Genomic DNA, 72,089 nt, shown 5'->3' on the forward strand with positions numbered 1-72,089 from the left:
AATGCAAGACCATGATAAATAGAGAAAGGATTCTTGTTAATAGAAAATTGATGTCAAAGATTACTAAAATCCCTTTGGGAAATTTTCTCCTTCCAAGACCAAGTGAAGGAAGACCATCCTATGAAACCATTTCTAATGGTCTTTGTGGTAAGAGTGTTGATTGGATTGAAGGAAAATTCCTACTAATTATCTAAGCTTCGCCTTGATGTCGTTTGGAAAAATTGGTATATCTAATCTTTGTCCCTCCACAATTGAGAATTCTCGTTGGAGTCGTGAGTTTGCGGAGTTGGTATATTCCCTTGAATTGGGTACTCCAAGTCTCGACATTTGTGGATTTATTATTTTCCAAATGCTTTCGATGACGTCTTCCAACAAGAAGTTAGGTTATCCTTGTTTGATTGAGCGAATTTGTCGCACTTATTCCATTGCTCCTATTAGCAACTCAATTGGAACTCCCAAACTTGTTCGTCCTTGTACATTCAAAAGTATGAAGGAGAATGCTTGCAAGACACAAAAATGTGATACACTTGATGGTTTGCGATCCTACCACCTTGAGTCTTCTTCATCAAATTCACAAGGGCATGTGTAAGATCAATTCCAGAGTAAAGTGCGTACAAGAACAACTCTGTGTGTTTGCTACCAAGTATCCCGAAATCAAGAAAGATACGGATAAGATTCATGGTTGAATTAGTTCAGTGGTGTTTTCACTCTTACCCCAAGGTTCAGATTAAAAAATAAGTAGTATGATTCAAGGCTCCCAACTTCTCACGATATGACATGACCATATAACCAAACAAGAAGGTTGAGGTGGCGGTAAAACCCACTGCAGTGACTGCATAACTAAATTCCTCATTCACTCCAGAATAGCAAGACTGCTAATGGGGGGTACCGTTTTGTTTGGGGGTGTACCACTATGCATATAAGACAAAAAAGTATTTGCCTTTGGGTTGGTACACCCCCGAGTAAAATGGTACCCCCATTAGCAGCCTTGCAGAATAACCAACCAACTTTTAGATTTAAGCCCTTTAGTAGGAGCCACTTGAATCAGTCGGCAACTTTAGTTGCAGTCAATTCGTGTAATACGGGCAATAGTCGGTCTCCTTCAACAAAAATAATTGAAGCGGCCTCTTGACTCATGACTAATCTCAGATAGTACTACTGTATCTATTTATCAACTCTTGATCTTGATTTCTTTTTCATTCTGAAAGTCTTTCTTTGCTGCAAGTCCTTGAACTCCTCAAACCACTCACTGTTCTTTCTATTCTACTTCTCTACAAATTCAACCAAGTTGCCCACACAAACTAGAAACCAACCAAAACCTATCATATTTCAGTCGATGAAATCAATTGTCATTTCTAACAGTACTCGATCCCATCTTTACAATCATCATTCTACTTTATAAAATCATTAATTTCCAACTTTTCTTCATCAATCTCGTAACTTATCTTTTTTTCTCATCATCTTCTTCTTATTTATGTCCTCCATTTACTTTACCACTTTCATTTCCGTTCTCATCATTACCTGGTTATGGTCACCCAACTTTTCAGATCCATTGCTCATCCACACACTCACTCATCTCCATTAATAACTTCAATTTCCCTATTCTTCAACATCAACCTACTTCTCTTCTAATTTCTCTTGATCAATCCTCTACTCATCATAGTCACTGTTCTACTAAGCTCCATAATTCACCATTTAAGTTTTATCATTCTTCATGTTTCAAGCTTTCTGTTCCAAAACATTGTCTACCATTAAAACTACTAGACTGTAGTATCTGTAGTTGGAATTGTCCTCCATTTAAGTTAGTCAATCAGATTGAATGGAATGAAAATCATCAAGATCCTTACTTTTCAAACTGCGCAGGTTACCAAGTGTTTAAGGGTAAAAACTGATTCTGTTATTTTTGGTAAATTTGGGTGAATTGATGAGAAACGAATCTAAACCCTAAACAAATGCACTGCACGGGAGTACTTTAGATTTGAAAGATCAATCTGTACAATTCTAGCCTAAACCAAGAAATGGTCGTTCCATACTTGCTTCGGTCACAAAGTGAAGGAGAAGGGTTGATCTTAGGGAGGGAAGCGAAGAAGGTGTTGAGATCAAAAATATTGAATTTTGAAGGTGTGGTTATTTATGACTTGTATCAGAATGTGGAACTGGCTTGCATAATGTAAGCTATCAGTTCTGGGTGTTTTTTGGATACTGTATTAACAACACTTGTGTTTCTGTTGTCGAAATAGGTTGAAAACCTATTTATACAAGTCATTCGAGCGCAACCCTGATCTCGTAGGAAGTGGAAAATATTAAGTAGTGGAGTAGTGGGGTTGTGTAAGAGGTGGTGATCATTATGTGGTCACACCTTCACCTACTACCCTCATAGTTGTTAACCGTTCGTCCTTTCCTGACACGTTCTCGTAATGGGCGCGTTGCACGCCGCACGCTACAAACTCCCAGACCAATACCCCATAAGTATCCCCTAGTTTGTGATATGTTTGATGTCTCGAGTATTTTCGTGGAAAATATGCAGCAGGCTGCTGAATGGGTCTTGTTTGCAAGACCTAGTTATTCTGACCAATCACGTGCAAGCTATGTGGCGGTTGGTCATGTGTGAGTGGCTTCTAGGAGCTATCCATGTACCTTAAAGATGCGGTGATCGGTCCCTATAGGATAATGGTGGCTTGCAGCCATTTTCACATCCTATTGGTTGGCCCAAATTAAATATAGACCATTTAAGTTGGCTAGCCAAGTTGGATGGCTGAGATGATTCGCAGAAGTTTGTGCTAATTCATGAAATTTCGTAATCAGAAAATTCGGATGTGAGACCCTCACTAAAATCGCTGTAGAATTCTCATACAAACTCGTATTTTGACGGTCCTCCCTCCATTCTGTTCAGAAAAGAATTTCCCATCTTCTCGCATGGAAATATTTAGGTTTTGAGCTCGTTTAGGAGGTGAAAACAGCCAGACAGTAAAACTCAGGAGGAATTCTGTCAGTTTTCAGCCATGACCTAGCTCGCCTTTTAAGATGTATCTTTTAGCTCGTTACTTCGATTGATTTGATTTTTTAGTATGTTATGCTAGACATCCATACGAAAGTTTTGGCATGTAGGTCATACTAAAATTGTTTACCAAACGTTCCCAGTTGTTTGTCCAATCTTTGGGTGATCGTTTAGAATCCATATGGTAGGCCGCGACGTGGCCGATTGTTCCTTATGGAAGAGGGGCGTCCAATGGTCACAGATACATTTGGTTGAACGCCTATAATAGGAGTGTGTCCGGACGATTCGACTAGCGAAGTTGGGCGCCGAGATGATTTTCGGCAGTTAATGGCCGCCGTTCATTAATTTAGGGTTTAAAGCCGTGTGGCCACCCCTATTTATGTTAATCGATTAAAGCGTCGGGAGCTGATTCAAACAGGACGATCGGACATGTGTGAAGACGAGCCGCTAGTGAATGTGTTGACATCGCATGGGTCATCTAAAATCAGATCTACGCCACTCGATTTGGTTGGCGAAGATGAGTGGTCACAATCAATTTGCGACAGTAGCATACTGCCGCAAGCATGAATTAGGGTTTTAGGAACAGCCGTGTCTACCCTAATTCGATCAAGCAATTTTATGCATCATCGACTTCCCACGAGTAAGTCGATCGAATGGGAATAACGTTGGGCCGGTGGTGAACTCATGTGTACCTCCTTGATCGTCCAAAACGCGATCTAAGCCGTCCAACTAGGCTGGCTAAGTTGGACGGTTGTGATCGATTTACGACACTAATACATTGTCGCGACCCAAAACTTAAGGTTTTATCATAGCGTGTTTTCTCAAGTTTGGGCAAACGATTGAATGCCCCATAGGCTTGCCGTGGGCAGGTCGATTGACCAAGGGGAAAGTTTATCTGCCAATGAACATGTCGGTACTTACTTAATAATTTGTAGAAAGATCCAAGTCGTCCAACCAGGATGGAGAAGTTGGACGGTCGTGATACTTTCTAAGACTGTTTTGAACAGTCTAGCTCGTTTGAGCTTCTATTAATCAGCGCAACCACCATATTTAGGGTTGGCATTTGACAACGCTGGAAGGTATTAGACAAAGTCCAGCCAGTCGGAGCACTAGTGGGCCCGCCGGCGGTCAATGTGGTGATTACCTCGTTCTACTAGGAGTAGTCTAGGCTTGATGAAACGTGCGGCCAAATTGTATGGTCGTGATCGTTTCTGAGACTGATATTGACAGTCTAGATTTTCCTTAAGGAATTTAATCGTGTTCGATCGAGCTGTCTTTAATTAAAAGTGCGTCGACACGAGATTCTCTTTGTCAGGGAGTGACGTAGCCTGTGTGAGTATTTTCATGCAGATCTCAATACTAGCACTTCGAGAGATTCATGCTACTCTGCTGAGAGTGAACACTTAATCGTCATGTCATGTCAATGATGAGAGTTCGGCTGAGAACATAGCATGGAAAATACTAGGCAAATCATGCATTAATTAATAATGCCGTTATAAAATATAAATCACATAATATTTGGGATTGCTACTACGCGCACCATTCTGAGTGAATTTCATATACATTGAATTGCTCAATGAGCGAGGAGGTTTTTTTGCATTCGTCACTTTTCAAATGGCTTTACCCCTTGCAGTGTGACAACGCATTAAATACTGGTTTTAAAACTTTAGACTTGAACTGAAAACCACCATCAACACCAAGCTAGAAATGGAACTTGTGGGTACAAGTCAACTAATTCTACGAAGTCTTTTCCTTGAAAATCTCAAATATCATCACCATGGATCGATAAACCGAATCAAATCATTCTGGTATGTACTGTCGCAATTGTTTCATGTTTGATACTTGTTATTATTGTTAGAATGTTGGTAACCCAGTGTAAAGGAATGAAACCAATGGTTGTTTAAGAAGATCCAACATCAGTTTTTCTTCATAGGCATTGTTCTGTACATCTTCTTCCACCGGTTTTTAGTTTCCTGGAATTGGAATCGTCTATGAATATGTTTGACTCGAGGCGCGAAATCAGTGATGGTGGATTCGGGTCAGTTTATCTTGGAGAAATTTGTTGGCGCAGCGGAAAACACAAGTGAACAAAGGTATGTTTATGTAGCAACTTTACTCTTTGTTACTGAATTTTATCTCAATTGTTGCTTGATTACATCACAGGCAGTAAGCCAATTTGTAGGCACTTACAAAAGAAGAGTGAAGACTAGGAATTAACACCCCACTACTTTATTTCATTAAGACAAAGACTCTAAGAGTTCTGTAACTCCTATGGAAGACAAATCTAGAATGTAACCTAAAGATTAGATGATTCTAGATCAGACTCTTGGACTACCTGAAACGATAATTTCAAATTACTAATATTTTTAACACTCCCCCTTAATTTTAAATCTTCATGCATCCTCTAAAAAAATTGAACTTTTCTATTGGAAGAGCTATAACAAAGATGTCTGCAACTTGCAAATTTGTATTGCAAAACTCTAGCTCCACTTCATTGCTTTCAACTAAGTATCAAATAAAATGATGTTGCAACTTTATGTGCTTAGACCTGCTATGAAAAATTGGATTTCTTGTCATTGAGATTGTTGACATGTTGTCGCAGTAGATGGTAGTTGCTGACTCTTGTTGTTGTTGAAGATCATCCAAAACTTTCCGTAGCCAAATTGCTTCATAAGATGCACTTGTTGCAGCAATATACTCTGCTTCAGCGGAAGACAACACCACTGTATTTTGCTTCTTTGATGACCATGTCACCACTTTAGAACCAAGAGAAAAAACATAGCCAGAATTACTTTTTCGATCATCAATTGAACCTGCCCAGTCACTATCGGTATATCCGACGATAATATTATCTTCTTCATTCGAGTAGTTGAGACCAAAATTCTTAGTACCTTTGACGTACCTTAGAACTCTTTTTGCAGCAACATAATGGACTTTGGGGTCATGCATGAATCTAGATAACACTCCAACTGAATGAATAATATCAGGCATTGTGTTTGTGAGATAAATGAGTGAACCGACCAGAATTCGATAAAGAAATTCATCTGCCTTTTGCACTCCATCATCTTTTGAGAACTTTTCATTCAAAGCCATGGGTGTTGCGACTGGTTTGCAATCACTCATACTGAACTTCTTCAACAAATCAGTAGCATACTTCTCTTGAGATAATGTTATACCATATTGTGACTGATTCACTTGAATGCCAAGGAAGTACTTCATTAGACCCAAGTCAGTCATTTCAAACCTCTTCATCATGGATTTTTTGAACTCCTCCACCATTTCTAAATTGGTACTTGCACAGATTAAGTCATCCACATAAATGCAGACAATAAGAAACTTATTATTACCTCTTTTCTTGATGTAGAGAGATGGTTCACTGGGGTATTTTCAAAAATCATTTTCCAGAAAATACTTATCAATCATGGTATTCCAAGGACGTGGTGCCTGTTTAATACCGTAGAGTGCTTTACGAAGTCGATAGACTTTTCCCTCATTTCTGAATATACTCTTGCGGATGCTCTACGTACACTTCTTCTTCGATTTCACCATTGAGAAACGCTGATTTAACGTCGAGTTGGTGAACCGTCATGTCGAACTGAGCAGCTAAATTGAGAATTACTCGGACTGTTTCCATCCTTGCGACAGGTGCAAACGTCTCGTTGAAGTCGACTCCAGGCTTTTGAGAATAACCTTTCGCCACCAAACGAGCTTTGTGTTTTAGAACTGAACCATCTTCATTAAACTTGGTTTTGTAAACCCATTTTAAGCCAACAAGATCTTTACCATCAGGTTTCTCAACAAGATCCCAAGTTGTACTCTTGGAAATCATTTTTATCTCTTCATCCATTGCACTTCGCCACTTTTCGTCTTTACTAGCATCTTCAAAGCTTTCAGGTTCAAATGCAGCAAATACAACATCACAAGTATCATAGATTTCTTGTAAAGGTCGCATCTTTTTTGGAACACTTGAATCAGGAGATGATTATAGTTCTTGGGCTGGTTGTCTTATATGACTAGTTGGTGGATTTTGCGGGGAATTTGGTATGGTGCCAGATTCACCATTTTCTTGTTCTTCTTCAAAAAATTGAGTAGAGTTGATGTCATTTCTACTTTCCCACTTCCAAGATGTTAGTTCATCAAAAATAACATCTTATGAAGTAACCAATTCATTAGTCACTGGATGAAACAATCGATAACCTTTATATTTTTCACTATAGCCAATGAAAATATATTTTTCACCTTTTGTATCAAAATTTTCTCTTTTTTTGTGATGGAATGTTTGCATAGGAAACACATCCAAATACTTTGAAAGAGTTTACCTTCGTATTTCTACGATGCCATGCTTCATAAGGAGTTTTGTTCAAGAAAACTTTTGTTGGTGATCTATTAAGAATGTGAACAGCGGTATTGACAACTTCTGCCCAAAACTTGTTGGGAAGTCCCTTTTCTTTGAGCATACTTCGTGCCATCTCTACAATTGTGCGATTCTTCCGCTCAGCTATTGCGTTTTGCTGTGGAGTATACCTTACCGTCAGCTCTCTTTTGATGTCGTTCTCGGTGCAGTTGTTGTCAAATGCATTTGATGTGAACTCGCCTCCATTATCAGTACGAAAAACTTTCAAGTGATGATCACTTTGATTCTCCACCAAATCCTTGAATTGTTGAAACTTGGAAAATGCTTCGAATTTGTGTTCAAGGAAATATATACAAATCAACCTGCTAAAATCATCAACAAAAAGAAGAAAATACATTTTTTCGTTAAATGATGGGATTTTAGTCGGACCACAAATATCTGAATGAACCAGTTCAAGGGGATTTCTTGCTCTCCATGAAGTTTTAACAAATGGAAGTCGATGAATCTTCCCGTAGACGCAACCTTCACAAAATTGCTTGTTGTTGTTAAAAGAAGGAAGACCAATCACCATATTTTTCTTTTTGAGAAGATTGAGTGACCCATAATTAAGATGATCATACCTCATGTGCCAAAGTATAGTTTCATCAACATTTTCAACACTCAAAGAATAATTTTCATTTGGTGCCATAGTAAGAGGAAACACCTTATTTGATGCCATTTTCACAGTAGCCACTAGCCGACGTTGCCGTCTCCTTGCATCAAAGATTTTACACTCTCCATTTTCAAAATTCACTACATAACCTCTTTGTATGAGTTGCCCCACACTTATAAGTTTTGAGCAAGACCAGGAACATACAAGACATCATGAATTAATTTTTGTCCTACTTTAGATGATACAGAAATAACACCTTTTCCTTCGGCTATGTGTAGTTTTCCATCTCCTAGTTTAACATGAGAATTAATATTTTCATCCAAACTAACAAAACAAGTTTTGTCTTCGGTCATGTGGTTGCTGCAACCACTATCCAAATACCGAATTTCGGGTGATTCGGGTGTTTCTCGTTTTTCTGGTATTTCTTGGTGTGAATTATAACATGAAAAGAATAAACTTTCAGAAGTATTATCTTTTTCGGAGAAATTTGCTTCATTGTCTTGCTTAGACCAACAATATTTCTCCATATGGTTTAGTTTCTTACATATGCTGCACTTGTATCGACAATTTTCACTTTCATGGCCAGATTTCTTACATACATTGTAGTAAAGTTTTGAATTGTCATACCTTGAATTGTTGTGAAAATTACCTCTTCCCCGTCCACGGTATGATTTTCCTCCACAGTTGAAAATTTTCTTTCCGTTAGAGTGAAAATTGCTTCTCCCGTGAGATCGATTTCCATCTTCACCATGGTTGTTGTTGTCTTTGATGTGCAGCTTGGACCGAAATGCTTGTTCTGTCGGATTTTCAGCGTATCTACTTATCCATTGTTCATGAGCTTCAAGATAACCCATCAACTCATACATTGAAAGTGTAGAGATGTCTTTTGATTCCTCAATTACAGCAACAACGTGTTCAAACTTAAACGGTAAGCTTCTTAAGAGTTTCTCAACAATTTTATTCTCTTCTATTGTATCCCTAAAAGATTGAATCTGATTTATAATGGTTGAAGCTCTCGAGAAAAAATCTTGAATTGATTCATTTACTTTCATCAACAAAGTATCAAAATCTCTCCACAAGGATTGATGCTTTATGGCGATAATCTTCTTTGAGCCATGAAAAGCTTTCTTTATAATTTCCCATGCTTCTTTTGCATTTATAGCGTTTAAAATTCTGGGAAAGATGTATCTACTTAACCCTTGTTGGATGAAACGTAATGCTCTAGCATCTTTCTTTATGCTTTCCTTGTATTCTTTTAGTTGTGCTGGAGAAAGTGCTGCCATCTCTTCCGCCGTTTCTGGACCGACATATCCATCTTCTACGAATTCCCAAAGATCTTGTGAGATAAATAAGGTTTTCATTTGAAGACTCCATAAATTGTAACTTTCACCTTCAAACAGGTATATGGTTTTGAGAGTAATTGAAAGATTTGAATTAGAACTTGAAGCCATATCAGGCTCTGATAACAAAATTTATTGGCGCATCGGAAAACACAAGTGAACACAGGTATGTTTCTGTAGCAACTTTACTCTTTGTTACTGAATTTTGTCTCAATTGTTGCTTGATTACATCACAAACAGTAAGCCAATTTATAGGCACTTACAAAAGAAGAGTAAAGACTAGGAATTAACACCCCACTACTTTATTTCATTAAGACAGAGACTCTAAGAGTTCTGTAACTCCTGTGGAAGACAAATCTAGAATGTAACCTAAAGATTATATGATTCTAGATCAGACTCTTGGACTACCTGAAACAATAATTTCAAATTACTAATATTCTTAACAAACTTTATGATGGCAGAATTGTGGTAGTAAAAGTGCTCCATAGAAATCCATCAGCTTCAATGAAATCGTTTTGTAACGAAATTTTAATCCTTTCATCAATTGATCAACCGAATCTCGTGAAGCTTCATGGATATTGTAGTGATCCAAGAAGACTCTACTTTTTTATGACTATGTCTCTAATGGGACCTTAGCTGATCATCTACATGGCTCCAAAAGCGTACTCAAAGAAGGATCTTTAACATGGCAGGTAATTTCAACATCCACTTGACTGTAAATTCTAAGACCCTTATAATTGTCATGACATATATTATCACCATTGGGTTATTAGTCTATCACCACCACTTCCTATAAGCATTATTCTATGTACACATACATTACGTGTACATAGAATGGTTCAGTCTTGACTCACCTATTTTTTAATGAAGTTCTCCAAATGTCTTTGTTTGATCTTCTGTCTTCAATCTTCGAGAGTTATTCAGTGATGTCTAATACTCAACTACCAAACTCTTATCCTAGTCCGAGACTTGACTTAAGTAGACTACAAATCAAGATATAGTTTGTGCATCTAACATTGACAACAAGCTTCAGATAGGAAAACTTGCGAGTTTGACCGAGCAGTGCTTTAACAGTTGGCATTGAGAGATGGTAAAAAAAATATTTATATGGAAAGACAAATAGTTTCCTAATCATAAACATCCATATTCTTCAGAAGATACAACCAATAACCCGTGTAACTATAGATATGTGTCAAAATTGATTGACGCTGATCAAAAGTGTTGGAAATAGGATATTGTTGATGATATTCTTGAGAGATATACTGCTCATATCATCTTGAGCATGATAATACCTATGAGAAGTGAGGATAAACTAGTGTATACACAAGACAAGAATGGCCAATTCTCAGTTAAGTCAGCTTACTGCACACCTTATAACTTGAAGTGTCATTAAGGTAAAAACCGGTTTCGCTTTAGCAGAACAATATTTGGAAATCTATTAAGACCATTCGCAGACTTAAACTTTTTATCTAGAAATGTATCAAGGATATACTTCCATCAAAAGAAAGGCTAATTAGGATTCTCCACCATCAAAGATATTAAATGTGATTTGCAGTTCATATTCTTCTACACTGTCCATTTTCCAGAAAAATTTTGTGCAGCTTAATGGGTTACAGATTCAATGATGGTCACTGAAGGAATGTATCCTCAACTGGGTTTGCGTCTATGATCCTGAAATTGTTGCCAAGATGTGTGTCATCTCTTGTTCCATATGGAAGGAAATGTGCTCTATGGTTTTTAACAAGAAGCATAGAAACCCAAAACAATTAGTGCATCGGATTTCTAGTTTTCTTAACAGCTCTGATAGTGTTACCAAGGGAACTATTATTAGAAATTCTGCAAGTACCCATCTAGGTTCCAAATGAAAGAGCTTCGGTAGTGCAGCGGGATCAGAGATTCCAGAGTGTCTTGCTGTCTTAGATGCAGTCAAGTAGGCCATTTCTCTTGTCCACAAGAGAATTATCCTGGAACATGACTATTAAAGTCTGACAAGAATTATTCAGCGCAAAGACTCGGCAGTGCCATGGGAACTTAACGACATTGTAATAGATATTTTGTTTCATTTGAATTATCTTGATAGTTGGTCGAGGTGTGAGCACACTAATAAGCTTGTAAATAAGAGTGCGTGTAAGTTAGCCAAATATGCTTGAAAGAAGGGGCATTTCTAGATATTGGCTAGGTCGTTATCCTATTTGGCTAGGTCATTATCCTATTTTTATTTTTCTAGACATATATAATAGTGTCCGGAACCTCGAAAATAAATTTGTTGTGTTATGTGTCAAAAAGTGAAATAACAATCGAAGACTTTGATTCCAGCATTCCAACACCTTGTTTGTTTGGACTGACTCGACATCTGATTTAGACCGAGTCAGATATCAGATCGTTTATTTATATTTTTATATTTCTAATATCTGAATCGACTAGGCTCATATAACTGACTCAAAATTTTTGAGTTAGATATTATTTTGTATCTGACTTACTGGGCACATATCTAATTGAAATTATGTTCTTATATCCCTACTATTTGATTATTTCTGAGTCAGATATAGTGAATTAAATTCAGGTGAATCAAATACAGACCACTCAAGAAAAAAACATAACAACCCGTAAGTTCCTAAGTAGAAGGTGTTAAGAACTTGGAACATGTGGTTACCATCCATGATCCACCTCCGCTAAGCCTACTGTATTGTTGTTTACATCTTTAATATTCGTTTGTCTAGTAGGCTAGTTGCACATGTATTGGAAGGACAGCTTAATGGTGATTTTTCCTAGTTAAGTTAAAAAAGAAAATGCAACTGGTTTCATTTTAAATGCTAATTAAGACTTGAAAAGCTGTACCATAAAGTGCAGTTGGGAGTTCAAAACATCTCGACAAATCTTCCAACAAAGACGTGAATCTTGAGATTTATTCTGTCTAGATTGCTGAATTTTATGTGTTAGATTCAATTTTTATAATTTTGCTTCAACAGAAACATGAAATGCTGACTTAGATGCTAAAACCCATATCTGATTAAAAATAATCATAGTTTATAATTTACTCCCTCCGTACCTATTATATACGCGGAGTTTAAAAATTTTATAGTACCATTAGATAGGCGGAGCTCCACTTTCAAAATTATTTTTTCCACATACACCCCTATTAATGATGCATGAATATCATACAATCTAGTTTTATATGTGAGATAGAAATATATAAAATAATATTTATATTGAAACAAAGTAATGATAAATTTAGAAAATAGAAGAAAATTTATGAAAACTAAATATTTTCTTATTCTAAGAGAATATTACTTCACCGCCTGTATAATAGGTAGGCAAGGAGTAATATTTTGTACTCCTAGTCAGTGGTGTGTCCAGTCTTACCCCGAGGTTCAGATTAGAATATTAGTAGTATGATTCAAGGCTCCCTACTTCTCACGATATGACATGACCATGGCCAAGCAAGAAGGTTGAGGTGGCGCCGGTAAGACCCACTGCAATGACTGCATAACCAAATTCCTCATTCGCTCCAGAATAGCTAACCAACTTTTATATTTAAGCCCTTTAGTAGGAGCCACTAGAATCAGTCGGCAACTTCGGTTGCAGTCAATTCGTGTAATATGGGCAATAGTCGGTCTCCTTGAACAAAAATAATTGAAGCTGCCTCTTGACTCATGACTAATCTCAGATTGTACTGTATCTATCGACTCTTGAATCTCCATTTCTTTTTCATTCTGAAAGTCTTTCTTTGCTGCAAGTCCTTGAACTCCTCAAACCACTCACTGTTATTTCCGTTCTACCTCTCTACAAATTAAACCAAGTTTCCCGCACAAGCTAAAGATCAAAACAGATCATATTTCAGTTGATGAAATCAGTACTCATTTCTATTAGTACTCGATGCCATCTTTACAATCATCATTTCTACTTTATAAAATCATTAATTTCCAACTTTTCTTCATCAACCTCATAACTTATCTTTCTATTTCATCTTCTTCTTCATGTCCTTCATTTATTTCGCCACCTTCATTTCCACTTGGTTACAGTCACCAATCTTTTCAGATCCATTGCTCCATTAATAACTTCAGTTTCCCTATTCTTCACCATCAACCCAATCCTCTTTTCATTTCTCTTAATCAATCCAATTATACCTCTACCCATCATAGTCACTGTTCTAATTTTTCTCTCAATAGTTCACCATTTAAGTTTTCTCATTCTTCATGTTTTAAGCTCTCTGTTCCCAGACAATGTCTACCGCTAAGACTACCAAATTGTAGTCGGGAATGCCCTCCATTTAAGTTAGTTATCCAGATTGAATCGAATGAAATTCATTATTCTTACTTAGGCAACTGCAAAATTTGCCATGCTGGAAATGGAATTTGTGGGTTCAAGTCAACTGATTCTACTAAGTCTTTTGTTTGTCTTCATCAAGCCCAATCTCAAATTTCATCACCATGGATCTATAGAGATAATCCGAATCGAATCGTTATATTATGCACTGTCGCAATTGTTTCATGTTTAGTACTTGTTATTGTTGCTAGAATGTTGGTAATTCGGTGTAAAAGAATGAAATCAATGGTAGTTGAAGAAGATCCAACAACTGTGTTTCTTCATAGGCATTGTTCTATACATCTTCTTCCACCAGTTTTTAGTTTCCAGGAATTGGAATCGTCTACGAATATGTTTGACTCGAGGCGCAAAATCGGTGATGGTGGATTCGGGTCAGTTTATCTTGGAGAACTTTATGATGGCAGAATTGTGGCAGTGAAAGTGCTCCATAGAAATCCGTCAGCTTCAATGAAATCGTTTTGTAACGAAATTTTAATCCTTGCATCAATTGATCATCCGAATCTCGTCAAGCTTCATGGATATTGTAGTGATCCGAGAGGACTTCTACTTGTTTATGAATATGTCTCTAATGGGACCTTAGCTGATCATCTCCATGGCTCCAAAAGCTTACTCAAGAAAGGATCTTTAACATGGCAGGTAATTTCAACATCCACTTAACTGTGTAAACTACGGCACGTATAACTGTTATGACTTCCTATGAGCATTATGCAATGCATGTTACCAAAATTACACTTATAAACCCCATATGCACAACTCTGATTGAAAACTGCTGGCATGAAAAAGGTACCCTACTGCAAAAATCTAGATAGGCCAGGCGAGAGACTAATCTATGCTCCATCTTCTGATACTTAAAAATCCTAAAATATGGCGTCAAAGAATTATGCAGTTTTACTGAAATAATAAGTAAGACGATTCGTCTAATGCAGGTGCGAGTTGAAGTGGCATTGCAAACAGCTATGGCGCTCGAGTATCTACACTTTAAAGTGGAGCCAGCAATTGTTCATAGAGATATAACTCCATCAAACATTTTTGTTGAGAAAGACATGAAAATAAAAGTTGGAGATTTTGGGCTCTCCAGACTTCTTATCTTTTCAGATACTTCTTCAACATCTTCATCGTCATCCGGCTTTGTCTGTACAGGTCCCCAAGGGACTCCTGGTTACTTGGACCCCGAATACCACCATTCATTCAGATTAACAGAAAAGAGTGATGTTTATAGTTTTGGTGTGATTTTGTTTGAATTGATTTCTGGTATGAAAGCTGTGGATTTGAGCCGAGCGAAACAAGAGATTGCGTTGGTCGATTTGGTAGTGGGGAAAATTCAAGTAGGATTGTTGCATCAAGTCCTGGATCCTGTTTTGATAGTTGAAGGGGAATGTACTGGAGCTATTGATGCTATAGCTGAGTTAGCTTTTCAATGTGTTGCTGCTGATAAAGATGATCGTCCCAATACCGAAGAAATTGTAACTGAACTAAAACGAATAAAGAATCATACTCGTGGATGTCGTAAATCTAATGTGGTCGTCCCTGAGCTATCTAAAGTTTGATAGTTTTGTGACACTTTGTAGTTCATTGTACAATAGTTGCTGGAAGTAACAAAAATTAAATAAAATACAAACTCCAGATTTATAGCAAATTCTCTAGTCACCCCAAATCCCTCTTCTTCTTTCTTATTAGGGCCAAAATCAAATGCCCTACTAAACTAAATACCCGTCTATTAAAAATGCGAAACGGTATACTAGGAAACAGGGAAATTTGGTTATGCAAGGAAATTTAGGGGATTGAAATTACACGTAATAAAAGTAGGCTATAACTTAGTGCCGTACCACACCATCATCAACATCAAGTATCAAAGGAAAGCCCAAAAATAGTGATTGAACTAAGATGAGAATGAAATATTCTACACCTAACATTTGTCACTCTAACTGTCAAACAGCATTTGAAAATTCAAATATGAATTACTCCAAAATTTTCGGATTTAAAAAAATTTACTTTTACTAAGTCATTTTCTTCTTGTTTTTGATAACTACCAAGAAATCTTATAACTTGCCACATGTTCCAACTCATCCCAAAACCTGTTTTTGTAGATAGAAATTACTAACAAGTTTAACAATCCCTTTTTTCTTTTTCTTTTGCTTAAATGTTCATCTTCTTCTTCCTGGTTAGCAGCTAATGCTTTCTTATATACGATTTTGGAATGCTGAGTTTTTCATAAATTTAGTATCTTAGAATTCAGATGTAAGATGACAGTCAAAGGTGGCACGAGCCAAGCCTGCGCTGCGTGCAAGTATCAGCGTCGAAAATGCTCGAATGAATGTCCTCTGAAGCCGTATTTCCCTGCTGATCAACCTAAAATGTTCCAAAATGCTCATAGGTTATTTGGTGTGAGTAATATTCTGAAAATTATTAATCCACTTCCACCAAACCTAAAATCGGAAGCAATGCGGTCAATCATTTATCAATCAAATATTCGCGATAAGCATCGAGTTCATGGCTGTATTGCCATCATTGAACAACTTAATTTCCAATATCAGCAAGCTAAACTCGAACTTGATGCTGTTAATGCTCAGCTCGCTATATGTCGTCAACAGTACAATCAGCTTTCTCCAGCACTGCCTTCTTCGGAGTCTTCTCCTTCATCTCAGTTGCAGTTAGGTATGGGTGGACCGAGTAACAACAATGCTATGCCGCTATTAAATCAGCATCCGTATCAGATGTTTGATGCTATTGATAATGGAAACAGTAATCTTACTTATAATTCTTCGTTAGATTACATTGACAACAAGGATAACATGATGAATCCATTAAGGCCACAGCAACCATACATGGATAACAACAATAGCAATAACTCCATGGTTACTCATCATCAACCACAATTTATGGGACAACCTATCCCTCTCCAGCAACTATCCCTATCCGATGCTCCTCAAGATTATGACGAAATGCCGACATTGTTTGATACTATCGATGATAGGCAATCGTTTATCGGTTCCAAAGATCCATACGAGTCGAGGTACAATGTTTTTTTTTGTTTTGTTTTTGTTTGTGTTGTTCTGCTTTGGTCTGCTGTTTACATGTTAATTGCTATAGAATCACTAATATGCTAATGTTTGTTTGTCTATACAGCCCGGAGTCGTCACCCAAGGACACCAAAGAATCAATTGAGCATATATCAGAGAATGAACTGAGGAATGCTGCGGCAGGGTTGAGCTTAACTAGCGTGAACTAAAAGAAAATAGTACAAAATCTTTATCAAGTTACATTTTTTTTTTCTTTCACTTCGTATATTTGTTAGATTACATTCCACAGTTTTGATACTCGTACATCGTACTGTTTTGTAAAACTCATTTAGTTATGCAATTTTTGTTTTCATTTTTTGCACTTAGCTTGTGCAATTTTGAACCCCAATAATAATCAGCAAATTCTGAAACATCTTGCTAGCTTCTTGTTTTCATAAGATGATTTTTATACTATTAGAATACCAGTACATTAACAAGGAAGTGTGCCTTTGTAATATTAGAATTACATGACAATAGCATGAACTAATGTTATCAATAATCCAATCTAGAACTAGAAGCGAAATTTTTCAATAATAATCAACTAGATACTGAAAGAAGGTCAAAAATTACAAGCATAAGGTAGATCAGTAACAATGCCCATGAGGTGATTCAGTACAAGTTTGAAAGTTTTCTTCTTCTTTTTTTCAATTTTTTTTTTTCATTTTTTTTAATGGAAAAAGATGTCTACGTGGACGAGTTTCGAATTTAGATCATCCGTACGGTATCATGAATTTATCAATATAAGAAAGTAACGCCGGCTTGCAAGTTGAAAGATTGAAGAGGAGGCTAAACCAACGGTCTAACAGTCAATTTTAAGGATAGTTTGTTAAACAAGTGGCTCTGTCTAAACAATATTATCATTTTTTTTTTATCGATTTCGACCGAGACGGTCTGTAGTGGAAATACAGCTAACTACACCACTTGTTGGGAAATATCCAACTAACACCACACCACTTGGTGGGGAATTCGATGTTGAATTGACCCACAAGACACTATATTTTTGGATCAATGTCGAATGAAAGATAACAAGATGCAAACACAAATAAAGATAGTAAGTAAAGCGCTAAAGACTTAACGTGGTTCGGCAATAAACCTACATCCACAACCGGCTGCGACTTCTTCTTTATTGCTATGGAACCGCTAAACAAATGATTACACACTCAACCATTGGCGAATCAATCAACAAACTATGATCCAACATGGTGTTGATCATAAACCCTATAATAACTCCCATGAACAAAATGCTCCATAAACTACCGAATAATGTCTAAGCAACGAGATAACACTTATCTCACATAACGAGGTGATCTCTTTCTAAATGACGTCTCTTTCGACGACATGGATGTATACTCCCGAACTGGACAAAGGGTATATGCCAACGAGGACGTTCTCCTGAAAAAATCTCTCCTCCGAGGCGATGATGTGGTTATAAACGATGTCTCTTTTAACATCAACGATGTATTTATCTTCCAACAGCAACGAACAAGGTGTTCTTCTCTCCACGAAACGATGTATTACACACCTTCATAACTATTCTCCTACGAACTAATACTTCTTCAACGAACTATTCTTCAACTAATACTATTCTCCAACGAACAAGCACAACAATTTCATCAACACCCAAAAGGACCTTAACGACGAGCATACTAGATCAAGTATCAACTTAACCTCCACGAGATCGGAGTCAACAAATCTCGTCCAAACTTCTGCGCAGGTCTCTTCTTAGCAGAACCTAACTCCTTCATCTCAAAACTCAAAACTCAGTTGTTCTTCAAACAACAGAAAACTAAATTGCTCTTTGTCACGAGCATACCTCCGAAAACGAGCATACCTCCGAAAACGAGCATATCACCTAAACGAGTAAAGAGATACGAAGAAACTAAACATGTCAAGCTTCAAAAATCACTAACTTAGTAAACTACAAACCAAAGGCTCCAAAAGCTAACATACCAAACTTCCAAAAAGAACAGCAACCCCAAATCAAACAGGCTCCGACAATTTAATGTTCTCCACTGAATCTCCAGGCAAAAATGCAGTCTCAACTTTGTCTACTTAGTCAATCTTCCAACACAAAAATAACACGAATCAGATAGACATGTGATTAACCACGGCGGATCATAACAATCATACTTTTTCTTGTGCATATCCTTTAGTCAACTTTACCCAAAAAATATGTTAACTGAAAAGGCGAGGGTACACAAATACACCACAATCTTTTATTTATAAACCTATAAGTCCTCTACCGGATGTGATCGTTTATGGATAGAGTCGATACAATACGAAAATTCGGTTCAAACTTCGTGTGATCGTCTATGGATACAAGATCGATACAATACAACAACAAGATCACTTGTTTGATTAAGTATGGATACAGTACCGAGACGATACAACAACAAAGTGTGTACTTGATAATAGGTTCGGAAATAACCGAATCTCTATAGGATCAATATCAAGTATTACGGAGTTAAAGTACTTGTGTATTTTACTTGATTATAATAACAAATATAATGCGGAATACAAAGTAAAAGACACAACAGTATTTTGTTAACGAGGAAACCGCATATGCAGAAAAACCTCGTGACCTAGTCCAGTTTTGAATACTCTCAGAATTAAGCCGACATACAACATCAATTACCAACTTCGTATAGTTGAGACCAAGAAGAATACCCCTAGCTACTTAGTTCCCTCAATATCCTTGCGCCTTCGACTTCTAGAGTCACGCACGTGAATAACAAGTCATTTGGATCGTATTCCAAACATCACAGGAAGAATCTGTTTGGTAACTACTCTAATCAATCTTTCTACAAGATATGTGAGTTGTTAACAAAGGATATTATGTTTAATCTAATAAACTCCTTTGTCTGGTTAGATCGATCTAAATATTGAATACCGAAATAATCAATCTTTAGATTTGCAATCAATCAATATAGATAACAAAGAGAAACTATAAAGTGATGCCGATCTCACGCGACTAATCAATCAAGTCTATCAAAGATAAACCAATTCTAGTTGGATCCCAGCCGATCAAGGTTTGTACACTAAATCCACAAGATACGAAAACTAATAAGAATTCTTCTTCGTCTTCAAATCTTCTATTGCCTTCAAATACCAGCACAACAACACTTGAATCCTCTTGTGATCAATCACATTAACAATGGATTATTACAAGATGTCTTTAGATCTAATAATAGTTCTAAAGATCCCGTCGATACTTTGATCAGAAAAGAAGATTCTCAAGAATAAACAAACTAGGTGCAATCAAAGTTTCAATAACCATTAGTCAATTAAATCAATAATCGAAAACTAATAACAATGAAATTATCTAGTTTTTCCACCAAACGGTACTCGTAGAGCTTATTGATCCCATTAAAGTCTTTAAACGAGCGGTTGCAAGAGATTTCACCTAATTAGGATAATTTCCTCTCCGAATAGATGGCTCCACTAGAAAAAACACAAGAAATGAAGTTTTCCTGGCTTTTAGGATAGTTTGCGAGAAATAAAAACTTAGGTATTTATAGACCAAGGTTGTTTGGACACCAAGGAATTTCCAAAACCGAAAATATTCTTAAGATATACAATGAATGCAAATTCGGTTTTCCTAGTTCCAATAAATATAGTCCAATATTTTCCGAAATCTCTCATAGAAAATCTCCAATTAATAAATGCACATTACTAATTTTTATTCTTTAGAGCTATGCATTAATTGCTGGTAATTAAAGCATATAAAACCAAAAACCTTAATTAAAAGATTCTTAATTATTATTTGGGTACAGGATCACCTTGAGCGCCAAGGAATATCTTTGAACTATAAATGATAAGAGTTAATGCTCAAGTTCAAAGTATGTTGACATCTTTACACATTAAATCCTAATTTCGAAAATACAGAATTTCATGAAGAAAATATGTAATTCATGGGTATCTTGGAATCGGTTCTACCACACTTCCAAATAAATTTAGAATTGGTTCTACCAAAATTCCAAGACTATTATGTGATCGGTCATACCAAGTCACAATGGTTTGTTGTGATCGGTCCTACCAAGTCACATACATGGGCTCGAATCGGTTATACCAATCACATGGATCGGTTCTACCTAAACATGGTACCTACTTGTGATGGGTCATACCAATCACTATAATCAGTCATACCAATTACAAGGATCGGTCGTACAACCTCTTATGATCCGTCACACCAATTACCAGAATCGGTCACACCAATTACAAGGATAATCATACTATCTCATGGTGATTACTTAGGATCGGTTACACCAATTACCAGAACCTGTCATACCAAATTATGAGTCTAGGTATTGTGATCGGTTATACCAAGATACATAACCTGAGTTTAAATATGTTCTACCAACTCACACATATCGGTCATCTAAAGAATATGCAATGAATGGGAGGACCAATATACCTATTGATTTCCCTTTCAATTCATGAAACAAGTTCACGAACCTACTTCCTTTAAATAAATGTAAAACATTGTTTCCTAGGATGAAATCTTCACCACAAACCCATTCGCATAATCATAAAACTATATACAAGAGTATGTTGATGTCATATCTACGAAGTTCAACAGATAAGCGTTATACTTCGTAATGTAATTCCTTAATAATATGACCATACTATAATGATCATGTCTATCCACTAGAGTATTATATACAATATATACAGCTTCGCATGTTATGTTTTCAATATATCTATCCACTAGAGTATTATATGCAATATATACAGCTTCGCATGTTATGTTTTCAATATAACACGACTTGAAAGATACGTTAGGAATTGAAACAAGTTCAAGTCAATATTGCTAACCTCAAGTGGAAGTATGATGTCATCGTTGTATTCGTTACTTCTTGTCATTATTCAGGTCTTCGGAGTAATACTTGTATGTCTCAACATTCCTAGACTTTCTAGTCTAACCTAAACGAAGTTGACTCAAGTATTTAACCAAGCGACTCTAGATGAGTTTTGATACTAATGACAACCAAACTTGACATACCAACGCTAGGTGGGTTTAACCGAGTTATTCTCTAACATTAACAATTATTTCAAACAAGATATTGAAAATCATCCTTCATAACACACGAAGTCTCAAACGCACATAACCATATTCTTAACCATATGAAGCTTAACTGACTCATAAACAACTATCCAAGATGTCATGTAATCATCCATTGTCTTCATACTTTCTTATGCAACCGTAATAAGTTCCTAAGTAACTATCCAAGACAATAATGCCATCTTCTATGTTAAGCTGAGAAGCAAAGGATGACAAAAGTAAACTGTTGTTGAATAGACTTCTCAGGGAAAATCTCTAACCTCATCTTCTATTACCTATATTATTATTGAAACTGTAATCTCAATATTGTGGTAGATGATCAACTAGGGAAAACACTGCTCCACCGAAACCAAAAATATCTAAAATCATCACCATTGCTATATTATAACTCTCTCCACCGATAATTGCAAACTTTTCAAGAATTATTTTCACCAAAAAACTTATGGAACATCTAATAAACAACACATTCTTCAACGCGAACACCAAAAAACTATTTCCAGTAGCGAGAAATAAACTTGGTAACCGAAACTTGATCATTGCCTAGAAGTACTTTACAATAGATAATGAATGATAAAATTTTTACGAGATATCATATTAAAACTTTATCCCTTAACTTGTCCAAGAAATTTAAACAACATGCACTGTGCTTTCCTCCAAGCAGTATGCGACAAAATCGCTATCTACCCCAAACAATAAAATTGTGCCTCAAATTTATAAAGTGCCCTAACAACAATTTTTTCACACTGGCTTTCATGAAATGACGAGGGTACCAAGTACACCATAATCTTTTCGATATCAACCTATAAGTTTGATACCTTGCGTGATCTATAATAGACAGAAACTGTCAAGAAGATATCAACCACAAGGTATACACTTGGTATATAATTCTAGATCGAAACCGAACCTTAATCTATAGGGATCAACCCAAGTGTTTGGGATTAACGTACAAGTGTAATTATTTTAATTATAACTTAAACAAATTATGATACGGAAAGTAAAATAAAAGCATACAACAAGATTTTGTTAAACAGGAAACCGTAAATGCAAAAAAAAAAAAAGGACTTAGTCCAGTTTTGAATACTTTCGGAATTAAGACGCCACACAAAGACACTACCAACTTTGTATAGTTGAAACCAAGTAAACTACCCCAAGTTACCTAGTTTCCTCAGTAACCATATACCTACAACCAATCTGGCCAATGCACGTGAATCCTAAGATAAAGTCCACTATTTTAAGTTGTTTCAGCCTCTCTGAAGACTTTAAGCACTCAAACCTTTCGATCATTTTACAAACAGTAAAGGATTAATCTGTTTAGTAACCACTCTCATATCTCAGGAAATAAATCAAAGATAATTGTGTTGAGTGTGACAAAGGCGTTTCTGCTTAAAATCAATTAAACTCCTTTGTCGGGTTTAGATCTTAAACGAGTTAAGCTGATCGAGTCAAACAGAACTACCAGATTCGGATACTGGAGAGTACCACTAAATGATAGCTTGGAGCTCTAAATACGATCAAATTTTTACACGAAGCAATTCACAAAGATACGAAACCAATAAGAAAAATCTTCTTGTCTTTAAATCTCAATAGTCTTTTGTACCTGCACAACAACAAACTTGATTCAAACTTATGATCGATCATGCAGAAAACGGATTCTGTTAATAATGGATGATCACAAATCAACATTAATCTCTTGATCTAGTTTGAATGATCTTATGTCAGAAGAGAAGGCTCTTAAGAATAATGTGCAATAAAGAGTTAACAAACAGTTAGTCAATCAAATCAATAATTGAAAACTAAAGTAACAATGCAATTCTAGTTTCCCACTAACGGTACTAATAAGGCTTTTTGATCCCAAAGAAGTCTTTAAACTAGCAGACGTAAAAGATTTCGCCTAATTAGGTTACTCTCCTCTCCAAGATAGTACTACGAGATAATATTAGTTGGCTACACCAGAAACAACAAAGATGAAGTTTGTCTGGCTGAGTATAAGTTTGTAAGAAGAAAAAATACTTTACTATTTATTGACCGAGGTAGTTTGGACACCAAGGAATTTTCATAACCGAAAATATTCTTAAGATATGCAATAAAGCACCTAAATTCAGTTTTGTTTAATTCCATCCAATATCCAACTGTATAACCAAAATCTTCATGGACAACTCAATATTAACTAGCACTTAACTGATATATCTCTCCAAAGATATGTTTTGATTGCTGGTAAAAACAAAACATATTAATTTCGAAAATCTCAAAAAACTTCTCTACTATTTCGGTTTGGGATCTCACCTTGAGTATCAAAGAATATCTTTGAACAATTAAGAAATAAGATTTCATCACATGTTCAAATTACTCATTATGTTGACATCTTGAACTTTCCTATTTTTCAAAGTCAATTTCCAAGTCACACAAACCATAAAGTGTACGTGACTTGAATAAATCAGTTTTTCCTATTGGGACCGGTTCTACCATCACTCCTAAAACAAGTTTGAATGGGTCCTACCTTGACTCCCAATAGAGGTATGGATTGGTTCTACCTTGACTCCCAGCATAAGATAGGATCGGTTCTACCTTGATTCCCTATATAGGTTAGGATCGGTCCAACCTTAAGATCTTCAATGAAAAACGGACCTTCAATCCTCTTGATTTCCTTTCGACTACGAAATAAGTTCGTACGCCTACTTCCTTAAACTCATGTAATTAAACATAATTTTCTAGGTATGAAATCAAACTTATGTTCACTACACAATCTAGTAACGAATTACAAAGATTATGTTGATGTCGCATTTACGAATAATTCAAAATATAAGCATTACACTTTGTAATTTTGTATACCAATATAATATATATATATTGTTCCTTGACACTTGATCAAAATATTATGATCAAGTCTAATATACTACGGTTTCATGTATATAACTTCGCATGTTATGTTTTCTATCATAAATGACTTGAAATCTTACAATATATAAATAGAAACAATTCAAGTAATGTATTACTAACTTCAAGTGGAAGGATGATGTCATCGTTGATGTAGATACGTCTTCGAGATCTTCAAGTCTTCTGAGTAATAATTTTATGTATCAATATTTCTAAACTTTCTAGTCTATCCTAACGAAGTTGACTCTAGTAATCTAATCAAGCGACTTATGATTTTTAATACTAAAATATGATAACCAACCTTTACATACCAACGCTTGGTGGGTTCAACTGAGCAATTCCCTAACACTTCAATTCCAAATTTGGAACGTATCCACAACACTAAAATATCAATGCATGTTTCTTAAAATGGTCTTGCACATCAAACCACTTCGATGATCCGTAAAATTTACACTGTCAAAATCCTCCGCCAAAAAATCACTGAAACAAAGGTCACAATCTGCGCAACTTCTCTCTCAGAAACAATAAGAGAGACGTCCTAGACACCCAAATGGAGATCACCAAAGGTATTATGTATACGAAATATAATGATATCCAAACCTGAGGCCACATCGCTCTCCGAAGGTACACGCCCTTCAAAGTTATAATATTCACGGAAACACAAAAAAATAATCATTTCTTTAAGCATATGCCTAAGATGCATTTTCCAAAGTTTGTGTTGAAAAAATCGTGTCTCATTGAAAAACAAGAAAACATAGCTCCATCACAAGTGATATCTCTGCGTATGGATCTCAATAAAAAATACCACGTCTCATCAAACAACCATCACCTTAATTTACTTTTAATCACATACAAAAAGTACTCCAAAAGAAATAAAACTCTTCGAAACAAATCTTTACTGTCTTTTGCAGTTGAAGTCATAATATATTCGAGCCTAAATTCCTCTTAATATTTTTCGAATTCTTAGGTCAAAAAATTAACAACATGATCCAACTGATGACGACTGATACCTTGTACCAAAATAATAATAAGAATTTGACACATTAATGTTGTCATATTTACTTCCACCAACTTACAAACCGAAGCTCGTTTCTTAAACACGATGTCTTTGCTCTCTCAAACATGGTTTTTCAGAAAACAAACCCTATACAAAAACCAACTACTTGCAGTTCTTCGAAAACAGGAACACCCTCGTACTGAACGAAGTATGCAATCAACTTGCAGGTTTTCGAAAACAGATATATCCTCGTATGAAATAAAGTAAAATATACAATCAACTAACCAAAATTTTGGTTACATGAATACTTACCCGAAGCTATGTGGAATGCATAGGGTTATACGCTTCAAGAAGTATTATCGTCAAATCCTTCGATATATTGGATAATAAGATTTTCTATCTTAACTGGATGTTATGGTTACCGATAAGGATAGGTTCAGTAGAGAAATTAAGGAGATGAGAATCAACGGAAGAAGAGGTTATTCGACTTCAAGGGTGGGTTTAAGGACTTAAGTGAGCACCACCAAAACGAATGCGTAAAATCTTCAAAATAATCCAATTCTTATCAAACACTTTAACTTGCTTTATACCCAAAATTTATAAACATCAAACCCTTCACACTGGAATGATTGATGACATCAATCTCTGCATTTTCGAATATTTGGTAACATCAAATCCTTTTATACAAAAATCTTTCCGCTACCCGCAGGAAACTGAACATCTTCACTTATAACTTTGATCCTATCCGCGCTCACCGACCAATTGTAGTGGAAATACAACTAAGCTCACCACTTTTGGGGAAATATCCAACTAACACCATACCACTTATTGGGGAATTCGAACTTTAATTGACCCACAAGACACTATATCTTTAGATCAACGTAGAATGAAAGATAAAAATATGCAAATACAAATGAAGCAATAAGAAAAGCACAAAAGACTTAACATGGTTCGATAATATAACAACATCCAAAATGTTGCCACTTCTTGTATATTAGTGTGGAACCACTAAACATAGAATTACACTCTCAATGATTGGCGAATCAATCAATAAATTATTGTTGATGGGGAAAAACGATATGCTGGTTTTTCAGGGAATCCAGAGACGCCCGTATGGACGGAGGCTCCTCAACCGAGCAAACTGCCTATTATCGGACAGATGCACTGCAAGGGAGTGCTTTGAGTTCGAGAGATCAATCTGTAGGACTCCGGCCTAAACCAAGACAATGGTTGTTCCAGAGTCAATTCGGTCACAAAGAGGGGAAAGAGTTGATCTGTAGGAGGGAAGCTGAGAAGTGTGCGGGATCAATGATGATCAAGGATTGTGAATGTGTTTAAGGTTTCTGCAAGTTTTATTTGAACTGTCGAGTTCGAATAAGTTCTGGTCGATTGATTGAATTCTTGAGAGTGATTGCTCGGATCAGAATTCTTCTGTTGTTTAATCATTGATTCAGAGACTTATTTATATTGCCAGAATAGTAGACACATCGATCTCCAGTAAGCGTCACGGTTGCTCGAGTGAAAGAGTGGGAAAGTGGGAAATCGTGGTTTAACTAGTGCTAGTTCGTGTGGAGACTTGGTTGATTTTCCACCCACTACTTTGCTAACTCCCTCAACTGCTCGCATGACTTACTCACATTTCTCATCGTGGATGAACACACGTGCCGTAGGCCGCCGGACCAGAACTTAATTAATATCCCTCATGTGACGTGATTGATGTCTCACAAACGTGGAGTCTGCAAAATAGACGTGTATTTGATTAGTCAGTCGTTGACTTGATTAAATGATGAGTCTAAGTATTTTTCAGTCGACCATGATTGTTGAATTCTCTAGGATTCATGAATTGAACATGTCTGCTGGGACGTATAGTTCTCAAAAGAATGATGTTGATAGTTGAATCATCATAATGAATATTGATAGTCTGAGCATATATTGCTCGTCTGATCAAATATTGCTTGTCTGAGCATTGATCGTATGATGAATTGCTGAATATTGATGGTTCAATCAATATTCCAGCATCTGAGCATTTGATAAATTACTGAATATTGATATTTGGTTAATATTCGAGTATCTGAAAAAGTATTGCTCATTCGATAAATTACTAAATATTGATAGTTGGATCTGTTAGAGCACTGCTCGGTCGACCTCACAAGCGTTGCTATCTCAAGCTTGTTTGTCAAGTTTATTTGCCAAAACTATAAGTCTTGATTTCTAGTCTACTAATAGCTAAGTCTCGGACTAGGATAGAAAGTGTCGTTGATCTCTAAACTCCATGGTTTTCATCATGCAAAGACGAAGAACTACTCAAGGAACTGGTGGAACTTCATCGACAAAAAGGTATGTGGAGACTTGAACTTATCTATCACTCAAAAGTCTATTTTATCTCCTATCTTGAGACAAAAGTCGTACTGCTATATCGACTATGATTATACACATGTACTACTTCGAGCTAAGTTTATCTCACTTATCTATTTCTCGAAATGTGTGTTGGTAAGCTTTTGCTTTGGCCAAGTTCATCTTTACTAGTGACGAAAGTCATATTAGTTTCAATCACCATCCAGTGCTGACTGAGGAACATGACTGTCCCTTACTAAGAAGGGGACTTAATGTAGATGGTGGATTTTCAACAAGGGTTAAAATCATAAAACCATAATTGTAATTCTCCTGATTCAGCAATAAAAAAAAGTATCGAGGCTCATGTCTCTCATCGAAGCATGAAATCTCATGCCGCATGAATCTATGACTGAGAATACTATCTCTCAGAATATATACAGATGTGCAGTCTCTCAGCTGAGGCAACTGCGTATCTCATGAATACTGAGCAATTTCAATAATTACTTCCATATAGAATCGAAAGATTAGACGGCTCCTAGACGACTTACCTGCTAGTATAGATCAATAACTTCTTCAGGATGTAACAATGTTTTCACTGACTATGTAAGGAAAATATGACGCTTCAACAAGGTCGTATCGCTCAATTCTCAGATAATTAATGCTCCTAGACAGTATGCCTGCTAGTATAGAGCCATCAATTAATTATTTATAATCCTTAAATTCATTAACTGAATATTTGGAAACATTCTATATTTTTCATAATATTTCATTACTTCAATTCATGGTTTTCCCAGTAGAATTACATGGGTTAATAATAAATATTCAACGAACGGGCGTCTGAGCCGCTATCGAGTAAGCCCCGACTAAAATGGTACAAGTGTACTCAGCAATAATGCACAAACGAGCACCTGAATGCACGGACGAGCATTCTAAAACACGAATGAACTATGAAACTATGCAAAATAGGAAGAAAAAAAATAATAATAAAATATTAGCAAAGGCGTCAGGGGACTGGGTCCACCGGCCGGCCAGTCACGTCGTGGCCAGTCCCATGCCCAATTTTATATTTTATCATATTTTATTATTTTTCCCTGATCTCATGAAAATCTCTTCATTTGAACAAATCTCCTTTGTCTCAAGGAAACTCCCCAGTCTCATGGTGTTTCCTCGTATCAAAGAAATAATAAAATTTAAGAAAGGTGTCGCAAGACCGGGCCCACTAGCCGGCCGGCCATGCTCTAGCCGTGGCCGGTCCCACAACTCATGACTCCTTATTATTTTATTATTTCCCTCATCCCATGAAAATTCCTTGATTTCATGATATTTCCCTCAACTCATGAAAATAATATAAAATTAGGGAAAAACTCACGGGACGGGCTCATTGGTCGACCGGCCATGCCCTAGCTGTGGCCGGTCCCACACGCCATTGTCTCATTATTTTAATATTATTTGTTTCCCTCATCTCATGGAAACTCCCTCACTTCAAGGAAAATCCTTAGTTTCAACAAACTCCTTGATTTCATGATATTTTCCTAAAGTCATGAAAATAATATAAAATTAGGGAAAGTGTCATGGGACCGTGCTCATTGGCCGGCCGGTCATGCCTTGGCCATATCCGGTATCACACTTCATGAATCCCTATTTTATTATTATTTCCATAATTTCATGAAAATTCCTTAACTTCATGAAATTCCTCAGTTTTATGGTATTTCGCTCACATCAGGGAAAATACATAAAAATTGCATAAAATTGGGAAAGGTGTTGTGGGAACGAGCTTGCTAGCTGGCCGGCTATGCCCTAGCCGTGGCCGATACCACACCTTGCAATTCCCTATATTATTAATTATTTTTCATCATCTCATGAAGATTCCCCAGTTTCAACAAAACCTTGAATCCTTCATATTTTCTCAAAATGTTGCTCAAACGCGCATCAGAAAATATCGAAACTCTCAGGGATGAGACATGGACATTATGGTGACACGGGCATGTATCCTTGACCGACCAAGGCCGTCTATGAGGCTTGCAAAGATCCGGTCCCACGTGTTTTAACAATTTTGACCTAATTTGCTCAATTGCTCATATTGGGTCCAAAACTCTTCTCAAACAACTTGGAGTTTGCTTAAACGACCATCAGCTGGTCCCATGACCACCAAGGTCCGGTCTCATGCCCCCTTGGTCGGTACCTCATCTCTCCATAGTCAAGTTTTACTACCTGACGCTCACACTAGCACTATTTTAATAAATGATTAAACCAGCATTTAATCATCCTTTCACCAACTGGTCTTCAAGAGGTTTTGGTATTTTTCTCACTCGAGCATATGGGCATGACATGGTCGATTCCTCATCCCGTGTAGTCGGTCCCTCCTTCACTCTGTGGTTTATTTTCAATAAATCATCAGTTGATCAAAAATTAGGGTTTCGAATCCAGAGCTCTGCAAAAACATAATTCTGAGCAGATTCAAACACTAATAATTTTAGGTTGACCCCGTGATCAACACTTTAATAAATTATGCTCGGCTCAGATGTCAGCATCTTAAATTAACGTTTACTCAAACGAGCAATATTTGCTCAGACTAAGGAATATTAGTTCAACTATCAATATTCAACGATACCAACAATTCATCAAACGAGAAATTTTTGCTCAGACTAAGGAATATTGGTTCAACTATCAATATTCAACGATTCAACAACATTTGCTCACCTTAAGTTATCAACATTTATTCAAGAATATATCTTTGTCTCAGTAGACATGTTCAATTCATGAGTCTTAGAATATTAGCAAATCACGTTCGACTCAACAATACAAGGACTCATCGTCTCATAAAGTCAGCAACTGAATCCACAATCACGAGATGTCAATCGTGTCACATGGGGGATATTAACTAGGGTTTTGGTTTGGCGGTCTACGGCACGTGTGTTCGTACACACGACGAGAATGTGAGCAAGTCGTGAAATCAGTTGGAGGAGTTAGCAAAGTAGTGGGTGGAAAATTAACCAAGTCTCCGCACGACGAGCAACTGGTTTTGACACGATTTCCCACTTCCCCATTATTTGACTCCAGCAACTGTTACACTTCATGGGGTCAAGGTGTTTATAATTCTTGCAATACAAATAAGTCTCTTAATCATGATTGAAACAACAAGACAATCTCTGGTCAAGCAGACAACACGAGATTAACAACTCAACGTCTGAACAATTACTCTCAATAGAGCAAAATTCAACCAATCAGAACTTATTTTATTTCTTCACGTAGAATACACAACACCTACAATCTTTTATCACCATTGATCTCACACCTTTCTCAGCTTTCCTCCTACAGATCGACCCATCCTCTCTTGTGACCGAATTGTCTCTGGAACGGCCATTGTCTTGGTTTAGGCCAGAGTCCTACAGATTGATCTCTCGAACTTAAAGCACTCCCTTCTTGCAGTGCATCTGTGTGAGGTTGAGATTTTGCTCGGTTCAAGGAGTTTCCTCCATACGGTCATCTCCTCAATCCCGTAAACACCAGCAAATCGTTTTTCCCCGTCCACAGATTGGCGACCACAGTGGGAGATTAATCTCTCGGTTGAAATCTCAACTTTCACAAAATGCTTGATCTTAGGTCTTGGTTAGTTACGAATACAAACGACGCTAGAACTAGCAACAATGACAATAATGGTATCCCAGAAACCATTCCTGCTTCCAACAATGATGGTGACATTATGCCTCCTCAGCCCAACACTGGAAGTCATCCTATCTTCGGCCGGCATCCCGAAGAAGTCAGATAAAATCCACCTACCATAGGCGATCCCATGAAGGTGAAAGAGACTCTTTCCAAGAATCAGACAGACATGGCTGCAACACAGATGGAGCTGTGCAATTATCTCAAAACGCTCACTGACGTGATGTCAGAGAAAACTCAAGAAAATGGAAAAGGAAAAGAAACATCTCGAATGTTGATCCTGAAGTCATTCCAGTTCATCCGGTGGATGGCAATGAAATCCGCAAAGCTACAGACGATCCATTAGCGAAAGAATCACCAAATTTCATTACTCTGGATTTGGAACGCCTCTTGGAGGACCGTGGAAAAGACAAGACACCACATGTCCATCGTCACCAGTCTCCATACCCTGTTGATACGCAAAAAAAATCCTCTTATAAAAGGTTATACCTCTCCAACCTTCACTTTGTATGATGGAACAGGAAATGCTCGAGAGCATGTCTCTCGGTTTGTGGAAGCATTTGGCGAACATGAGCACAATCATGTCGTCCGTCTGAAATAATTTTCAAAATCCCTGAAAGGCATGGCATATACTTGGTACAACAACATCGCGCCAGGAAGCATCACTAGTTGGGGAGAAATGATTAACGCCTTCTACAGAAAGTACTTCTTCGTGTCGGAGCAAATTACTCTCTCTAATCTGGGAAGAATGTTTCAGAGGGGCAATGAACATCCCAATGACTATGCGAAAAGATTCAGAGTTCAAGCCTTGGATTTCCAGGACCCAGATGTCACAGAACAGCAACTTGTAGACTTATGCATCAACGGAACGATCCAGGTCTACAGAGCTTTACTGGAAAATCTCCGGTTCCAGATTTTTTCAGAACTTCATGAAGCAGCTAAGCGATCAGCAACTACCGCATCTTCTTTACTGGAAAGATCAAGCTACAAAAACTGAGGAACCACGAGAAACTCGAGGTAACAAATGTTTGATCAACAAACAGTACAACCTCCAACCTTCCACAAATGTTGTTGCGGAAGGGAGAAAATTGAAATCTGAGTCACAACGCAAGCACGCTTCTACAACTCCTCTGAAAGCACCAAAGAAAGATAACCAATCTTGAAATTCACAAACCTTGACCCGACATCAACGAACGGGAAAATGATCGGACAAACTCAAACTTCTCTCTTCTCATGAAGGAGTGATCGAGTTACTGGAAGTCTGGGTTCAAGATGGTGCAATCAAATTGTCGTTCATCAGGAGAGAGCCAACTGAAGAAGAAATGGAGAATCCCAGGTACAACCTCCAACCTTCCACAAATGTTGTTGCGGAAGGGAGAAAATTGAAATCTGAGTCACAACGCAAGCACGGTTCTACAACTCCTCTGAAAGCACCAAAGAAAGATAACCAATCTTGAAATTCACAAACCTTGACCCGACATCAACGAACGGGAAAATGATCGGACAAACTCAAACTTCTCTCTTCTCATGAAGGAGTGATCGAGTTACTGGAAGTCTGGGTTCAAGATGGTGCAATCAAATTGTCGTTCATCAGGAGAGAGCCAACTGAAGAAGAAATGGAGAATCCCAGGTACTGTCACCTTCATAGATTCATCAATCATCCAACAAGCAACTGCAATATTTTGATGCACATTTTCAAAGAGAAGGTTGATCCATAATAGCTTCAACTGGGGACTGAAGGAATACACAAGAATCCTATCCCAATCAGAACCTTTACACTCTCTGAACAACCTATCAAAGAGGCAGTTCAATCCTTTGTCGAACGTGAATTGCTCTATCTGTCGAAGGCACAAAGGAGAGACATGTTCACTGAACCACATCGTGTCAAGAAGTCCATTCCGGAAATACTTATTGAGCCTCTAGCCACATACCAAGAGATGTACGACTGGGGACTGCTTACCACAGTCAATCTCAGAAGAAACGAATTTGGAAGAACGTTGGTTGATGCTGGCACTGCCATCAACAACATTCCACTGAAAATCATCGGATCCACATGCATCACTCGACAAGAAGCTACTCATGCTCCCATCTCAATCAGAGACCTTGAAGGAACGCTCGTAAATACTTATGGCTACATCACTTTCAAAGTGAACATAAGTTCAACATGGACAGAAACCAATTTTCACATAATCAGGAAGATCCAGGATATGACATGTTCTTCAGACGAGCGTGGATCCACGCTGAAAATATGGGTACTGACGAAGTGCCTTTAGTTGCACACCTCTCCAACGAAGAAAGTTCCGATCCAGAAGATTTGACGGACATTCCATCATCAGAGTACTTGGAGGAATTTCAAACTTTGACGAGGTTGAAGCAAGAACCTGCAAAAGATGCATAGAAATTCATCAAGAGGTTCCACACTCAGGCAAAGTCTCATTCCATTTCTATGTCATTTATTTCCTCACATGCTATCCTAGCATGGGGACTCAATTCTGCTAGCAACTCCGCAAGACATTATGAATGGTAGCTTCACCGCTTTAGTATTTACCAAGTGGTTGAATATGACGTTTCTCTGAATCAAGCACTGAAACATTCATTACTGAGATGATGTCCAAACATGGCAAAGAACACTTTGGGCGTTTCTCCTGCAAGTCCATGTATTCCACCAAATCAGAAAGCTCTGATGTCTACACAAGTGTCGAATCCCACTACCGTAACGAAAGGGATGCTGAATCAACATAAGATACTCCAAGGCCGAGATGATCAAACCCCTAGGGCATTTGATGCTTAAGGAATGTATACTTCAACGCTCAAGCATCTAAGAATCCTTCAAATTGTACTCCCAATCAAAGAGTACACCTTCGATAATGGCGCATATGGCTTTAGCAGAAATATCTCGACGATGACACACTGATTCAACAATAGCACGATCAAAGTGCAACTGAAATACAATCGATAAGTATTCATTATCCCATGATAAGACTTCTAAAGCATATGCAACAACATTCATCCATCGATGGCACAAACTCCTTCAACATACACCGGGGACTTGATCTTATTGGAGAAATCAATTCTATTTCAATAAATGTTATCCAAATAACAAGTTATTGTGACCTGACGTGATTCCATGAAACTTCATCAACGGGTCTCTCTACATCGCAAGCCCTTGCACGACTGAGGAACTTTCTCTCTTCACCGATCATATCCAGAATGGAAACTGCCTCTGCTATCTACCGCAACAACATCGATTCCCTGACAAGGCACTTCACAGTAAAAGTTCGGGAGAATTTGGGTTAAACCCTACACCCTCATCTTAGGGACGCTCAACTCATCAATTAGTTCGTGAATGTAAAGGCTCACTGGATGAAGGAGTAAAGACTATGTCAATAATTATGGATCTAGCCTTTTAGGTCTCTCGAGCAACTCCGACCATAGTATCGGCATCAACAAGCATTTCTAGAGAAAATTCTATCGTGATCCAGCATCAACGATGGTCTCAGGGGAAACATCCTCATGACCAGCTTCATCAACTATCCGTTCTCTGAAGTGTTACTCGATGGATCGGACTTCTAAAAGCACTAATGATTCATATCAATATGTGTATACATGAAATATGTTCACATGAAAGTCTTTCTGAAGCTTTCACAACAGGCGGGCACAATCCCAAGTCTTCTACAAGAAGTTCTCATCACCTCTACAAATGAGATACAACATACTTCAGCCCATGGGTTTACAAAAACGTACCAATGAGTGAGGAATTGGACAATACTTCCTCAATTAAAGATGTTCGTATATGTTTATTTTACAACATACCAAAATGGCGCATCAGTCGGATATACGAGCTGAAAGATATGGCCTTTACCGTCAGGTATACGAACTCTGAAAAAATTTGTACGGGATTATGAATTACAAATGTGCACGCTTCGTTGGCTGAACTCTAAAACTCCAAATTGAGTGATTCTTTATCATGTGATAACTCAGTCTCTTAGCTTCAAAAGTTGGGGTCAAGCATCGAATTCCGACGCCGTATGAGGTTCCTATAGCTTCCAGAGCATACAACATGCAGGCAGCAATTCTTGGATGGGATTCATAACTTCCACAGTCGATCGGTGTCCACCAGGTCTTTGCATCAAGTCTTTCATCAAGGTACCTCCAAATTCGACCACCTAGGTCGTTACATCAATTTTTCTACCTGGGTCCTCTAACTAGGTCTTACCGGAAGAAGGGAAAACGAAAGGGAGAGGTTTAACAAAATACTGGGGACTGACAGTCCACTGATCATGATGATCAGTTTCACAGTCCGAGACCCGTGACACCAGACTCTCATGTGCTAATCATTCATCATAAAAGGAATGCTACCACCAGGACATGCACCCATGGTCACTACATCAACCCCTCTTGAGATCAACCTCAGTTATGGTCCCGTGACCAGGGTTTCAGAAGTGATGTTTCTACGACTGACAGAAACAAGATGACACTGCAAGCACCATGCTCATGTATCAATCAAGGGGTCCTGATCTCAAAAGAATCAATGACATTAAAATCCTTCACAAACCGTTCCATACACAAGCGAATGGTCTAAAGACACAACATGAGTGTTTTACAACAAGCTCGCCTGAGATGATTTTACACTATCACGCACAAAGCAGCGATCTGGGAGAAATTGGTGAAGAATATAGGGATGGGTCATATATCATTCTCTTCGTGTGGATGTCCTCTACAACATGCCCAAAATTCATAGTAATTGGAGAAACAAGCAAAATGATGTGGCCAAAACATTGGACTACATACCAGCTGAAAAATTTCTGGAAGTCTCCTGGAAGTTTACTGTTTCGTCAATTTTGGACCTTAAACCTGCTCAAAAGCCAAAAATCTTCTTTGAAAAAGCTTGGAAATTTTCCGAGTATGAAGAAACATGGGTGGATCACGAAAATCCGACATCGGACGAAGATTCTACAACATTTTCAATGAAGACCTGACTTCTGAATTTTCTGATGACGAATTATGACGAAATTCTTCATTCATCTACATCTGAATCAGAAGCTATGCCTTCCGCGCGAGATCAGACTTCATCTTCAGCCGCTAGTCTCATTTGCTGAAGCCGGCGGCATTTTGCTGATAAGCTGCAAGCCTTTCATCTCCAGCTTTCCTTTTCAGTAATAACTCATCTCGTCTCTGCTTCTCTTCTGCATCCGCTAAGGCTAAGAAAGCGTTGATTCCATTACGGACGACTCCCAGATGATCGAGAGGCATACAAAGCATCAGCTTTCCAGCATCTCTGAAAGGTTGATTCACCTCGGCATGAACATTTGCAGAAGTCTTCATCTTTGACTTGATATTTCTGGAGCGTTCCACGGAAAGGCCAGAAGAGTGGTTGTAACCATAAGTCACCGCTATATGAGGCGAAAGACATGGAGTCATGGATATACCAATAACAAACACGTAACAAACTGGTAACAATCTAACTCTCACCTATTGACAATTTCACTAGATGTAGTGATTATAACGTCAGAATTTCGCAAACTTGCCCGTTCCCTCAAACCTGCAAAGACGAGCAAAATTCATTATAGAAAATCATGACTTGATTTTCATAAAACCGTGAACAACCCACGTGAATTTTAACATGCACTGGTTTTTCAAAAACTAGACAGACGTCCATTCTACAATTGTGAAAACTCAGATATATACATTTTTTCACCATGTATAATGGTCTACTTTCAACAGTTGTTCAAAATCAAAACATGATTTTACAAAATATACAAATATTTAACGTGAAACTCACGTAAATTTGAAAAATATATCTATATATTTTTGCTCCTCGCACGAGCATCTTTCTTTGAAGCGAGAATATGTTTTCAAAGATTTCTGAAAGCTCGAAGATAAAAATTTTCATGAAAGCTCATAAACAAAATTTTATTGCTAATAGACGCACGTCTATTAAAAAAAAAAACTTTTCTCTCGTACGAGCACCCACCTTTGAAACGAGAGTTTATTCCACTTTGTGAAATCTCACATATTTAAAAAAAAAATGGTTTTCGTGAAAGCTCATAGACAAAATTTTATATCATCAGACTGAGGTCTATTTTGTTTGTTAAACTAACAAACGAACGAGCGTCTGTTCCTAAAACAAGGATTTCTTTTCTTGGGCCCGGACCCGTGAATCCTAAACCGACCAAGGTTCTATCACCAAATCAGCGGGCCTACATCAATTTAGACATGTTGGACGACGTTTTATTATGACACTGGGATCTTCGTTCAAGCCATGGTTTGTTCGTGCAATCAAAAATTCTGTAACATCTTATCTTACGACTAAGTTCAAATACTTACTTCGTCTATAATTAGAAAATCACCATCCAGTGCTGACTGAGGAACATGACTGTCCCTTACTAAGCAGGGGACTTAATGTAGATGGTGGATTTCAACAAGGGTTAAAATCGTAAAACCATAATTGTAATGCTCCTGATCCAGAAATCAGAGATGTACTGAGGCTCATGTCTCTCATCGAAGCATGAAAGCTCATGTCGCATGAATCTCTGACTGAGAATACTATCTCTCAGAATATATACAGATATGCAGTCTCTCAGCTGAGGCAACGGCGTATCTCATGAATATTGAGCAGTTTCAGTAATTACTTCCATATAGAATCGAAAGATTAGACGGCTCCTAGACGACTTACCTGCTAGTATAGAGCAATAACGTCTTCAGCATGTAACAATGTTTTCACTGACTATGTAAAGAAAATATGACGCTTCAAAAAGCTCATATCGCTTAATTCTCAGATAATTAATGCTCCTAGACAGCATGCCTGCTAGTATAGAGCCATCAATTAAATATTTATAATCCTTAAATTCATTAACTAAATATTTGGAAACATTCTATAATTTTCATAATATTTTATTACTTCAATTCATGGTTTTCCCAGTAGAATTACATGGGTTAGTAATAAATATTCAACGAACGTGCGCCTGAGCCGCTATCGAGTAAGCCCCGACTAAAATGGTGCAAGTGTACTCAGCAATAATGCACAAACGGGCACCTGAATGCACGAACGAGCATTCCAAAACATGAAGGAACGGTAAAACTATGCAAAATAGGAAGAAAAATAATAACAATAAAATATTAGCAAAGGCGTCACGGGACTGGGCCCACCGGCCAGCCAGTCACGCCGTGGACAGTCTCACGCCCAATTTTATATTTTATTATTTTTTATTATTTTTCCCGGATCTCATGAAAATACCTTCATTTGAACTAATCTCCTTCGTATCAAGGAAACTCCCCAGTCTCATGGTGTTTCCTCGTATCAAAGAAATAATAAATTTTTTAGGAAAGGTGTCGCGGGACCAAACCTACTAGCCGGCCGGCCATGCCTTAGCCGTGGCCGGTCCCACAACTCATGACTCCTTATTATTTTATTATTTCCCTCATCCCATGAAAATTCCATGATTTCATGATATTTCCCTCAACTCATGAAAAATAATATAAAATTAGGAAAAACTAAGGGGACGGGCTCATTGGTCGGCCGGCCATGCCCTGGCCGTGGCCGGTCCCACACATCCTTGTCTCATTATTTGAATATTATTTGTTTCCCTCATCTCATGGAAACTCCCTCACTTCAAGGAAAATCTTTAGTTTCAACAAACTCCTTGATTTCATGATATTTCCCTAAAGTCATGAAAATAATATAAAATTAGGAAAACTGACATGGGACCGTGCTTATTGGCCAGCCGGTCATGCCTTGGCCATAGCCGGTCCCACACTTCATGAATCCCTATTTTATTATTATTATTTCCATAATTTCATGAAAATTCCTTAACTTCATGAAATTCCTCAGTTTTATGGTATTTCGCTTACATCAGGGAAAATACATAAAAAATTGCATAAAATTGGGAAAGGTGTTGCGGGACCGAGCTTGCTAGCTGGCAGGAAATGCCCTAGACATAGCCGGTCCCACACCTTGCAATTCCCTATTTTATTAATTATTTTTCATCATCTCATGAAGATTCCCCAGTTTCAGCAAAACCCTGAATCCTTCATATTTTCTCAAAATGTTGCTCAAACGCGCATCAGAAAATATGGAAACTCTCAGGAATGAAACACGGACATTATGGTGACACGGGCATGTCTCCTTGACCGACCAAGGACGGTCCTGAGGCTTGCAAAGAGCCGGTCCCACGTGTTTTAACAATTTTGACCTAATTTGCTCAATTGCTCATATTGGGTCCAAACTCTTCTCAAACAACTTGGAGTTTGCTTAAAAGAGTATCAGCTGGTCCCATGACCACCAAGGTCCGGTATCATGACCCCTTGGTCGGTCACGCATCTCTCCATAATCAGGTTTTACTACCTGACGCTCACACGAGCACTATTTTAATAAATGATTAAACCAGCATTTAACCATCCTTTCACCAACTGGTCTTCAAGAGATTTTGGTATTTTGCTCACTCGAGCATATGGGCGTGACATGGTCGATTCCTCATCCCGTGTAGCTGGTCCCTCCTTCACTCTGTGGTTGATTTTCAATAAATCATCAGTTGATCAAAAATTAGGGTTTCGAATCCAGAGCTCTGCAGAAACATAATTCTGAGCAGATTCAAACACTAATAGTTTTACGTTGACCCAGTGATCAACACTTTAATAATTATGCTCGGCTCAGATTTCAGCATCTTAATTTAACGTTTGCTCAAACGAGCAATATTTGCTCAGACTAAGGAATATTGGTTCAACTATCAATATTCAACGATACCAACAATTCATCAAACGAGCAATTTTTGCTTAGACGAGCAAAATTTTCTCAGACTAAGGAATATTGGTTCAACTATCAATATTCAACGATTCAACAAAATTTGCTCACCTAAGTTTATCAACATTTATTCAACAATATATCTTTGTCTCAGCAGACATGTTCAATTCATGAGTCTCAGAATATTTACAAATCACGTTCGACTCAGCAATACAAGGACTCATCGTCTCATAAAGTCAGCAACTGACTCCACAATCACGAGATGTCAATCGTGTCACATGGGGGATATTAACTAGGGTTTTGGTCTAGAGGTCTATGGCACGTGTGTTCGTACACACGACGAGAATGTGAGCAAGTCATGCAATCAGTTGGAGGAGTTAGCAAAGTAGTGGATGGAAAATTAACCAAGTCTCCGTACGATGAGCAACTGGTTTTGACATGATTTCCCACTTCCCCATTCTTTGACTCCAGCAACTGTCACACTTCATTGGATCAAGGTGTTTACAATTCTTGCAATATAAATAAGTCTTGGAATCATAATAGAAACAACAAGACAATCTCTGGTCAAGCAGACAACACGAGATTAACAACTCAACGTCTGAACAATCACTCTCAACAAAGCAAAATTCAATCAATCAGAACTTATTTTATTTCTTCACGCAGAATACACTACACACCTATAATCTGTGATCATCATTGATCTCACACATTTCTCAGCTTCCCTCCTACAGATCGACCCATCCTCTCTTGTGACCGAATTGACTCTGGAACGACCATTGTCTTGTTTTAGGCCAGAGTCCTACATATTGATCTCTCGAACTTAAAGCACTCCCTTTTTGCAGTGCATTTGTGTGAGGTTGATAATTTGATCGGTTCAAGGAGTTTCCTCCGCACGGTCATCTCCTCAATCCCGTAAAAACCAGCAAATTGTTTTTCCCCATCCATAGGGTTATCGATTGGTTCCTGTTCACCTTGATTTATGAAAAGACAGATCAAAACTCGTAGGTATTTCTATAGGAGACAGATTTATATATTCCTGTAGACTTTTCTGTGTGATACATATTTGTTTATTAAAATCTTCGACTTTGGGTCGTAGCAACTCTTAGTTGTAGGTAAGATCAGCTAAGGGAATCAAGTGCGTAGTATTATGCTGGGATTAGAGACGTAAGGAGTGCAACTGTACCTTGGATCCGTGTGAGATTGATTGGGGTTCAAGTGCAGTCCAGACCGAAGTTAGTTTATAGTAGGCTAGTGTCTGTGGCGGCTTAATACAGTGTGTGTTCAATCTGGACTAGGTCCCGGGGTTTTTATGCATTTGCGTTCCTCGTTAACAAAATTTCTGGTGTCTGTGTTATTTCTTTTCCGCATTATATTTTGTTATATAATTGAAATATCATAGGTTGTGCGTTGAATAGATCAATTGGTAAATCCAACCGTTGGTTGTTTATTGAAATTGATTGATACTTGAACATTGGTCTTTGGTACCGTTCAAGTTAATTTCTCTTGTGTTCAATTAGACTCGTAGATTTCTATTTTCTTGAGTAAGTATTGAATTGAGAAATTGAGATATAACTCCTTGATATAATTTTTGTTAAGATTGAGTCTGACTGTCTAGTTGATTCTCTTAAAAGTATATTGGAGTTAGTCCATACAGATTGCTAAGAGAAATATTGGGTGTGGTTGTTAGACCCCCACTTTTTCAATTGGTATCAGAGCAGGAAAACGCGTTTAAAGACCTTATAAGTCTGTGTTTATAGCGATCTGACTATATGGACAGTAATCTCTCTGATTATGCAACACCAGATCAGAATTCCTATGAGATGTTTCAAAATCTTGAGATACCTAAGAAGCCTTATGTACCTTCTTCTGTGTCTGAATCTTCCTTCAACTGGGAAAAATGTCTTGATGATTAGTTGGATGATATTTCAGATGAGAGTGATTCAGAAGAAGGACAAATTATTGATGAGGAAGTCTCTCAATATATCAAGTTTTTTGACCATGCCTTGAAAGAAAAGAAGTCAACGGATTGCTTTAGAAAATATTTGGCACCTCTCTGTCAAGAAAACAGAAAGATGAGAAAACTCTTTAAAGGTTATGATTGTGGATATAAACTTTTACAATTTACCGTTAAATATCGAGAAGAAGACTTACGCTCAAAAAGGTCTGAATGTGATAATCTTCTTCGAAATCTCTTTGTGTTGAAAGAAAGACTTGCAGAATCTGAAGCAAGATATGACTCTCAACAAAAATGTTCTAATGATAGAGAACTCTGTCTCCTCGCCAGAGAAAAATCTTTGGAGACCAATCTCGCTGCTTCCCTCAATAAGGTAATATCACTAGAGGAGAATCTGAAAAGGTTCTATTCTATCTCTACAAAATTATCTTCTATGATTAGAGCATGTAAAGAACATCGTGATACACGTGGTCTGGGCTATAAGGGAATAGATGCTCCAATTACTGATAAGATCAATTTTGTTCAAGCTAAAGTCAAATCTTCATGTGAAAAAACCTTACCAGCAGTCGACGGTTTTGGAAACAAGGATTGTACTCCTTCAAATTTAACTCGCATGAGAAAAGCCAAAAAAAAATCCGTTAACTGCTATTATTGCGGAAATAAAGGGCATCTTGAACGAAGATGTTGTTTCCACGTGGTCTGGGCTATAAGGGAATAGACGCTCCAAGTACTGATAAGATCAATTTTGTTCAAGCTAAAGTCAACTCTTCATGTGAAAAACCTTACCAGCAGTCGATGGTTTTGGAAACAAGGATTATACTCCTTCAAATTTAACTCGCATGAGAAAAGTCAAAACACAAATCCTTTTACTGCTATTATTGCGGAAATAAATGGCATCTTGAACGAAGATGTCGTTTCCGACTGAGGAATGAGAAACTTCACAATATTCTTGTATGGATGTCTAGAAAAGTAATTAAACCTGTCTCTCATATTGCTGGAGTTAAAGGCAGTGTCTGCAATCAAGAGAAATGTTGTGATGAGTCATTTCTAAATCATGATTTTGATACAAAAAATGCCCACAATTGTAGAAGGAAGAATGTCAGGTGGACAACCGACTATTTAAATTACTCTGAAAAGAGAAAAAGGCAGAGGAGAAAGAAAAGCTAAATTCCTTATCTCCTTCTAAAGAAGACAGTGAACCCGAGGTGTCAACTCCAGCTTTCATTCACATCAATAATCGAGTTCTAGAGCTCAAGATTAGCATAAACAGACTCAAACGGAGTATCAAAAAGGCAAGGAAAGCGGCAGGTCCAGGTATTCCTTCTTCCCCTTAGGTTAAATCTATTTCAACTAATCCTAGTGATTTTTCTGAAAGACTTCAAGAAGGAAAGAGAGAATAAATCAATATTCTTGATGAGCAAAAAGCTCATCAAAATACAAGATGACTGCTCAATGTAGCATCCTTCTTGTAATTTGGAAGGATGCTCATAATTCTCAAGAAGCCTTTGTGTCTTGAGAAAGTAGTTGTTGTTATGTTTTATATTTTTGCCCTTACGAAATAATGATCATAAAATTGTTGAGCCTTGCTCCAGTACTTTACTTGATGTAATGTTTTTTGATCGTTCACTCTTGAGAATAATTTCTTGTTGATTACCTTGATTTTCAATAATCTCTTATGTTCCCTTGAACTAAGAATGTCATCCCTTGTTTAGAATGATCCTTGAATTTTTCAAGACTTCTTCTAAATTTAGATCCATTATCCTTTTGGTCTCGTACAAAGGTTGTGACGGACCAGAGAATTCCTCCTTTAACGGGTTGATTTCAACCCGATTAGTAGAGCCGAACCCCCGATACGTCACTCGGAAAAGAAAATAAAACAGTAAAAATAAATAATAGTAATAATAATGTATGCCCACTTCAGAATTCAAACAACATAAGATACAAGCCTAAAGGTTGATCGGAAACAAGGAAATAAAAATCACTTGTTGTGAACAATTTTTGTTTCATTTTTCTAAAATAGAAGTTCTAGACCTCTTGGTATAACACCAGTATGACCTTAATGCTATGTTGCACATAAGAATTTTAGGTACAAAGCAAATTGTAGACTTAAGTTTCAAAACTTGTAAAGGAGATTAAACATTTCTATCATGCTCAGAAAATAGTATGCAAACAGTTAAAAGGCTACTTTGATAACTCGATTTAACACTTGATTAAAACTAAAAATTAGAACTTGGGTGACCACCAATCATTCTCAATTTGTTTTAGAAAGTCATTTACAAACATTTGGGAACCGTTCAAAAATTCTCTTTGCAGAAATCAATCATCTAAAAGGTATGATTTCAAATCCAGTTTGCATGTGCAAACTCATAAAATACGGCACAGATAATTTGAAAGAAATTCATGAACAAAATTTAAGATTTAAAAACATATCAAATACCCATTCACGGACTCGTATGGATAGTCATAAACATGGAGAAACTAAGCATATACAGTACATTTAAATGAAGTAATTAATCAACTGAAAATTTGAGAAAACCCCATACCTCAATTGCAACCGGTGTTCCAAGAATGGATCAGCAAAATCTCAAAGCAAGAATCAAATTTTCCTCCATCTGGTCTCAGTAAAGCGAACGGAATAAACGAGAAAGTGGATAACAAAAAGAAAGGCTAGCATTTGATTTTTGAAGGAAAAGAGAAACAAAAAAAATATATTTAATCTCTCTTCCATGCTCAGTGTTTCTAGAGATTTTCATTTCCTTTGCTAAACAAGCACTCTAATATTTCTAAGGGACAACCTAGTTATTAAAAGAAGAAACCACTCATATTGGATTAAGGCACTCATCAGGGATATACACACCCTACATTAGAAATGGCACGCGCGCTCTATACAGTCCTACCTTTCCACTAAAATGGGTTGAGTTCCGTTTCGGATATGAGTAGAGATTTTTAGTGGTGTTACACCATCGACCCTTAAAAAAAGAATTTCTCCTGAAATTCAAAATCAAACTAAGAGCAATGAGGATTACCTTTGACCACAGGGTCCTCCGCTTCCTCTTTAGTCTCGACGAAGTGGTTCAACGTCCCTTGAATAATTCCTTGTGCATTGGGCTGACGTTGTCTTGGCTGGAATTGAGTAGCATTTCCTCGTGGATAATGTTGTTGTTTCCCATCGAAGTTCTGCCTTTGAGCATTTTGTTTGGGAGTTTGGTTCACAATTTGCGGCTTCTGATCTTCCAGAAAGGGGCAGTCTCTAGCATAATGGCCATCTTCTCCGTAATGGTAACATTCAGTCCCCTTGCCTCTCCTAGTTGCATTAACATTTCGTGGGCGCTTCCGTTGTGGTGATGAATTTTTATCTCGCTCCTTGGTATTCTTCTTTTGGTCTCGCTCTTCTCTCTCTCTTTATGACTTTGCATCAAGCTAGCCTCAACCGCTAATGCAGAATTAAGAACCTCCTTGTATATCTTCAGTCCAACTGCGACAACTCTATTACGAATCACAGCCTTCAAAGCACCCTCAAGTTTTCGAGCCCTCAGCTCTGGCGTTTCGACTAAGTGTTTCCCGTAACGCTCTAGCTCATTAAATATCTTGTCTATTTGTGTAACTGTCATATCTCCTTGATTCAATACTTCAAATTCGGCACACTTCAAAGATCTTGTTGTAGGCGGAAAATACTTGTCAAGGAATAAATTTTCAAACTGTTCCCATGACATATCCATCACATTTTTCATTCTCTTCTCTGAATCCAACTAATCATCTGCATTACCTTGAAACATATAGTAGCAAAGCGTACTCTATCTTCCTCAGCTACTAAATGTACATCAAACTCCTTTTTCATACTCATTAACCACCTTTCAGTTTCTATAGGTTCTTTCGTACCATTAAACACTCGATCACCAATCATTTTCCTGAATTCCTTCAAGTCCATAGCACTACTAGGTCGCAACTGATTCTGGTTCGCAATGGCACCAGCTATGGTCTGTGCGGTTTGCGCCAAGTGCTCACAACATGATTTCAGATGTTTTACCATAATGGTATTCTTGGATCCACTATTTCTCGCTGAAGCCACACCTTTAAGCTTCATAGTCTTCGGAGGCATCTTCACAATAAACAGACATTTACAAGAGTTAGAAATTGTTAGTAATGTTCATTACTAACACGCGCAATAATATGTATATGACGGTTTTCTGGCCTTTCCCAAATCCCCAAACAAAAATTCAAAATCAAATGACTCTTCCAAACCACAACTGTGAATTCAGATGAAAATTCTCAACACAAAAAAATGTTTTAACAAACCCATATTATATGTGCTACTGGAGTTTCAAAACTAGCAGTAACACAATTGAAAAACGTCTTCACATTCAAACCATACATACGGATCAAAAATCAGTAGTGAAAATGAAAAGACTCATAACACGGACTTACACACGACGCATCAAAAGAGTATGAGTATGAGAATGCAAATAAATCTTTTAGGAAATCAATCATTAGAGTAAAAATTAAAACCAAACACAGTCTCGGTAAATCGAAACACGCTCTGATACCAACTGTGATAGACCAGAGAATTCCCCTTTTAACGGGTTGATTTCAACCCGATTAGCAGAGCCGAACTCCCGGTACGTCACTCGGAAAAGAAAATAAAAAAGTAAAAATAAATAATAGTAATAATAATATATGCCCACTTCAGAATTCAAACAACATAGGATACAAGCCTAAAGGTTGATTGGAAACAAGGAAATAAAAATCACTTGTTGTGAACAATTTTGTTTCATTTATCTAAAATAGAAATTCTAGACCTCTTGGTATAACACCAGTATGACCGTAATGCTATGTTGCACATATGAATTTTAGGTACAAAGCAAATTATAGACTTAAGTTTCAAAACTTGTAAAAGAGATTAAACATTTCTATCATGCTCAGGAAATAGTATGCCCAAAAATAAAAATTAAAAATTTGAAGCTTAATACGATGTCCGAATGAAAACAAAAACTCAGCTACCACAAGTTAATAAGAACCAACCTCAATACTCTTACTAGAAAGCTAGTTATTATAAAATAAGCTAAAGAAGAAAATTCAAATACTTTCAAATGAGAAGAGGCTGATCAAAAAATCGACTACCGTCATCAAAGCCATTTTCAAAGTGATTGAAATATAACATGACTTTCGTCACTAGGTAAAGATAAGTTTGGCCAAAGCGAAAGCTTACCAACACATATTTCGAGATATATATAGGCGAGGTATACTTGGCTCGAAATACCAAATGTGTATAATCAAAGTTTATATAGCAAACGACTTTTGTCTCAAATAGTAGGAGATATAGTAGATAGACTTTTGTGTGATAGATAAGTTCAAGTCTCCACATAACTTTTTGTTGATGAAATTCCACCGGTTCCTTGAGTAGTTCTTCATCTTGTATAATGAATCTCCATGGAGTTCTTGATCTCAACTACACTTTCTATCCTAGTTCGAGACTTAGCTATAGTAGACCATAAATCAAGACTTATAGTTTTGATCACTAACATTGACAAACATGCTTGAGATAGCAATGCATGCGAGGTTGACCGAGCAATGCTCTAACACTATCTCAAGCTTTTTTGTCAAGTTTAATTGCCAAAACTATAAGTCTTGATTTCTGGTCTACTTATAGCTAAGTTTCGGACTAGGATAGAAAGTTTATTTGAGCTTTAGAATCCACGACGCTCATCATGCAAAGACGAAGAACTAATCAAAGAACTGGTGGATATTCATCTACTAAAAGGTATGTGGAGACTTGAACTTATCTATCACTCAAAAGTCTATCTACTTTATCTCCTATCTTGAGATAAATTCGTATTGCTATATAGACTTCGATTATACACATTTGTTATTTTGAGCCGAGTTTATCTCGCTTATCTATTTCTCGAAATATGTGTTGGTAAGCTTTCACTTTGACCAAGTTCATCTTTACAAGTGACGAAAGTCATGTTGATTGTTTCAATCTCTTGAAAATCTCTTTGATGAGAAGTAGAGTGTGAATAACCTCTATATAACATCCTCTAAGAATGTTTCAATGATTGAAATAAAGAGTTTAGAATATGTAACCATCTTTGGATATAAGCATACAATGTGTTCGCACATTAGTGTATAATTCCAAAATCGGGAACCAAATATATGCATACCTGTGTGTGTACTAAATGGTTGATGGAGACTGTGTAAGTATGCGTACCCGTACGCGTACTGGCGGAAGTTCACGACCGTGAATTTGTGCTGAGTTTGGAAATCAAAACCAACTCAATCCGGTTACCTAAGTATGCGGAGCGGAAAGTTCACGTCCGTGAATTTCTACTGAGTTTGAAAACCAAAACAAACTCTGAAAATGCGGGGGTCTAACAACCACACTCAACAATTCGTTTGGAAATCTGAGAGGACTTATTCCAATATGCTTTCTAGAGAATCAAATAGACAGTCAAACTCAATCTATAATAAAGTGTATCAAAGAGTTTAATATCTCTAACTCTTAATTCAATCCGCAATCAGCAAATAGAAATCTGCGTGCCCGATTGAATATAAGAGGAGTAACTTGAACGATACCAAAGACCAGTGTTCAAGTTTCAATCAATGTAAATCAACAACCCAAGGTTGGTTATTCTAATTCATTGATCTTAACGCACAACCTGTGATATTACAATTATATAACAAAATATAATGCGGAAATGAAATAGCACAGACACCATAATTTTGTTAATGAGGAAACCTCAAATGTAGAAAAACCTCGGGACCTAGTCCATATTGAACACCACACAGTATTAAGTCGCTACAGACACTAGCCTACTACCAATTAACTTCGGACTGGACTGTAGTTGAACCCTAATCAATCTCACACTGATTCAAGGTACAGTTGCGCTCCTTCTGTCCCTGATTCCAGCAGGATACTACGAACTTGATTCCCTTAGATGATCTCACCCACAACTAAGAGTTGCTACGACCCAAAGTCGAAGACTTGATTAACAAATCTGTCTCATACAGAAAAGTTTATAGAATTGAATAAACCTGTCTCTCACAGAAATACCCAAGATTTTTTGTTCCGTCTTTTGATAAATCAAGGTGAACAGGAACTAATTGATAAACCAGACATATATTCCCGAACGACAACCTAGTATTATCAATCACCTCACAATAAACTTAATCGACTAGCGAAACAAGTTATTGTGGAATCACAAATGATGTGACGAAGGTGTTTGTGATTAATTTTCTATCTTGCCTATCGAAGATATAAATCTCAAGCCAATTTTACAATTGCTCTCAATCACGATAGAAACAGCAAGATCAGATCATGCAACTACAAATAGAATAGTTGGGTCTGGCTTCACAATCCCAATGAAATCTTCAAGTCGTTAACCTACAAGGTCTCGAGAAGAAACATAAGGTTAAAGTAGAATCGACTCTATTATGCAACTAGCAGCACACATGAGGTGTGGGGATTAGGTTTCCCATTTGCTAGAGTTTTCCGTTATATAGTTTTCAAGTCAGGGTTTGCAATCCAAGTTACCTTGGTAACAAAGCATTCAATATTCACCGTTAGATAAAAAACCTGATTCAACAAAGCTAATATCTTTCAACCGTTAGATCGAACTTAGCTTGTTACACACAAATGAAATGTACCCTCATTTAGGTTTATGTAACCGTACCCAAACGTATACACCATGTTGGTTCATAGATAGTTAAGTGAGGTTAGCCATATGATTAATCTCATATCAACCTTATTCATCTTAACCATAACTAGTCCAAATGACTCAAATGAAACTAGTCAAAGAGTTGTTCAATTACTATATTCTCATGGATTTATACAAGAACACAATTCAAGCAAAATCGGTTTGATTCACTAGAATCAATACATGAACATTATAGCCACGGTTTGCAAAGATTGCATTCCTTAATGATAAATGTTTTAGGTTCATGTACAACCGATTTTAGAAAGCAACCACTTAAGCATCGTACGGGTATGCGTACTTAAGCAACCGGATTTGAGTTTGTTTTAGTTTTCAAACTCAGCAGAAATTTACGGACGTGAACTTTCCGCTAGTATGCGTACGGGTTCTTCGTACTTTAGGTAACCGGATGAGTTTGGTTTTGGTTTTCAAACTCAGCAGAAATTCACGGACGTGAACTTCCGCCAGTATGCGCACGGGTACGCATACTTACCCAGTCTCCTACAACCTTTTTGTTTACACACAAGTATGCATACTTTAGGCTCCCGGTTTTGGACCTATACACTAATGTGCGAACACACTATGCTTATATCCAAAGATGGTTACAAGATTATAAACTCTTTATTTAAATCACTGAAACATTCTTCTATAATGAAAATAGCCGTTTTCACACACTATTAGCATCAAAGCAATTTTCAAGATATTGAAATAATCATTATCGAAGTCTTACACCAAATGATTGTATCACATAAACTATGTTAGATGTTACTCGGAAATTTTCTCATGATATAAGATGAACTTGGTCGAAGAGAAAGCTTACCAACAGATATTTCGATAAATATGTAAGCGAGATATACTCAGCTCGAAACCTCAAATGTGTACAGATAAAACTATATCGTAACACGACTTATGTCTCAATATAGGAGATAGAGTAGAAATAGACTTTCCAAGTGATATATGAGTTTAAGTCTCCACATACCTTTTGTCGATGAAGTTCCACAAGCTCTCCTTAGTAGTTCTTCGTCTTCAAGTGATAAGCGCCGTGAAGTCTATGCTCAACTACACAAATTATGTATTAGTCCGAGACATCTATAAATAAGCTAGAAATCAAGACTTATAGTTTTGATCACTAACATTGACAAACATGCTTGAGATACCAACGCTGCGAGTTCGACCGATCAGTGCTCTAACAATATCCCCTTTTGTCAATTTTAATGACAAAACTATCAGTACATATGGATTATAAAATAAATAAAAATTATAGCTTCTCATCCAAATGCTTGATCTCCTTGGCATCTTCAACGCGACTCGAAATCTTCGTCACTTCCAAGTACTCCATGATCCTAAAGGTTGTAAGTTCAACATCATAGTTGTTGAAGATCCGTAGCGATAACAATGAGAAAATAAATGCTCTGAATCATTGTTATACAATGTCATAGTATTATTACACAGCATCAAAGTTCAATTATATCACAACTTTGACAACAATACTATGGTGATATGTATCACTCCCCCTTAGTCAATACTTCATCTCGACATGAAAACCACTCCCCCTTACATAAGGATCCATAAACCATATGTATTTGTAATATCACACTACACATTAATTATCCCCCTTTTTGTCAATATAAATTGGTAAAGGTACAAAAACTAGTGGGATCCTCATGAAATTTCCATCGAGAAACTTCATGACCAAAAGAGAATACCATATCAACTTATTTAGATGCCATCATAAAGCCGAAGCTAAATGCATTCATCAAGGAGTTTATAAAGATACAAGATAACCCCTATAATATTCCACAGCCGCACTTCCCACAAAGATTTTGCAATTAAGCACAAGTTCAAAAATAACTCTCCCCTATAAACCGAAAGAACAACAAAAGCGACCTTACTTTCACAAGAAAAAAAAGATTTCTTTGGACATAACCAAATCACATGAAAACATGAATTTGATTCCAAAGGATTCAATTGAATTATCCAAAAAAGAATTCATGATTAATCCAATCGAAATGCACAACTAAATTAACCACAAGAAAACCCATGATTAATTCAATCGGAATTTCACAACTAAATTAACCAAAAGAAAGTGATCAATTCAATTTGTCATGCTCGTCATAAGAGAACTTACAGAGCAAAAACTAAACTAACCACAAGAGAATGATCAATTCAATTGGTCATGCTCAAACATAAGAAAACATATGGAGAAACATAGTGTATGCACAAAAATGTGGATCGGAGATCGACCAATACTGCGGAATATACAAGGATTCATTCTATTTTCCATCACTATTTGCACAATGACATACAATAGACTTAATCCTTGTAAACAAAAGTTTTATCCTTTCTTCCATTAAAAAATTGACATAAAAGGCTTTAACTTTTGTAATGTCAAAACTTCATTCTATATTCTATCAATATTTTCATACCGACATAATAGAGATAACTTTTGAACAAGTATGGGACAGTCACAGGTTCACGGACGTAAACAACATATCCCATAACAATTTGCAATATATAAAATCATAAAGATTAAAATTGCAAAAATCATCTTCCAAATAACTTAAGAGTTTAAATAAATAAATCTAAAAACATTGAAGATGAAAATCATTGGACATAGCTATGTGTACTCACAATAATGGCTATTCCAAACCCTAGTTATTCTTCAAAAAACATATAAAAAAGATTTACTAGACAATATAAATCAAAAAAAAAATTAAAACCAACATTAAGAAACAAGAGAAACTACTCATCATCTTCATCATTGGAGACCATGAAGGTGGAACGAAGTTTGTCCATGTCTTCCTTAATATCGGTAAACTTGGTAGCAATCACAAGTAATTGTTTTTGTGCACAACTTACTTTGGTATTCAATTTACAAACACCCTTGTAAATTTGGCAAAGAAGCTTCAAAGAAGGATCACTCAAGCCACCACCTGTGTCACACTTTTGTCTCTTGCAATCATTCTCCTTCATCCGATTGAAGGTACATGGCCGAACAAGCTTGGGAGTTCCAATGGAGTTGCCAATATGTTCAATGGATAGGTTCCAACAAATTCTCTCAATCAAGGGTAGCCTAACTTATTGTTGGAAGATGTCATAGCTAACATTTGATAAATAATAAATCTACAAATGTTAAGACCTTTGGTTTCCATTACAATGAAATAGACCAATTCCGCAAACTCACGACTCCAACGAGAATTCTCAACCGTGGAGGGACAAAGATTAGATATACCAAGTTTTCCAAAGGATATCAAAGGAAAATCTAGATGATTAGTAGGAAATTTTCCTTCATTCCACACAACACTTTTACTACAAAGTCCTTTTGAGATGGTTTCATATGATGGTCTTTCATCACTTGTCCTAGGAAGGAGAAAACTACCCAAAGGAATTTTGGTAATCTATGAAATTAATTCTCTATTAACATGAAACCTTTCTCTATTGACCATGGTCTTGAATTCCATGTCTTCAAGATCAACATCATAAATGTTGGCATAGAAGATTCTAGTAAGAGTATCAAATCCTTCACCAAGACCATCAAAGATGTTTCCAAGCTTAAACTTTTAAAAACAAATTAAATCCTCCTTATAACCACTAGAAAAATTCAATTTCTTTTCTAGGATAAATCCATTAGATGAAATCCTTTCAAAAACTCTAGCACAAGAATCATTGACAAATCTAATCCTAAGAGAATCTTGATTTATAGGAGGATTCATGCTAGAAGATGAAGAACCCAAATTTTTTGAAATCCTTTTTGAAACTTTGAAATTCATCATGACATCAAGAAATTGGAAAAGAAAACTAGAGGAAATCACTTACTTGGAATGAATTTTGAACACCCCTTTTTCTTGTTTTTTCTAAAGATGTTTTAATAGAGGAAATACATGAACCCTAGATGTTCACGTACGCGGACTGGTTGGGAGTAAGATGTTACTCGGCAAATGATTGTATCACACAAACCATGTAAGATGTTACTCGGCAATTTTATCATGATATAAGATGAACTTGGTCGAAGCGAAAGCTTACCAACACATATTTCGAGAAATATGTAAGCGAGATATACTCAGCTCGAAATCTCAAATGTGTATAGAGAAAACTGTATCGTAACACGACTTATGTCTCAATTTAGGAGATAGAGTAGAAAAAGACTTTCCAAGTAATAGATGAGTTTAAGTCTCCACATACCTTTTGTCGATGAAGTTCCAAAAGCTCTCCTTAGTAGTTCTTCGTCTTCAAGTGATAAACGTCGTGAAGTCTAAGCTCAACTACATAAACTATGTCCTAGTCTGAGACGTCTATAAATAGGCTAGAATCAAGACTTATAGTTTGATCACTAACATTGACAAACATGCTTGAGATAGAAACGCATGTGAGTTCGACCGAGCAGTGCTCTAATAAACTCAAATCCGGTTACTTAAGTACGCATACCCATACACATATTTAAGTGTGATACTTTCTAAAATTGGTTTGTTCATGAAATAAAACATTCATATAATAAGGAATGCAATTTGCAAACCGTGGATATAATGTTCATGAATCGATTCGAGTGAATCAAAACCAATTTTTCTTCGATTGTGTCTTGTATACTTCTATGAGATCCAAGAAATTGAACAACTATCGAACTAGTTCATTTGAGTCATTTGGACTATCTATGGTGAAGATGAATAAGGTTTATATGAAAGTGCTCATATGGCTAACCATTTGGTTAACTACTGTTGAACCAACTAGGTGTACACGTTTAGGTACGGTTACACAAAACTTAATTGAACGTGTATTTCATTTATGTATAACAAGCTAAGATTCGATCTAATGATTGAAAGATATTAGCTTGAATCTAATCAGGTTTTCATCGAACGGTGAATATTGAATGCTTTGTTACCAAGGTAGCATTGATCGCAAATCCTGATTTGAAGACTATATAAAGGAGAACTCTAGCAACTGGGAAACCGAATCCCCACACCTCCTGTGTGATACTAGTTTTATAAGCTAGAGCCGATTCTCCTTTATCCTTAGGTTTCTATCGATACCCTGTAGGTTAACGACTCGAAGACTTCATTGGGATTATGAAGCCAGGCCCAACTATTTTTTCTGTAGTTGCGTGATCTGATCTTGATGTTTCTAGCGTATTGAGTACAATTGTAAAATTGAATCGAGATTAATTTCTCCGATAGGCAAGATAGAAAAGTAGTCACAAACATCTTCGTATCATCGTTTGTGATTCCACAATATCTTTTTTCGCTAGTCTATTAAGATTAACGTGAGGTTATTGATATTTCTAGGATGTTCTTCGGAAATATAAGTCTGGTATATCAATTGATTCTTGTTTACCTTGATTTATCAAAAGACGGAACAAAACTCATAAGTATTTATGTGGGAGACAGATTTATCTATTCTTGTAGAATTTTCTGTGTGATACAATTTTTTTTATTAAAGTCTTCGACTTTGGGTCGTAGTAACTCTTAGTTCTGGGTGAGATCATCTAAGGGAATCAAGTGCGTAGTATCCTGCTAGGATCAGAGACGTAAGGAGAGCAACTGTACCTTGGATCATTATGAGATTGATTTGGGTTCAACTACAGTCCAGACCGAAGTTAGTTTGTAGTAGGCTAGTATCTGTAGCGTCTTAATATAGTGTGTATTCAATATGGACTAGGTCCCGGGGTTTCTCTGCATTTGCAGTTTCTTTGTTAACAAAACTTCTGGTGTATGTGTTATTTCTCTTCCGCATTATATTTGTTATATAATTGAAATATCACAGGTTGTGCGTTGTATCAATCAATTGGTAAATCCAACCTTTGGTTGTTGATTGAAATTGATTGATCCTTGAACATTGGTCTTTTGTACCGTTCAAGTGATTTCTCTTGTATTCAATTAAGACTCGCAGATTGCTATTTTCTTGAGTAAGTATTGAATCGAGAAATTGAGATATAACTCCTTGATATAGTTTTCTTAAGATTGAGTCTGGCTGTCTAGTTGATTCTCTTGAAAGTATATTGGAGTTAGTCCATACAGATTGCTAAGCGAAATATTGGGTGAGGTTGTTAGACCCCCACTTTTTCAAAAATTACTTGAGTATTTATTACCAATTCATGAAATTCACCCGAGAATGATTCATGAAAAGGATTAATAAAATAAGTTGAGTATCTATTACTAATCCATGGAATCCAGCTGGGGATTCAGGGAATAGAGTAATGAGATAAAATGGTTATCTATTACTAATCCATGGAATCTAGCCGGGGATCAGCCATGGAACAGAGTAATGAGATATAATAGATTATTTTCTAGGAATTCAGTTGGCGAATGACACGCTAGAATTAATCCATTTGCAGAATCGAGATATGAGATAGTTCAAGCATCATATTCGTTCTGGGGGGTGTATAGTCAGGGAACAACAAACGTCGTGACGTCCTGAAGGTGTCAAGCTCTCTAAAAAACATTATGTCTATGGAACCGCCCAATCATCAAGATTATATATAGGATCTCTCTACGTAGTCAGGTAACAACGTGTAGCGTGACGTCCTGAAGGCGTTAAGCTCTCTAACAAACATTATGTCTAGGAAACCGCCCAATCATTAAGATTCTATGTAGAGGTGATGATGAAATGTGTGAAGCATCGAACGCTCAGCTGGGAGGCCTTTCGAGAAGCATATTCATCATAGCTCTGAGAGGAATGTTCGCTCAGTCAGAGATCGTGAAACGGTTCACGGATCATAAAATATGATTCATCACATACATTCCTGAAACCGGGTCAGAAACATGCAGTATCATGATTTTACGATTTTAACCTTTGTTGAAAATCCACCATCAACATTAAGTCCACTGCTTAGTGAGGGACGGTCACGTTCCGCAGTAAGCACTAGATGGTGATTTTCCATAGACAAGATAAGTGGTTGAATCTTATTCGTACAAAGGTATTTTTCAGAATCCCCGACTTGCTCCAATGATGTCAAGTACGAGGCACTGCTAATTTGAACGGTCAGACGTCTAGTTTTGGTTGGGCCCGGCCTAGAAAAGGAAATCCTTGTTTTATTAGGTTTTTGGAAATAAAATTGATATAAAAGGGAAGAAGCCCTAAAAAAATATTTTATTGACCGACCAGCTCTTTCCTCCCTCATCTTCTCACGCTCGAGCAATCAAGAAAGGAAGGAAAATTTTCGCCGGAGCCGACCGTCCCCGTCCGGCGAAGTTCCGTCCAGTTCAGGCATGCGATTTTTTTTTTGGGTTCGTTCTTAAGTTGTTCAAAACCCATATGTGTTTATGTATGTGTAAATTTTAGGAAACGAATGTACGTCCATCCGTTAGTATAAGAAACGAATAATGATCCTTAACATGATAGAAATACATAATTTTTAATGAACAAAATTTTGTTGTAGTGAATAAAATTATTGTCTATGAGCTCTCATGAAAACAAAATTTTACTTTGATTATCCGGACTTTTACGAAAATATAAAAGGCCCTTGCTTGATAGAAAAACGCTCGTTCGAGCGAATTATTTTTTTTTCACGTGAGTTAAAAAAAAAATTTGCTCACGTAAAAAAAAAAGAACATTAAAAGAAATACGTGAGTTACTCGTGATTAAAATTTTTGGCAAAACCAAATTTTGATTTTGAGCAATTGTTGAAAGCAAACAATTGTTTATGATGAAATAATGTTTTATGTGAATTTTCATGGTTTAATAGTGTATGCTCACACGGCAGAAAATCAGTGAATGCTCACACGGTGAAGATTGTGTAATTTCTCACGTAATGAAAATTATGTGAATTGCTCACATGATGGAAATTTCGTGAATTGCTCACAGTTTTATGAAAATCAAGTTATGATTTCGAATAATGAGGTTTTTTGTTCGTCTTTGCAGGTTTAAAGAAGCGAACATAGTCTCAAAATTTTCGTGTTATAGTCACTACAGTTAGTGAAACTGTAAACAGGTAAGAGTTAAATTGTTACCGTTTTTGTAGATGCGCACTTTCATTCCATGATCCATTTTTTTGTTGAATGATGTGTTGAAGTAGAAATGTTATGCATCTATCACAGCCGCCTTGCAAGAATGACTGACTCCTTAGATGATACTTCTAAAACTGATGCTTCCAGAGATGACATCTCTACGGATGCAACTTCAAGAGATGATTCTTCTGGAACTTCTATTGATGAAGAAGAAGAAGAAGAAAAAGAAACAACTGGAACAAAGAATATTCCCAATATTGATGACAATTTCTTTGTGGTTCAATATAGACCTGAAAAACGTCTCCCAGGCTCCTGGTTTCGTCTTCTAATTTGTTCAGATAAAATTGGTGTCTCCTCGAGCGACTATTTGATTTTTTCTACAAAGGAGACATTATGCTGCTTCACACATAGACTTCAAGCTTTCTCGAAAACCTTTAACAGACTTCTCTGGATAGGCAAGACATATGTTGGGGTATAATCATGTTAGAACCATGTTAGTTCGTGCACATGTGACACGAGCTATTCAAGTAGCTGGAAATTTTTCGATTTACCATGATGTGAGATGTATAATAGCTTTGCTCTCTCGCTGGTGTGTTCCTACTCATACTTTCATATACAGGTGGGGATAATTTACTATCATTTTGGAGGATGTGGTTGCTTTATTGCATCTTCCTGTTACGGGTAATTTCCCTAAAGCACTTTCGTCAAACGAGAATGCAATATCTGATGTTTTTACGGCTACAATGCATGATATTAATAAATTATCCAGCAAATCTTGTTATGCTCAATGGTTGAAGCACTGGTCGCCGAGAGATGGAGCTCATGAAATACCTGTGGATAGCATATTAAACATTGCTGCTTTCTTGTGCTTGTGGTTATCTAGAGATGTATTTGAAGATAATAGAAACTTGCTGAAGCAATTCATGATTCCTTTTTCCATTAAGATAGCTCAAGGTAAGAAACTTCTCATTGGTAGTCTGTTCCTGGGTTCACTATTCTCCAATTTAGATTCCTTGGGCGTGAATTCCAGTGTTTAATGGTTTTATGAAAGTTGAAACATATGTTAATACAATTTTTCTGCAAGCCTTATTGTGGGAGCGTTTCAAGAATTATGCACCAATTCCTCGTAGCATCTTGCAAGGAACGAATGTTGATCCTCGTTATGTTCTTTCTGAGAAGGATAATGCCAGGATTATGCGTCGGTCTACTAAGAAGCTCAACGCAAGACATGCCTCACTAGTGTCTTAGACAATGAGTATGAGTTCAATTTTCGTCCTTGGGTGTCGATTCCTCCTTTTGTCTCACAGCTGATCACTTTTAATGACGATGAAGAGAATGTTATTTTGGAATCTGGTGCAGACCTGAGTGAAGGTGAGAGATCCTTCATACTGAGTTGTACTCCTGGTTATTTAGTGTCAGTAATACATGGGAAATTTCTAGTGGAGGAATATAACATCGATAGAGCATCTCGAAAAATGGGTCTTGATCAGTGTGTCTCGGATGTTCGGAAATAAAAATCATCGGTTGACCAACTTAAAGCTTATTTAGATTGCACACATTTGAGTGGGCGTGAAGATCTGTACCCTTGTTCTGACCGGGTCGCCTATGCAACTCCAGGTTATGTAACTTTCTGGAATCAGCAACTTGATCGTTTATATGATTTTATAATGGCTGCTCAAACTCCGGTACAAGAACCTTCTGTTGAGATGGTTTTTGAGCGATCAAGGTTGAAGTATCCTTCCAGTGGTGATAAAAGAAAAGTACTTCCAGGATGTTCACAAGTAAGTATTCTTCTTATGACTTTTATAGAGACATAATAATTGCCTCTTAATCATTTCATTAATTTTACCACAGGATGGTCGTGTACTGATACCTCAGATTGATATAGACTTCACCTAAATTGAAGAAAGTCCCCGAGGCGGAGAACCCAAAAGTAAGAATTACAGGATATTACCGAATAGTGTGCAGTCCCTAGCTGCTTCTTTGGTGAGTTGTTAGCACTTCCTTTATCACGGATTTTCTTATCCGCGTAATTAGGATCACAAAACAAATATTTGTTAATTTATTTCAGAATTTTGATCCCTGGATCATTGACGGTCTTCAACTTGCTCCTGGGCAAACAATTTAGGAATCCAGCGCCGATGAAGAAGTCAATGTAAGGATCTCTTTCGTGGAAGCGATAGTGGCATCTCCTTGAATGAAATAATAATGATTGTTGTTGATATATCTAGGAGGAGATTATCACGGATAAACAACACATTGATGATGCGCATTATTCCTTGGGGAATGAGGAGATGGAGAACCTTCAAAACCCGGAACCGAATGAAGATAATAATGCTACTAATGATGGTTTCAATAACACCAATCCTTCGAGCGGCTTAAAAACCCCTCAAGTAAGTGTTCCTCCTGTACTCTCTTCATAAAAGTATGAAATTGCTGATTTGTGGATGAATGAATGAGAACTCATATGAATGAATGAAAATATTTAGTGAAATACGTCGTCAGAAAAATTCAGAACTCAGTCTTTTAGCAAAAACGATGTAGTATCTTCGTCCGATGTCGGATTTTCACGATCTACCCCATGTTTTCTTATACCCAGGAATCCCCAAGCTTTATGAAAGAAAATTCTTTAGTTTTGATCATGTTTAGGGTCCGAAATAGGCAAAACAGTAAACATCCAGGAGACTTCCATAAATTTTTCAGCTGGCATGTAGTCCAATGTTTCGGCCACATATCATTTCTCGTCTATCCAATTGTTATGAAATTTTGATATGTTGTATGAAACATCCATACGAAGAGATTGGTATATGATTCAACCTTATATCCCCTTCAGTTTCTCTTAGTTAGTTGTCTTTTACAAGGCAGTGTAAAATCTCCTCAGACGAGCTTGTCGTAAAACGTTTTTTATGACTTTCACTCTATTTGATCATGTCTTTAATGTATATTAAAGAACTTAAATAATTTTAGATCCCTTACATATTGGATTTTATGATTGCCTTTGGTTTCCATGCTTGAATCATTCTAATCTCATGAAATCTTCATATTAGTGCCAAATGCCGAAGTTGAGAATAATGGAACCAATGATGATTCAAACAATGTGAATAATCAAGATGATGATGTTACCATCTCCGCACCTCAGAGTCATGAGAATAGTGCTACTGAAGTTTTTGAGGAGAACGATACTCGAGTCGTCATTACTTTAGAGACAGAAGGAACCAGACTAGGAATAAAAGAAACTATGATGGAAGAAACTGCTCTTTCTCCACCGATAGAAAATATTACTCCATAAATAGGAGAAGTTGCTCCGATGACTGAGACTCGCATAGTAGTGCATAAATATTCTACTACAGGGATTGCTTTCGTTCATCTATTTGGTGAGTTACTCCTGTATCATGAACTAGTTGGTGGATTTAGCGTTCCTATTGCATATGCCGGCATATATGAGGAAATATTGGAGAGATATGGTCATATCATCGTCACCACAGACCCAAAACGAAGTTATTTCTTGACCAAGAAAGTAGGAGCTATCTTGCGGGTTATAGATGACATACGAACCAGAGCTAGAAGTATTGTTCCTCCGATGTACTCTTTGATTGGGAGTACAATTTAGAAAATTCTGAGAAAATGGGTTTTAGTGTGGGATGGCTTTGTGAGAGAATTGAAGCCATTAAAGAAGCAGTCGAGAAGAATGTACCTCTGACAAGTGATGTTTTGATGAAGAAGAAGGATAAGATCGCCCAGTTTATTGAAGAACTAGAGTTAGAGAAAGCTGCCTTGCGATACCTGAAGATTGCAGAGGAGAAAAAAATCTTTATTTGATGACTTCCTTTAGTTTCCTTTCCATAATATCTTGAACCTTGAACTTCTGAGAGATGTGAGGTTTTATTTTGGTTTTGATTTTTTGATTGGTTTTGGATAAGCGAGTGAAGGAGGATTTTCTTTTAGATTTGACAGAGATTTTCTTTAAATAAAAAGAACTTTGATAAACTACTGAATTCAAATACTGGATGCAGGTATTGCAAACATTTTGGAGGAATTGAAAATACAGGTGAAAGAAAATCCTAAAATGCAATAGGTGTCTCGAGCCTTCGTTCGTGCCTTGATCATATAACACCCCAAAACGCTGAATGTCTCGGGCGTCAAAGGCTTTGAGCCAATTCTCCTGTATCACTGGTACACTCGTCTTGCCCTTCATATCAGCCAACTTGTAGTATCCTCCAGTCGTCGACTTAGGAATCGTAAAAGGACCTTCCCAGTTAGAGTTTCTTTCGTAATGGAGATTGCTTTTGTTTTCTTTGAGAACTAAATCCCCTTCACGAAATTTTTTAGGCTTGATCGTTCGTGCCCTGAATATTTTTTGCTGGTTCCGAATTCCTCGTATAATGGGATTCCATGTTTGTGGAGATTTCCAATTTTGTGGCACATATGGATACTCGTGCAAGGGAGAACATCTAGGATACTGCTTGTTATGTTCGGTCATTATTTCAGCAATGACTATATCAGTGAGATGCTCGATTCGGAGAGGCTCCGCGTCCAACCACTTGGTGAAATATTACTGAGGTGAGATTATCCATTCATAGAACTTTGCAATAGCTAAGTTATTGGTGGAGTGGATCCCCCGAACCAAAGCAGCATGTTTGAAAATTGATAATATAGACACATGAGGGGGAATAAGACTTTCCTGAGTGCCGAACCTTTTTATGAAAGCATGCGCATTTTCTTCAGGTTTTTGCGTTAGCTCCATCAAGTATTTAACTTCCTTCAGATGCTCGAACGATGGAGTACCCTTTATTTCTTCTGAATCAGAGATTTCTTCAACAAAGAAATGTGCAATTGAAGGTGTAGGATTTACCTTTTCAGCATGAATCCACGTACGTCCGAGGATCATATCATATCCTGGGTCTTCCTTAATTATGTGAAATTTGGTTTCCACCCAGGTTGAACCAGTTTTCATTTTGAGAATGATGTAACCATACGCATCCCTGGAGATTCCTTCGTGATATATGACTGAAACAGGAGCATGAGTGGATTCTTATCGAGTGATGCCCGCATCTCTGAGAGTCTTCAAAGGGATAATATTGACAGTCGTACCAACATCGAACAACACTCTCCTGAATTCATTTCTTTTGAGGTTGACCGTGGTAAGAAGTCCCCGGTCATACATCTCTTTATCAGTGACCGGAGGTTCAGGGAGTGCTTCTGGAATGGACAGATGTTTCCCGGACACTATATGGTTCAAATCCGTGAACATGTCCTTCCTTTGAGCCTTTGAAATATAAATCAATTTGCATATGTGCTCGATCAATGACTGAACTGCTTCTTTGACTGGTTGTTCAGATATTGTGAATGTTCTAATTGGGAGAGGATCCTTGTGTACTGCTTCAGTCCCCAGTTCCCTCGAATCATCCTTCTCTTTAAATATGCGTTTCAAATTTCTGCAGTCACTTATTGGATGACTGACATACTTATGAAAGCGGCTGTAGCGAGGATTTTCCATTTCCTCCTCTGTCGGCTCTCTTCTTAAGGGAGGTGGTTTGATTGCACCGTCTTGAATTCAGACTTCCAATAGTTCGATCACCTCTTCGATAGGAAAAGTAAAGTCTGGTTCTTCCTGGTCATTCTGCTGACGCTGAGTCGGTGCTAGTGCGTTTCGATCTTGGTTGTCCTTCCTTGATGTTTTTGTAGGATGGGACGTTGGAGGAGCATTCTTATGTTGCTGCTCTTCGACTTTCCTCTTGCTTCCTTCATCAACATTCATGGAAGGTTGGAGATTATACTGCTTGTTGATCAGGCACCTGGCACTGCCTCGAGTTTCTCGCGGTTCCTCGACTTTTGTGGCTCTTGTTCTTTACAGTAAGACTGGAGCAGTAGTTGTTGATCGTTTGGCTGCTTCATGAAGTTCTGAGAAAGTATGGAACCAGATATTTTCCAGCAAGGCTCTGTATATCGGGATCATTCTGTTGATGCACAAGTCCAACAGTTGTTGTTCAGTGACATTCGGGTCATGACAATCCAGGGCTTGGGTTCTGAACCTCTTTACATAGTCATTCAGATGTTCGTTGTTCTTCTGAGACATTCTTCCTAAGTCAGAGAGAGTAATCTGCTCCGAGGCAAAGAAGTATTTCCGGTAGAAAGCATTAACCATTTCTCCCCAGCTAGTGATGCTCCCTGGTGCGATGTTGTTGTACCAAGTATATGATCGACCTGTTAGAGACTTTGAGAATTACTTCAAGCGTACGACATGGTTGTGCTCGTGTTCTCCTAATGCTTCCAGGAATCAAGAAGCATGTTCTCGGGAATTCCCTATGCCATTGTAGAGTGTAAACGTTGGGTAAGTGTAGCCTTTTGGGAGAGGAATTATTTGCGTAGCAGCGGGATACGGAGGTTAGTAACGATGGACATATGATGTCTTCCCTTTTCCTCGATCCTCCAGAAAGCATTCCAGATCTTCACGAGTGATGAAACCTGCAGACTCCTTCTCTGGTGGGTTATATGCAACTTTGCAGACTTCATCATCATCCACCAAATGAATTGGATAGATTTCGGGATCAGCAACCAGAGATGTTTCTTTGGCTTTTCCTTTCTCCTGAGCTTTCTCTGATATCTTTTCTTTGAGAGTCTTGAGATAAGTGCATAACTCCTTTTTAGTGGTAGCCATATCAGTCTGATTTTTGGCCAGATCTATGATTTCCTCGGGAGACCGGCCGAAGATAGGATTGCTTCCGATGTTGGTTTGAGGAGGAGTGGTACCGCCAGTACCGTTGTTGGAATCAGGAGTAGTTTCTGGAATACCACCGCTATTGCTAGTGCTAGCATTTTTTGGGTTAGGATTTGTAATTGAGACTGACCTGAGATCAACCATTTTTTGAAAGTTTAAGACTGAAACCGAGAGATTAATCTCCCACTATGGTCGCCAATCTGTTGATGGGGAAAAACGATCTGCTGGTTTTTTAGGTAATGGAGAGACGACCGTGTGGACGGAGGCTCCTCAACCGAGCAAACTGCCCATCCTCAAGCAGATGCACTGCAAGGGAGTGCTTTGAGTTCGAGAGATCAATCTGTAGGACTCCGGCCTAAACCAAGACAATGGCCGTTCCAAAGTCAATTCGGTCAGAAAGAGGGAAGAGGGTTGATCTATAGGAGGGAAGCTGAGAAGTGTGCGAGATCAATGATGATCAAGGATTGTGAATGTGTTTAAGGTTTCTACAAGTTTTCTGTGAACTTTTGAGTTCGAATAAGTTCTGGTCGATTGATTGAATTCTTGAGAGTGATGATCGGATCAGAATTCTTGTCTTGTTCAATCGTGGATTCAGAGACTTATTTATATTGCTAGAATAGTAGACACATTGATATCCAGTAAGTGTGACGGTTGCTCGAGTGAAAGAATGGTAAAGTGGGAAATCATGGTTTGACCGGTTCCAGGTCGTGCGGAGACTTGGTTGATTATCCACCCACTACTTTGCTAACTCCCTTAACTGCTCGCACAACTTACTCACATTTCTCATCGTGGATGAACACACGTGCCGTAGGCCGCCAGAACAAAACCCTAATTAATATCCCCCATGTGACGTGATTAATGTCTCACGAGCGCGGAGTTTGTAAAGCAGACGTGTATTTGATTTGTCAGTCATTGACTTGATTAGACGATGAGTCTAAGTATTGTTCAGTCGAGCATGATTGTTGAATGCTCAAGGATTCATGAATTGAACATGTCTGCTGGGACGTATAATTCTCGAATGAATGATTAAATGATGTTGATAGTTGAATCATCATAATGAATATTGATAATCGGAGAAAATATTTCTCGTCTGAGAATTACTCGTATGATTAATTTTTGAATATGTTAGAGCATTGCTCGGTCGAACTTTCATGCGTTACTATCTCAAGCATGTTTGTCAAGTTTAGTTGTCAAAACTATATGTCTTGATTTCTAGACTACTTATAACTAAGTCTTGGACTAGGACAGTTAAGTGTAGTTGAGCTCCAGACTCCACGACGATCATCTTACGAAGACGAAGAACTACTCAAGGAACCGGTGTAACTTCATCCGACTAAAAGGTATATGGAGACTTGAACTTATCTTTCACTCAAAAGTCTACCTCTCTATCTCCTATTCTTGAGACAAAGTCGTATAAGTATGATAGTTTTCATACATACACATTTGCTATTTCGAGCCGAGTTTACTCGCCTATCTTTTTCTCGAAATATGTGTTGGTAAGCTTTCACTTTAACCACTTTTCATCTTAACTCGTTGTTGATGGTGGTTTTTAGCTTAGGATTAAAATCGTAAAACCTTAGTCAAACAGTGACGTCACACTTGAGTAATAATGTCGCCACTAACACATTTATTGAACCATTCAACATGTCTGCGTAAAACGGGGTACCTTTTTTTATGTATATGCCATGCTCCATGGCAGAGCCCTCGGTACTGACTGGAATCATCGCTGCACATGCCAGCCACGCATGCTAGACAAACGTGCCAATGGCATGCCATGAAAGCCACATATCCGCGCTAAAGGCATGCCAACCATGCCAGCCGCACCACCGTGCCAATGGCATGCCATGTCAGCCACATCTCCGCGCCAAAGGCATGCCAACCATGACAGCCGCACCACCGTGCCAATGGCATGCCATGCCAGCCACATCTCCGCGCCAAAGGCATGCCAACCATGCTAGCCGCACCACCGTGCCAATGGCATGCCATGCCAGCCACATCTCCGCTCCAAAGGCATACCAACCATGCAAGCCGCACCACCGTGCCAATGGCATGCCATGCCAGCCATATATCCGCGCCAAAGGCATGCCAACCATGCCAGTCGCACCACCGTGCCAATGGCATGCCATGCCAGCCACATCTCCGCGCCAAAGGCATACCAACCATGCCAGCCGCACCATAGTGACAATGGCATGCCATGCCAGCCACACCTCCGCACCAAAGCCATGCCGGACATGCCTCCATGCCGCAGGCTGCCAAACGAAGGGTTGCAACAATCAACGTCCACTCTTCCTTCTGATATGCAAATCTCAGCCGTTCAAGTTCGCTACCAAACGCGTGGCAACTTTTGGCCCAATGCCAAGCCCTAATTTTGGCCGCGCCTAAACTATGCCAAAACCCTAATTTTGGCCGCGCCTAAAACTATACCAAAATCCTAACTTGGTCGAGCCTAAACCACGCCAAAGCCATGCCGTACATGCCTCCATGCCGTTGGATGCCAAATGTAAGGTGGAAACAATCAACGGTTGTCTTTCCTCCTGAGATGCAGATCTCAGCCGTAAAAACTTGCCACCAAACGAATTGTGGCAATCTCTTGGCTACGGTGCAAACTCTTGGCCACGGTGCCAAATCCATGCCGTCCATGCCTCCACGCCGCTGGCTGCCAAATGGAAGTTGGCAAAAATCAATGGATGTCCTTCCTCCTAAGATGCAGATCTCAGCCGTACAAAACTTCCACCAAACGACTTGTGGAAATCTCTTGGCTAAGGTGCCAACTCTTGGAAACGGTGCCAAAGCCCTAATTTGGCCAAGTCAAAGCCTTGTAGGCCTTGCCTCCATGCCACTGGCTGCCAAACGGAAGGTTGCAACAATCAACGACTATCCTTCCTCCTGAGATGCAAATCTTAGCCGTACAAACTTGCCACCAAACGACTTGTGGAAACCTTCGGCTACGCTGACAAATCTTTGGCCACGGAACATACTTAGCTATGCCAATCCTTTGGTCACGGCACCAAACCCTAATTAGCCACGCCAAGAGCATGCGCAAGCCATGCCAGCACCATGGCCACGCCACCGGACCAACGCAAGGTAACCGAAATCAGCGGCTAACCTTCCTCTCAAGATGCGAAATCTCGGCCGTCGAAAGTCACCACCGAACCGGCAAGCCTCTCAATCTTAACTTGCCAAACAATAACAACATGCTACACGTTTTCCACGAAAACACTCGAGACATCAAAACATGTCCCAAACTGGGGGATGCTCATCAGGGTATTGGTCTGGCAGTTTACAGAGTGCGGCGTACACTACGCCCGTTACAAGAAAGTGTCATAAGAGTGAGGCGGTTAGTAAATACAGGAAGTAATGGTGAAACGTTTCCTTCGTTATGGAAGCATCAATTCCAGGCGTTACCCGTTACCGCTTTCTTCCATTTACTCAACCGTTTCCACCTCTTACGAGACCAGGGTACGTTTTTGTTGCGACTTGTATAAATAGGTCTCACCTATTTCCACCAAAGTACAGGTTTTTGGTCAGGAGAATACAACACTCAGAAATCATTTTTTAGCTTCCCAATCTGCTAGCGTTTTACTTACTGATACAAGTCGTCAAACAACCACTCTTCCAGATTCAACTATTCTGGTCTCAACACTCTCTTCGCTTCCCTCCCTAAGACCAACCCTTCTCCTTCATTTTGTGACCGAAGCAAGTCTGGAACGGCCATTTCTTGGTTTAGGCCGGATTTGTACAGATTGGTCTCTCGAATTAAAGTACTCCCTTGCAGTACATTGTTTAGGGTTTAGACTCATTTCTCACCCACACACACGAAATTACCGAAATCAGCAGAAACCGTTTTCACCCTCAAACACCCGTGACAAAAGTCATGATGACGTTTCAATCTTGAAAATAGCTTTGATGATGATAGTTGTGAATAACGACTGTTATAACATTATAAAAGAATGTTTCAATGATTGAAATGTAGAGTTGAGATTACGTAACCAACTATGGATATAAGCATATCTAGTGTGTTCGCACATTAGTGTATAAATCCATGTGCCCGAAACCAAGTGTGTGCATGTGTGTGCATACGGTATTAGTGAAGGAGACAGGTTGGGTACGTGTACCAGCGGAAGTTTTTGAATCGAAAAGTTATGCTGAGTTTGTAAGTTTGCAAACTGTTAAACCAGTCACCTTAGGTACGCGTACCCGTACGTGTACCCACGAAAGTTTTCGACCGAAAATTTCTGTTGAGTTTGTAAACTCAAATCCGGTAGCTATGGTACACGTACCCGTACGCGTACCCAAGCTGGTTATATTTCTCAAATCGGAAGTTCATGAACTTAAGCAATAAATCAGTAAGGAATGCAATCTATGCAAACCGTGTCTATATTGTTCATGAATTGATTCAAGTGAATCAAACCGATTTTGTTTCAATTGTGTCTATGCATAAAGACCTAAGCAATTGAACAACTCTTTAACTAGTTCTTTTGAAGTCATTTGAACTAGTTGTGAAGAAGATGAATACGGTTAATATGAAAGTGCTCATATGGCTAACCATTGGTTAACTATTTGTGAACCAACCAAGTGTACACGTTTAGGTACGGTTACTCAAACCTAAATGAAATACATTTCATTTGTGTGTGACAAGCTAAGTTTCGATCTAACATTTGAAAGATATTAGCTTGGTTAAATCAGGTTTTTCATCTAACGATGAATATTGAATGCTTTGTTACCAAGGTAACTTAGATTGCAAACCCTGATTTGAAAACTATATAAAGGATACATCTAGCAACTGGAAAAACTAATACCCATACCTCCTGTGTGATACTAGTTGGTTTTGCTAGAGTCGGTTCTCCTTTAACCTTAGGTTTCTTCTCGAGACCCTGTAGGTTAACGACTGAAAGACTTCATTGGGATTTTGAAGCCAGACTAAACTACTTCTCTTGTAGTTGAGCGATCTGATCTTGCCTTTTTATATTGTACGAGTTCAGTTGAATAGTTGACTTGAGATTATATCTCCGATAGGGCAAGATAAAAAGAAATCAAAAACATCTTCATCTCATCGTTTGTGAATTCCGCAATATCTAGTTTCGCTACCATATGCTTTAGATTATTGTGAGGTGATTGATAATTCTAGGCTGTTCTTCGGGAATATAAGTCCGGGTTATCGATTGGTTCCTGTTCACCTTGATTTTATCAAAAGACGGAACAAAACTCTTAAGTTTATCCGTGGGAGACTGTGGATGGGGAAAAACGAGCCGTCCAAAATTTTGGGAAAGTGAAGAGTCGAGCGTGTTGTCGAGACTCCTCAGCCGTGCAAAATTTTAATCCTCACACAGATGCACCTATGCAAAGGAGGTGCTTAGATTCGGGAAATCAATCTGTATGACTCCGTCCTAAACAAAGACAATGGCCGTTCCAGAGTAAATTCGGTCGCAAATACGGAGATGGGTTGATCTTTAGGAGGGAAGCTGAGAGTTGTGTGGATCAGTGATGATCAAGGATTGTGGGTGTGTTGAAGGTTTCTGCAATATTGTTGAACCGCTGAAGTTGAGTTCTGAGAATAAGTTTATATCAAGTTGTTGACGGATAATGATGATAATCGATGATTGATGATATCATGATGTCCTCGATTTAGACTTATTTATATTGCAAGAATGATGTACCACTGATCCCTATAAGTGTGACGGTTTCTTGAGTGAAAGAGTGGGAAAGTGGGAAATCGTGGTAAAGTCAGTTCCATGTGGTGCAGAGACTTGACTGATCATGCACCCACTACTTTGCTAACTCCTTGAACCGTTTACATGACTTACGCAAATTTATCATTGTGGATGAATCCACGTGCCGTAGACCGCCAGATCAAAACCCTAAGTGATATCCCCCCATTTGTGACGTAATTGATATTTCACGAATCGTGGAGTCTGCAAGGCATACATGTATTAGTTATTCAGTTGTTGGCTGATTTATACTGTGAGTCTAGTTTTGTTGAACCGATCATAAGTGGTGAATGCTCAGTGATTCATGGATTGAACATGTAGTTCTCTGAGATGTCAATAAATTATTGACTAGAGCGACTGAGCAAGTATTGCTCAACTCGACGAATTGCTGAATATTGAGAGTTTGTCGAGCAATTGAGCAAGTATTGCTCAATTCGACGAATTTGATAATTTTGGCGTGCAACTGATCAAGTGCTGCTAAATTCAACAAAATAATTAATATTGATAATTTGACGTGCAATTGAGCAAGTGTTGCTCAATTCGACAAACTACTGATGAATTACTGAACATTGATGGTTGGATCAATATTCGAGCAACTGAGCAAGTATTGCTCAATTCGACGAATTATTTACTGGTGTCGTGAACCAATAAAATATTAATCAAAAATATTGGTGAATTACCGAATATTATTAATTTGGATGTTGATTGCTGAATCAACATTATTTTGTGTTTGAACTTGCTCCAAATGGTGATTCGTGGAGCGTTTGTTCGAAACCCTAATTTTATCAATCCTTCATCAATTGGTGAATTGCCGAAAATTGGTCATGAGTGAGGAGGGACCAACCACATGGGATGATGAGAGTCCATAGGTCCCCAGTGCTCGAGTGAGCACGCACCAGGGTTTTCAGTTTGAGAGTTGGTGAAAGAACGATGATTAAATGCAGGTTTCATCATTTATTGAAATATTGCTGGATTCAACATTAGATGATAAAACCTAGGTATGAGAGATGATGACTGACCAAGAGATCATGGTACCGGATCTTGGTGGTCACGGTACCAGTTGTTGGTCATTTGGAGAATCCCCAAGTTGGTTGGAGAGAGTTCGGGCTCAGTATGAGCAATTGAGCAAATTAGGTCAGAATTATGAAAACCTGTGAGACCGGCTTTGTGCAAGAACTAGGAATGACTCTGGTCGTTTATGAGGCATGCACATGTTTCTGTGGTGTCCGTGTTTCCATACTGAGAGTTTCAGTATTTTCTGATGCGCGTTCGAGCAACATAGTGAATTTTTCAGAAGAGTTTCATCTTGACTGAGAATTCTCGATTTTTGTTGGAATGAGCATGTATGCTTAATTCATCAATATTTTGAGAATATTAAAATAAAAGTGTTTTACTATTTAAAATTGTCGTAAGAGGCTAGCCAGTCGTGTGACTATGTTGGCTTTTGGTTTTTCCTGATTTGAGCAATATTCGAGAAAATATGGAGAAATCATGAATTTTTCTCAAACCCCATGAGTTTCATGAATTAAGGAAAATAATAATTATGAAAGATTACGGATTTCAAGGTGTGGGACCGGCCATGGCTAGGGCATGGCCGGCCGGCTAGGTTGCCCGGTCCCGCACACCTTTCCCTATTTTATTATTTTTCATGAATCTTTGAAGTTATAGAGGAGTTTCGTGAGATT

At 37.8% G+C, this 72,089-nt stretch overlaps 2 protein-coding genes across 2 annotated transcripts; both read left to right on the forward strand.

The window, feature by feature from the left end:
- Positions 1-12,920: 12,920 nt before the first annotated feature.
- On the forward strand, positions 12,921-15,306 carry LOC113276055 (LEAF RUST 10 DISEASE-RESISTANCE LOCUS RECEPTOR-LIKE PROTEIN KINASE-like 1.5). Its single transcript, XM_026525651.1, has 2 exons — positions 12,921-14,306; positions 14,597-15,306. The coding sequence occupies exons 1-2, from the start codon at positions 13,221-13,223 to the stop codon at positions 15,215-15,217; spliced, it is 1,707 nt and encodes a 568-aa protein (XP_026381436.1). The 5' UTR covers positions 12,921-13,220; the 3' UTR covers positions 15,218-15,306.
- Positions 15,307-15,766: 460 nt separating this feature from the next.
- On the forward strand, positions 15,767-17,067 carry LOC113274049 (LOB domain-containing protein 4-like). The gene is made up of 2 exons (XM_026523581.1): positions 15,767-16,683; positions 16,797-17,067. Exons 1-2 carry the CDS (start codon positions 15,914-15,916, stop codon positions 16,897-16,899), a joined length of 873 nt encoding a protein of 290 aa, XP_026379366.1. The 5' UTR covers positions 15,767-15,913; the 3' UTR covers positions 16,900-17,067.
- Positions 17,068-72,089: the final 55,022 nt, after the last annotated feature.

This window comes from Papaver somniferum, chromosome 4 (genome assembly GCF_003573695.1).
Source record: "Papaver somniferum cultivar HN1 chromosome 4, ASM357369v1, whole genome shotgun sequence".
Lineage (NCBI taxonomy): Eukaryota > Viridiplantae > Streptophyta > Magnoliopsida > Ranunculales > Papaveraceae > Papaver > Papaver somniferum.

What these genes read in the sequence shown, in the direction of transcription:
- LOC113276055 (XM_026525651.1), top strand. Translation starts at nt 13,221, where the DNA reads ATGCCATCTTTACAATCATCATTTCTACTTTATAAAATCATTAATTTC. An exon ending in AAGGATCTTTAACATGGCAG is followed by an intron (nt 14,307 to 14,596) that starts GTAATTTCAACA and finishes CGTCTAATGCAG; the next exon opens with GTGCGAGTTGAAGTGGCATT.
- LOC113274049 (XM_026523581.1), top strand. Translation starts at nt 15,914, where the DNA reads ATGACAGTCAAAGGTGGCACGAGCCAAGCCTGCGCTGCGTGCAAGTAT. An exon ending in AAAGATCCATACGAGTCGAG is followed by an intron (nt 16,684 to 16,796) that starts GTACAATGTTTT and finishes TTGTCTATACAG; the next exon opens with CCCGGAGTCGTCACCCAAGG.